Source organism: Gavia stellata, unplaced genomic scaffold (genome assembly GCF_030936135.1).
Source record: "Gavia stellata isolate bGavSte3 unplaced genomic scaffold, bGavSte3.hap2 HAP2_SCAFFOLD_164, whole genome shotgun sequence".
NCBI lineage: Eukaryota > Metazoa > Chordata > Aves > Gaviiformes > Gaviidae > Gavia > Gavia stellata.
Genome location: NW_026776631.1, coordinates 8,229 through 76,187, shown reverse-complemented (window position 1 = coordinate 76,187; position 67,959 = coordinate 8,229). Strand labels below are relative to the sequence as shown.

The following is a 67,959-nucleotide window of genomic DNA, read 5'->3' as shown; positions in this document are numbered from 1 at the left end:
AAATCGAGGTCTGGAGCAGCCCTGCCTCTCCCCCAGGAACAGGCAGGGGATGCGCAGGACAGGAACATCACCTCACCTGGGCTTCAGACAGCTGCACAGGGTTTGTCTCCTGCAGGAACCTCAGCACCTGCCCTTGGACGTGTCTGAGATCCTGACAAGCTGCCAGCACTGTCCCAAGGGCCTTGTACAGGAAAAGCTGCAAGAGAGGAGGCCACGTCCGAGATGTGGTCATGGACCGACCTGTCAGGAAAGGTCTGGCCCCAGACAGACCCGACCACCCCTGGTGGTAGCCAGCCACTGGAGTAGCCCAGGGAGGCGCATTTTGGGGGCAAGAGAAGGGGAAGCAATGAAAACCGCCTGCGTGGGCAGAGCCCCAGCCCTGGCGCGGGGCAGGAGACACACCTTCTCCCAGGAGCCGGGGGCAGAGCTGCCCAGCTGCTGGCTCAGCTCCTGGCTCAGGCCCATGGTCCAGGCCCTGTCCTCGATGGGCTCCAGCGACGCTCGCAGGAACTGTGGGGAACAGAGAGGAAGCGAGTGTTCCCCTGCCCTTGGCCAGGATGCTTTCTACGCTCGCATGTCCCGGGACACTGCTGAGGGGAGCTACTGGGAACGGCAGACTCTTCCCCTGCCCCACCCAGCCCTCTTTTCACCAGCCTCCCTCTTCTCCTAACACCTCAGGCGAGACCCTCCCGGCATGCCAGACATAGAGGAGGAGGCAGTGCTAAGGCGTGTGCCACAGCGATAGAGGGCATTAGCCATCAGCCGTGGCACGTGCGCAGACAGCAGCTCCTCTGAGCGGGCAGGCACCTACTGCGGGGGGAGGCACAGGGCACTCAGGAGGTGCCCCCAACTCCTGCTGCCTACACAGGCAGCCCCGAGCTTCCTCCCACAACTTTGTCTGTTCCCTCTTCTCCCCCTCTATTTGTGACACCCCCCAAGGATGCTGTACCTTGAGCACACGATGCTCCCACTCTGCAGAGTCCAGGGACCTCTTGGTTTTCCCTAGAAAGCAAGAGGAAGCAAAAGCCCTCGCTGCTATTTAAGCTCACACCAAAGACGAGCCCTGTGGTCTCCTCTGCGGTCAGACCTCCCAACATTCCCAGGCCATCAGGCTAGAAAGGGCCTACAAGCACCTACACCAAAGCCCTTGTGAGGCCAAAGACACAGGAGGGATCCCAGGGACATTTGTCAGGGCCACTGATTCAAGCTGGGCAAGGACGTGCTGTCCACAACAGATCCCCACTGCTTGACTGCAGCTCCCAGAACAACTCCGACCACTGCGTGCCAGCGTGCATTGGCAACACACATTTTCTCCTTAATGACCCACCACTTTCTGCCCATTTGCAGCTCTTCTCCCAGGCTATTGCCAAGGACAGCTGCTGCAAACCTGGCCTGGCCTGGCAACTTGGTTCTCCAAAGCCAGGGGCTGCACCCCCTCCAGGAGCACCAGTCCTGTCCCTTCCCCAAACACCGTCCCGGCCAGGACATGGGGGTGCCGCCAAGACCTGCCCTCCAAAAGGACATCAACAGCCCCATCCATCCCCTGGGCCAAATCGACACTGGGGGACGGCTGCCCCCAGCCTCAGCTTTGGCTCCCTGGAAGGGGAAAGGCTGCAGAGCAAGTGCTGGGGAACTGGGGACAATTCTCCTCCGTCACGCTGGGAAGCTGCATTTTCCTGACCCCCTTCCCTCCCCCCAGCCTCTCCCTCCCCACCCGCACTTTACCTTCCAAGTACTGCAGCAGGAGGGGGATCTCGGTAGTCCACACCACCCCCAAGGCTCGGTGTATCCTGCCATGCAGGGCCTGCAGCAGCTGCAAGGCAGCGACTGCACGTTCGCCGCTCTTGTGAGGAGCTGCTGCCACCACCTAGGCGAGGGCAGGAGAGAAGGGTCACTCCTGCCACCAGAGCTGCAGTTTTTCCCGGGAGGGAGGGAGGGAGGGATGGAGGGATGGAGGGAGCTCGATGCCGCTCCTGCACCCGGGGTGCTGCTAGCCCCAAGAAAGGAGTGGGATACCGGACAGGCCCAGGCAGTCTCAGGCACACTGCCTCCTCCTTGGGGGATCCCGGCACGGGCCTCAACAGCATCTCTGCCCTGGGCTCCCCCACCACCCCTGGCCAGAAAAGCTCTTTCCCCCGGGCCCCACTACTCACCAGCAGTCGAGCCAGCAGGGCCTGGGGAACCGGCAGCCGGGCTGTGGGGAGGAAGAAAGGCTAGGTGAGCCAACGAGCCCCTGCCATGCCGTGCCCATCGCGCCTCCGATGCCCCACACAGGGCTGAGGGCTGAGAGCAGCTGTGCTGCCACGGCGCTGACCCGGGAGAAATCCCCAGGGCTGCCCAGCACGGGACGAAGGCAGCTCCAACATGGCCAGGAACAAGCCCCGGCTCGCCAGGAGAGTGCTGCGAGCAGGAGAGACGGGCCTCTGCGCTGGGCAAGGGGCAATGCAGGGCAGAGCCCCTCGTGCCCAGCAGCAGAGCCTGGCTCCGCCCTTTGGTTCTCCCAGGCTTCTGCTGAGGGCTGGCAGGGTGCATGTAGACACAGACTGGCCAAGCCCCTGGCTGAACCCATTAGCTTCTACCTCGCTCCTGGGAGTCCACGGCGTCAGGCTCCTCCTCGTCTTCTTCACACCCTGTGCTCTCCCGTCTCTCAACTAGGGCTCGGAGACAGCGGGAGAGTGGGATCAGCATGCCGCTGTACTGGGCTGGCACTACGTACTGCAGCAGCCTCGGCCACAGGAGCTGCAGAGAAGAACCAGGCAATTCACCACATCAGCATTTCTATTCAGCTCGAAGACAAAAGTGACAGTCTGCGGTTCCCTGAGCCTTGTGTGCTTCAGCACATGTGAGGGGAGAGGTTCACAGCATGGGGAAGCACGAAGAAAAATGTCCTGAAGGCAAGAAGTGGCCACAGCAGCAGGGCACAGGGTGACTTACTTTGGTCATCCCTCTCAGAGAGACGTCCAGCGAGCCCAGGATGTCCACACACAGGGCTCGAAGAGCTCCTTCCTCCGGTGTTACCCAGGCAAAAAGGCCTCCTGCCACCTGTAAGACAGAGTTGGCAAAACCCCTGTTACTCTCAGCTCCCGACCGACAAGGCTCAGGCATGGCCTCACCAGTGCTCCTGCGCCAACCTCCCAGGAGCACTGACCTCCAGAAGGAGGACAAGAACGGCCAGACCCAGCTCGGGAACCACTTCCCAGACCCTGGGAAGGACTAGAAAGCCCTGGAGCAAAGCAACACGCACAGATCCCCCGGTTGGAGGGAGGCTCTAGCCAGAGGGAAGATCCTCAGCAAGTCAGCAAAAGGCTCAGCCATGCCCATCCTTCATCTCCTGGGCACCCAGATGGAAACACTCACCAAAGGGACTGCCAGACGGCCTGTCCCCTTGCCAGAAGGGATGCGGGTCCCCAGACTGCTATTGGATGGGCAGGGCATGCTTTGGAGGGCCAGAGTATGAGAACACCACAGAAAGATCCTCTAGCCAGGCCCATCTGGCTGCAGTGGCTGTGTTTTGCTGATTGTCTGTGAGCACTTAAGGATGGAGGATGTCCTGTCCCTAGAAGACCCCTCCCTTTGCAAGGCAGCTTTGCTGAAGGTGTCTGTGGGCACAGTTCAGCCTGTGGGGTGCGCAGGCAGACCCACAGTCCCAGGTGGCACGCCCGGGTGCAAACCCTCATCATTCACTGACGTCTCCACCAACATCAGCACACACACACACGAGGAACAGCCATTTGCAGGTCATTCCAATGGCAGCGCCGGCGCTGATGGCCCTGCAGCGTGGAGCTCTCCATGCTCAAGGATGCCTGCAGAAGCTCTCAGCACAGGCCAGGCACTGCTGGAAGCCCCAGGTGTCTCGCTCTGCCCTTACCAGTCTGCCTGAGGTCCGGCTGAACTCGCTGAAGATGTGCCCCACCACATCCCATGCCCAGCAGCTCTGGGAGCCGGAGCTGAGCAGCTCCCGGATGAACTCCAGAACTGCCCTCCGCACCTGCCAGGGGAGAGCGTGGTTACGGTCCTCCTGTTCAAAATCCAAAGGGAAGCCGCCTTTGCTTGGGGGCAGCCTTTGTGGCTCGCGGAGAGATGACAAGCGCACGGCAGAAGCTTTCGCTCCGGCCATCAGGGCTGGGCTTTAGCACCAGGCTGGACGGGCATTTGCTCCACAGAGCACAGCGACCTCCCTGCTCCACTCTGCCAGCTCTCCCCGGGGAGGAGCCATCACCCACTGCCTGGGCAATGCGCCGGCACTTCCCCAGGCACCCCAGCTCTGCCCTGAGGGAAAGGCTTCCTCTGCCTCCCCTGGTGGCACTGTCCCTTCCCAAACCAGCTCACCTGGGCACTGGGGTCGTTGCACACTGACTCCACGGCCTCCATCACCTGGGGCAGCTTCTCTCTCACTGCAGGTGCTGGAAGAGATATGGAGAGGTGTGCATTGAGGTAGAGCCCCAATGGCAGAAGCTTCCAAGTTTTTCGCACACCAACGGGACAGAAAAGCGGGGCCTGACTCTGACTTCACAGGAGGCAGCGGCATAGCCAGAGCGACTCCATTTCTAGAGGCACAGCTGTTTTATAGGGACTGAAAGCTATGGTAATATGGTAACACAGAGCACGTGAGAAATGACTTGGGTACAAGCAGCTCCTGTGCACCAGCCCACCCGCCCACCCACCAGCCTGCCCGTGTTACTGAGCTTGGAGCATCATCCCTGGTGTGCACCATTTCTAACTGCTGGAGGAGAGCTCGAGCCCTGTCGCAGGGTGTCAGCTCGGCTGGGGGACCCGCTCTTTGCAGCTCCTTTTGGGTGCAGGTGCACTGCTTTCAGCCCGTTCCTGCTCTCAGCCCAGCAGCCCCAACCCCTGCCTTCTGTCCCTGGCCCATGGCACTGACCGTCAGAGTGGGCCAGCGCTCCCAGCAGGCCCAGGGCTGCCACGCGACCGGCCTTGCTCCCACCGCTCTCCGGGGAGTGCAGAAACATGCCCGTCTCCTCAGGGCATATTCGTGCTGCAGGGAAGAAATCGCATTCTGCACTAGCAGGCAGCTGCCTCTGACTGCCGAGGACAGGGAGAGAGCCGCCACAGCACGACGGGGGATCGCCCAGTCTCCTCTCCTTACCCTGCAGCGCGATGCAGCGGGGAAGTTCTGCCTTAGGGGCCAGGCCAGGCTCTTTGGTCACGTCAGGGAGCTGTGGGAACAAGGTCTGTTTTAAAGAAATCTGCATCAGCATTGAGGGGGACTGAAAAGAAAGGGTGCTCTCTGCCCTCCTCTCCCAGAGTCCTGCTGCGACTTGGCTGAGAGGGAAATCACTGTGGGAACAGGGCTGCCCCTCAGGCCCATTCCGAACAGCCAGGATCAGGCCTCCTGCAGCCTTAAGGAACCTACGTGGCACCTGTCTCACAAATCCTGGCGTGTTCCTGGCCTGCAGGAAGGTCTGTGAGACAACGGGGGAGGAAGAGGAGGCTAAAGCTACTTAAAGGCACTTGGGAAGGGAGAAATCCAGCACATCTGGGAGAAGGGGAGTCCCTAACAGCAGCTCCCAGGGAAAACCACAAACCCTCCTGGATGGGGCTTCTTGTTTGCCCTCCCCTCAGAGCAGCATCGGCAGGGTCTCTTTCCTCTGAACAGAGCCCGCTGTTGACAACTCCGTTTCCCGGCACTTCCCACTCATCAGACCTCAGCCCTCACTGGACAGGACTGGACATAGCGCTGGGCATTAGGGCAAAGCTCTTCCCACACACAGAGCGCTACAGAGATGGCAATGCCTCCCTTCCTGAGAAGACGAGCCCCGGGGACTCTTGCCTCCCTTCTGGCCCCTCCCCGCATTTCTCTTTTCTTGCCCAAAGAGTGCGGGGAAGTCTCAGGCCTCCTCTGCTCTCCCCCTCCCTGTTCCTTCTCTAAGGCCTTCCCAGCTCCTCCTGGCACCCCACAGCTCCCCAGTGCCTCGTGGCACTCGCGCAGACCCACCCCAGCAGCCACGCCGGGCCCTGCGCAACACCTCACCTTGTTGACCCGGGAGGTGTCTCGGACCTCCTGAGATTGGTGCAGCAGCCAGAGGAGCTGCTCCCAGGCATGCTCGCGGTGCTGCTCCTCACGCAGCAGGACCTCCATCATGGCAGCCACCGCCCTGAGCACAGCCTGCTTGTCCTGAAGAGGGAAGGGAGAGGCTCTGCTTGGAGGGCTGAAGGTCTGCCTAGCACTCAGCATCGCCTGCACACCAGTCTGCCCTTCCCACTGGGAGGGGTTTCCCTTTCCCTTCTGCCCTGCAGCAGAAGGGCTCACTCCAGAGGAGAGAGAGCAGTTCCCCACGCTCGCACCCCAGCCCTCCCTGCAGAAAGGCCCCAGGACTCAGCTGCTTCCTGCCAGAGAGCCTCCAGCCCCAGGCACAGTGACAGCAGGCTCCCGGCCTGGGATGCTTTCTCATTCAGACCGCTCCCTCCCCTCACCCCTCTGCTCGCACCCCACCAGCCACAGACAGACCCACCAACGTGGACATCCCTGCTGTGGCCCCAGGCGTGGAAAGCAGCACTTCTTACCTCTTCTTCCTCGCAGCCCAGCCAATTTACCAGCGCGTAACGGAAGACTGGGTAAATGTCTTCACAGAGCTGCGCTTCCACATTGCGAGGGAAGGGGCATTGCTCCTGGCTGCCGAAGTATGTATTGACCCCTTTTGACCATTGCTCCAGAACTGCACCAGGAGAAAGGGAAGGGCAGCACGTGAGAGTCTGCAGCAGGGACGGAACCTTGCACCCTCACCCAAGCCTGCTCTAAGGATGGTCCCAGGCTCGGCAGGGCTCAGCCCAGGACCAGATCTGCATCTGAGGCCAAGCTGTGCCCTTGAGGTGTCTGGTTTCAAACAGCCCACTGTTTCTCTCCTCCTCCCCATCCTTTTCCTCCTCAATGGCCTGTTCCCCTCCAGTATTTCCCAGGGGAAACAGGGGAACAGAAGCCATGGGAAGGGACCCAGGAGTTCCCCTGTGCAGCACCGTCGCGTCCTACCCACAGAAACCTCCGGGGCTTCTCCCGCTCCTTCTGCACACTCACAGAGGTTTGGGATCGCCAAGGCCTGACCTCGCTGTGGGCTGACACCTGCCATGTTCCCTCTGAGATCACATGGAGGCATCAACGGCCACCCCAGCCCCTGACCCTGGGACCCCAGCTAAGGAGCCGACACTCACCACTGCAGACGGCGCGCAGGATCCGGCCACTCCCCACCCGGCTCAGCATGGCACGCAGGGCAAGCAGCGTCATTCCCACGAAGGGGATGCACCGCAGGGCTGCAGAGAAGGCAGGGACAGAGGGACCGAGAGGGTCAGTGAGAGACACGGGAGACTGGGGTCGATCCCTGGCAAGGCTGGGGCTGCTGGGCCATGTGGGACATGCCAGAGGGTGTGGGGAGGGCTGCCTTCCCCAAGGGGGACACAGGAAAGCCCTTTAGGGAAATGGGGAGGACAGTGCGGGGCAGAGACCCTGCGGGTTTGTCTCCAGTGGGTTCCCACCCTCCAGGAACCAGGACTGGGCTAGTAAGGCAGAGCTGCCGGCCAGCCCTGGCACAGAGCAAGGAGGCATGGTGACTTCATAGCCCCCCAGTTCAACACAGAGCCTTCAGGAAGGGGGAGGGTGCTTTCTCCCCGTTATCACAGACCCCTACCCAAACCAAGAGGCCCAGGGTGCCGTACCGTAGCTGCGGGCCATTTTGCCCAAGGTGAGGAGCACGATCTCATCAGGGACCTTCCCCATGGCCTTCAGGTGGCTCTGGAGCTCAGACATGACAAAGTGGAAGCGGGAGCGGGCCAGAGCCACCAGGACGTCGCTAGCAGCCATCTTCACATCATCTGTCACACCCTGAAAAAGTGCCACAAGTTAAACACTCCCGAGAAAAAGGCTGAGGCACTCGGACAGGCTGAACGCCCCTGCCTCACCTGCAAGACCCCACGGGGCAGTTTGCTCAGGCCGGGCGCCTGCTGCCTCTTGTACCCTGGGGTAGGCGAGCAGCTCCCCAGTGAGACGCGGGAGGCTTTTTCCTAGCACAGCCCTGTGCTGCTGCCTTCTCTCCCTCTCTGCAGAGATGCCAGGAACAAACTGTCACAGACTCAAGGACCCCCTGGGGCCTCTCCACGGGGCTGCTGGGTTCCCAGGGCTGTTCCTCAAGTGAGCTTGAACCCAGCTCTCGCTCAGTTAGAAACAGCCCCGCGTCCACCTCTCTGCACTACTCTCTGCATCTCCTCTTCAAATTCCCTATAAGGAGGAGTCCCCTTCGGACCTCCACTGGGTCTGAATAGTTGAGGAACATCTCTGTGCTGCTCTGGATTTCCCCAAAAACCAGGGCCAGAGGCAGGCTGCTTTGGCGGCCTTGAAAGAGAACAAGCTCACCTGGGCTGCTCGCATGTCACTGGACACCTCTGCTATCAGGCGGTTCACGACACCGCTCTGCAAACTGCCATCGTCTCCTTGCAAGAAGCTCTCCAGCTCCCGGTATGTCTCCACTCGGTCACCCTGGGGACAGACCACACATAGGAGTGATGGGACTTGCTTTGCCCTCATTGCCAGGGACCCACGAGAGAGACCTACTGCCCCCCAAATCATCTCTCTGCCATGGGCACGAGGTACGAGCTGCAGGCATCGGTCAGGACAGCCATGGGGAACGGCAAGATCTTCCACAGCACCTCTGACACTACCAGAGAGCCAGACAGGGAGGTTGATTCCACCAGGGTAAAAGGCCATGCGGGAGCCTAGGAAGTCGGTCCTGAGGATGGGGGATGGTGGAGGTCAGACGGACAGTGCCAGGCGAGGAAGAGGAAGATGTGGGAATGAGACCAGTCCCTGAGGAGGGGGAGCCATGAACTCCCTGCACCTTGGGGCACAGTGTCGCTCCCCTCGCACAGGCAGGAGCCCAGGCGCTGGGACAGTTCTGGAACCAAAGCTAAAGTGGGGCCTTGAGCGCTTGGGCAAAGGTGCTGGAGAGATGCTGGGATTTATGCCAGAGGCTTTGCTTTGTCCAGGAGAGCACTGCAAGCTCCCAGGGAAAGGAGGGAGGGAGCAGTGGCATTAGTCCAGCTGGAGCGGCAGGATCGGCGCTTGGGGACGAAGCGCCTGCAGGAGGGCAGAGGTGCCATCAGGCGAGATCCCCCTCTGCCACGGCACCTGGGGAAGTCAAGGGCTTGGAGGGGAGCCCTCGAGCCCCCTTGTCTCACCTCATGGTCTTGCAGCCGCTTTAGCAGAGAAGCCCCACTAGCCACAAAGGTAGTGACGGCTTCAGGGACAGCCTTCTTTGCCCTGCCTCCATCCTCAGGATGTGCAGGTCTGGACTGAGAACCAAAGCACGGGCAGAGAGCTGGAAGAAAAGAAAGAAATCATTTTGCTGGCTGCAGGGCTTTGCACCAGGGAGGGGAGAGGATCTTCCCAGCCTCTCCCAGCACTAACAGCCCGTGCTGGGCTGTACTGGCAAGAGGGCAGTCAGTGGGACGAGGGAAGGGAGTCTTCCCCTCACTGCGGCACTGGGAAGACCGCACTGGGAATACCACACTGGGGGACTGGATCCATTCTGGGCTCCCCAGTGACAGAATGGCAGCAATGCGCTAGAGCGAGTCCAGCACGGGGGCCCCGAGCTGGGCGGGACATGGACATGGGACCCTGCAAGGAGGTGCTGGGAGGGCTGGGGCTGGGCAGCCCCACCAAGAGTTGGCCGGGCCAGGTCGTCTTTGAGCAGTCCCCAGCTGCCCCACGGAGGGCAGGGAGAGGATGGAGCCAGAGCCCTCTCGGAGGTGCCTGGCAGCAGGATGAGAGGTGACGGGGACGCAGCCCCCAGCAGGCAGCAGCCCCCAGCCCCCCACCACCGCCTCACCTCTGAGTGCTCTCATCCTCCTCAGGGCAGCAGGATCCCCCAGATGGACGCACTGCTCTCTCTGGGTCCTCCTCCTGCGAACGCCATGAGAAACTGGGGCAGCACCAGCCCCTTGGGAAGATATAGAGCCTGGCCATTGTGACACCACTGCAGGGCGCGGCGCCTCACAGAGGGCTGCTGTGACACAGGGACACGTGCTGGGGACACGCTGCGGGGCGGGGACCAGACACGCAGCACCCTGCGGATCCCCACAGGCCCCGAAATGCAGGATTTCCCCATTCTCCATCACTTGAACTCACTCATGGTCCTCGAACAGTTCTAGCAAGGACCTTCTCCCGAGAGCCCTTCCCAGCCCCGTCCCCGATCCACGTCCCCCTCCAGGGACCCGAGGCCACCGGAGCAGTTTGTGCCACCGCTCACAGCCGCACAGCGTTACTCAGCCATCTGGAAAGCCTCGCTGGCACCCAGGGCCTGAGAGCATCAGGCCACAAGCCTCCAGTAAACACGCACGGCAAAGTTTTTCCCCATTTTCCCATTTTCAGCCCAGAACATCAGCACTGATGGGGGGCCCCAGCCCAGCCTGTCTGGGCCCTCGGGGCACAGCTGCTCCTGGCCCATCCCGCCCTGCGGGCCGTGCTGGGCCTTCTCAGGGGAAGGCGCGGGCCCTCGCCCTGAGGCCTCGCAGCACGAACAGGCGGAGGGTGCCCAGCCCAGCCCCGGTCGGGCGCCCTCCTGCTCCCTCCCTCAGTGCCAGTGTCACCGAAATCGGGAATGAAACCCCTTCACACTGGTCTATTAAAGAGCAGGCATTACTGCATTCGGCGCCGGGTGCGTGGGGGATCTCTCCAGCCAGCATGCACCCCGGGCTGAAATCATGACAGGGATTTAAAACAGGTGACAATGTTAGTTACGCCTACTGCTCCTACCCCTTAACTAACTATTGGTTAGTACCTTTCTTACTTCATCTTACAGATACAGTTCCAATTCCCTACGCATGCCCAGAGGGGAGGGGGCTTATTTGGGTTGGGGGCGTTTTCTAGCTAGGACGTGTGGGTTTCACATGACAATGAGGCAGGTCAGCCTTAAAACAGTTTTCGCACTCTTCTGTTTTCCTAGACTTTGACCTTGTGGTAATCCTCACCGTTAGTTAGTGGAGACAGTTTTTAACTGTAATTTTATGTCTAAATACCAGGTGCACGCATTACAAAGTATCTTCTTCACATTATTTCCATTCCTTTTACACTACTTTGACCCTGCGTTTCAGGATGTTCTGTAACACCAGCACCAGGCCGAGCCACTGACTGCGGGGGCCTGGGGTTGCGGCCGTCAGCTCCTGCTGAGGCGTAGGAGCCCCCAGGTGCGGGGGGGCCTGGCTCTCAGCCTGCGGAGAAGTGGCCTCACCCTCAGCCTGCGGAGAAGTGGCCTGTGGAGAGGGTCCAGGTCGGGCCGGTGCCCTCCCCTGCCCCAGCCTTACTTTCAGGGGCGCAGCGTGATGCTGTGTGGTTACGCACGGGTGGGCCGGGAGCGGCGAGGGGCTTCTGCAAGTAGGTTCCCAAGAGCTCGGTTACTGTGTTGCTCCTCTTCCATACTGCCCCTTCTGCCTTCCGTGCAGCGGATCAGCCTGGGGCTGAGTCAGGTGGGGCGAGACCTTGGCTGTCCCAAACAGGTATTCCCCCCTCGGGGCAAGGCGTCTTGGTGCCAGGCCTCTGCAAAGGGAGGACAGACTCTGGGTTGGAAAGGGCAGAGCCAGCCATCAGAGGGGTCCCTCTCTCTCCAGCCAGGTCCCCCACAAAAAGCCAATTCAGGTGCCCAGCAAGCCCCTCTCCGGCGTCAGGGAGGTACTTACCAGGGCAGCTGCCGCTGCAGCTCTTGCTGCTGCCTGTTGGTCTCAGTGACGTGCTTGAATATGTCCCAGCCTGCTTGATGCGGCTCCAGCCTTTCCAGGACCCGGACCGCTCCTGGAGAAAGGTGGCTGCAACAGCAGGGAAAAGTCATCCCTCAGCTTCTGCTGGAGACCCCTTCTGCCTCCACGCCTGTCCGGCCTCTGCACCCACCCACTCCTCCGTCCACCCGCACTTTCGCCCCGTGGTGAGTTTTAGGCCTTGGCTGTGGGGGGAACCCTGGTCATGCCCATGTTAGGAGGAATTAGGTACACTTGCTTACTCTTTTATTACAGGAGCAATGAATCACACAGACACAGAATCACAGAATCACCAAGGCTGGAAAAGACCTGTAAGATCATCAAGTCCAACCATCAACAAAAAAAACCCCAAACGAACCAAACAAAAAAACCCAACACACATCACACACCGCCATGCCCATTAAGCCATGTCCCGCAATGCCACCTCCACACGTTCCTTGAACACCTCCAGTGAGGGTGACTCCACCACTTCCCTGGGCAGTTTATTCCAGTGTGTCACCACTCTCTCAGTAAAGACATTTTTCCTAATGTAGATGAACAGCAGAAAAGCTTTGGAGAAAAGCACTTCTTCAAATCTGTTATAAAGCTGTTATCTTCGAAAGCTACATACTTATTGGGAAGAGTTGAAGAGATGATTTAAAGGGAATATGTGAAGGAGAAAAAATAGTCTGTAAAGACTTACACCTCCTGTGCTTTCCATTATAAACCTCCCCTGGCGCAGCTTGAGGCCATTTCCTCTCATTCTATCGCTAGTTACATGGGAGAAGAGACCAAGACCCACCTCACCATAACCCCCTTTCAGGTAGTTGTAGAGAGCCATGAGGTCTCCCCTCAGCCTCCTCTTCTCCAGGCGAAACAACCCCAGTTCCCTCAGCCGCTCCTCACAAGACTTGTGCTCCAGACCCCTCACCAGCTTCGTCGCCCTTCTCTGGACACGCTCCAGCACCTCAATGTCCTTCTTGGAGTGAGGGGCCCAAAACTGAACACAGCATTTGAGGGGCGGCCTCACCAGCGCTGTGTACAGGGGCACGATCCCCTCCCTAATCCTGCTGGCCACACTATTTCTGATACAGGCCAGGATGCCACTGGTCTTCGTGGCCACCTGGGCACACTGCCGGCTCATATTCAGCCGGCTGTCGACCAACACCCCCAGGTCCTTTTCTGCTGGGCAGCTTTCCAGCCACTCTTCCCCAAGCCTGGAGCGTTGCATGGGGTTGTTACGACCTGAGTGCAGGACCCGGCACTTGGCCTTGTGGAACCTCATACAATTGGCCAGGAGAAAATGCAAGGAAAGGATGAGGAGAAACAAAAGGAAATGGATGAGGAGAAAATGCAAGAAAAGTTGAAGGAGAAAGAGAAGGAGGAACACAAGAAGGAAGATGAGGATAAGGAGGAGGAAAAAATAGGATGAGGATGAAAAGGAACAGAACGTGGCAGAGGAGGAGAAAAATGAGAAATGAGCAAGCGGAGGAAGACGAGGTGGTGGAGGAGGAACAGGAGGAGAAGAAATAGGAAAAGGAACAGCAGTAAGAAGAGGAGGAGAAGGCGAAGGAAGAAAAAGTAGGAGGGGGGATAGGAGGATGAGGGGGAAGAGAAAGAGGAAGAGAGGAGGAGGAATAAGAGGAAGAAAAAGAAGAAAAAGAACAGAAGGAACAGGAGGATGAGGGTAAGGAAGAGGAGTGTTAACAGCATAACTGCATAACAGGAAGAGGAGGAAGAAAAACAGAAGGTAATAGAAGCAGGGAGAAGGATGGAGGAGGAGGAAGGAGGAGGAGGAGGAAGAACAGGAGTAAGAGGAATGGGAGGAGGAGGACGATGATGATGACGAAGAACCAGCGGAGGAGGAGGAAAAGGAAGAGGAGGAGGAGGAAGAAACACCTCCACATTCACACTAGAGTGTCAGCACATCAAAATTCTTGGATGGAGCACCTGCTACATCCCTTTGTCCATGGGGATTCACTAAATCCAAGCCTACTGGTGAAGCCATTACTCACAGGAGTTGTTCCATGTCGTGGCCATCACTCCTCTCGGGAACAGACAGGAAAGCTTTGAATGACAATGGCTGTCAGGACGCGATCCAGAAACAGAAGACGAGTGCAAGAAGATTCCCATCACCTAATGGCATAGAAATAATTCTAGCTCAATGCAATGATTATTGAAAATGAAACACACAGAACAGCATTCGCCATCAAAATTCTTTCAGTGAGCTGCAGGCTGATGACCTTACCATCCCTGTCACAGGACCCCAAAAGAAATAATAACTGGCAAAGAGTAACTCTACCCATAGCCCATACCTATCTAGCCTTCAAAGGTAGAGTAGAATAGCTCAGCCTACAGCTCTGAAGGTATAGACCAGCCCATACTTATATCTTGTGTCTGCCTGTGCGATGATCTGTCCAGAAAGTCAAATCATAATTACCTTTGAAAGAGGGTGGAACTGAAGGGGGGGGAAGGGGGGGAGAGAGAAAGAAATTGCTGAAAAAAAGGGAAGTGTAGGCACCCAATTAAAAAAGAAAGGAGCCGAGTTATCCCAAAGACCATCTCAGCCCAACTCACTTTCGCTGGCAAAAAGCTGTGCAGCTTGGAGGAAGAAAACCTGACTTGGTGCTGGGATGCACACAGATGTCTGAGTTCGGATCTGGAACAGCAGAAAAACCTTGACACAGCTCCTTTTCATTGTCCTCATACATGCGTGCATGCTTTGACTTCCTCGTTTCCCTGAAGTCCTCTCAGACTAACAGGGAAGTGGCTTCTGTCCAGTCCGTGTGCCATGAAGAGAAGCAGTTTTGACCACTAAGGGGGCAGCAAGTAACTGCATCTGCAGAAGCAAAGGGGCAGCCGCACCTTGGCTTCGGAGATGCCCAAACCTGCCCTGAGCCCCAGGAGCCCCCAGCGCTCCGGCATTTGCTTGGCCCTGAAGTTCTGTGGGGCCTGCCAGCACGGGGGAGCTTCGGGAACAGAAGCGAAGGACAGCGGCCAGTCCCCGCGGGGAGAGCGACGGGGGCTCTGTCCTTCCCTCTGGCCACAGGAGGATGTCCTGGGCCGCGCCAGGACGGGGTGTCTCTCCTCCTCATTGCCCAGAGGAAGGCGAGGCCTGAGGAAGGCCCTGGGCTCAGCGCAGAGCCCTGCCTCCTGCCAGGTGCCGGCCTGGCCGATGCGAGAGGCTCCCATCACGCAGCTCCTCCTGCCCAGGGCTGTGGCTGGCAGCACAGGCACACCTGCTTTTCTGGAGAGACTGACCACGCCAGAGCAGATCCAAGGGAGCGCCCCTCCTGCCCCGCTCCCTCTCCCCTCCCCGAGCAGGCCCAGAGCCCTGAGAGCACTCAGGGACAGGGAGGGCAGAGCTGTGCACGCGCCTCGTGCTGCGGAGCGAACAGCCCCCGGTGCAAGGGCCCTGCTCGAAGGGCCCTGCTCGAAGGGCCCTGCTCGAAGGCCCTCTCCCCCAGGCCCGGCGTCCCGGCCGGCTGAGCACTGCGCTGCAGCACAGCGGGGCAGCAGGCACGGGGCAGCTCGGCGAGGAGCCCGGGCTGCCTGTGCCCACCCAACAACAGCCACGCCATTGGCCGTGGCTGAGCCAATCAGCGGAGCTGGCGGCAGCCTGTCAGCCCCAGGCAGCCTGAGGCGGGGCCGGAGGGGGCAGAGGCTGAGCAGGCTGAGGAGGAGGAGGGGAGGGCGGGGCCCTCGCCAGCCCTGGGCCCGAGTGCTCAGCCCCACAGCCAGGGTCAGAGCGGTTCCTGCTGCTGCCCCGGGGGTCCCCAGCTGGAGCCCGGACAGCTGGAGGTGAGTGTTGCCTGTCGGCAGGCCAGGGGAGGGCAGAGTTGCCTCCTCGCCGAGGGGCGGCTCCAAGCTGTGGAGCAGGCGTGCTCTGGTGGGGACAGACCGGGTGCCTTTGCTGTCCCCAGGCCTTGAAGCGGGTCTCATGCTCATGGACAACCCCATCGCTGTTGACAGCCTTTCATAAAGGGGGCTTTCCAGACGTGGAAGCTGTTTCTCGCTCCTGGTGAGACCATGCACCGGGGCTTTGCTGTCAGAGAACTCGGTGGGGAGCGGCCCTGGTTGGAGGCAGCTCCCTTTGGCAGATGTTGGTGCCTCTCTCTCAGCCCCAGGTTCTGATATGTGCCTTTCCCCCCACCGATGCTGTGCTGCCGGCTTTTGGGAAATGGGGGTACAGGGGGTGGATGGTTTTACTGGAGCCAGGAGAGGCCGTATTAACTGTATGTGCGAAGTGACGGAAACAACTTGAGGGTTTTAAGGAGTCTGTCAGTTGTGATTAAGGCAGCGAGTGAGATACTCCCTGTAGGAGCTTTCTGAGAGGGCCAGAATGGGGCAAGACTGCATGTAAGGCCAGAAAAGGCTGTGGCAGCAGCTGAGCTGATCAAACTCAAATAGGAGATGATTTGGGCAATATCTGGTGGAGTCATCCTCTTGTACGTGTTGCGCAGACTGCGTAAGGCCTGCCTGCGGGCAGGGAAGGGAGTGTGAAAGGAGTGTTGGAGTGCCAAGGAAGGGGGATGGGAATGACTCATTTCTCAGTTTTCATTGGGCTGTCTGTGTAGCCCATGTAACTCATCTTGCATTCAGAAAGAAGTGCCATGCTTCTGGTGAAAAGAAAAAAAGAAAAAGGTAATTTGTGACAGAGCTAGAACTTGGAGTGAGATTCCCATGCTTAGTCTTACCATTCTAGAGTGTTAAAAACATTTCCTTGAAACACTTTCCCAAAATCACAAGGCGTGACTTTCTGAAAGAGCTGTTTTCCTAGGAGCTGCATCTCAGCTAAGGCAGATTAGAGATTGTTGCTTGCTGTTAGTCATTGGGGCTGATGACAGGTCACCCAGCAGTTCTGGCAAGGACAGAACAAGATAGATACATCTGGTTCCCTGTGCTGACTGTAATTTCTGGAACGTGTCTTGCCTAAGTTGGTCTTCACATTTTGCAGGTTGTAGGTTTGGCAGGATCTATTGTGTCATTAGCAGGATGGTAATAACAAAATCTGGTGCGATGGGGTTGAGAATCAGAAGGGTAAAAGTGAGAAAGAAACTTGTGAGTTGAGATAAAAAGTTTAATAAATAAAAAGAAATTTAAAAAAAAAAAAACCTAAGGAAAAAAACCCCCAAACAACAGAGAGAGGAAAATAAAACCCAAGAAAAACAAGTGATGCAAATGAAAAGAATTGCTCCCCACCAACTGACCGATGCTCAGCCAGACCCAGAGCAGTGGCCCCCCTGCCACCCTCCCCCCCAGTTTTATTGCTGAGCACGACATCCTATGGTATGGAAAATCCCTTTGGTCAGTTGGGGTCAGCTGTCCCAACCGTGTGTACCCCCCCAGCTTCTTGTGCACCCCCAGCCTACTCGCTGGCGGGGCACTGTGAAATCTGAATTTACTACCTTATGAACAAGTGCATAACTGCCACTGTGAACTGGCACCTATGCGTGTAGCTTTACTGTTCTCCGCATGTTTACTACTTCCTTGCCCTCTTGAAAGCCAGAGTAAAGAGAAGATAAGTACAGTGACGTGGATTTCTTAATCTCTAATACTTGATACTTTCTACAATAGTGGGAAAAAATAGATGAAGGCACGCCAAACCGTAGAAACGGAAGACCTGAACTCTCAGCTGACAAATAGAGAAAGCTTTTCTGAACACACAGCTGCTAATTCAGCATGGCAAATCTGCAAGAAGCAGGATAGTTAGACTTCAGTTTGTGGTTGGAAGTAATAATGTATATGCAAAGAATCAGAATTCTGTTACGTACAGATTATTTATTGTGGGGTTCTTAAAGAGTAAATTGGGCGGGGAGAAAACATAGAAGACTTTAAAATCTCTAATGTGGAAAGCATATGCAATTTTGGTGTGCCATCCAATCGATCATCTCGTTGTGTCCTATCTGAAACATGTTTTAACTTCGAAGCATGTTCAATTTTATCGTACTGTTTTAACTTTTTCAGACTTCCAGCAGCACCTTTGATATTCCTCTCACTTTGTCTGGAGCAGTATTCTACGGGAAAGACTAAATTACGAAGAAAAGACACATTATTTTGTCATTGTTCAAGCAAATGTAAGTATAGCTCTCTTAACGACCATTTGTGCCACTGATTTGGGGGGGGTTTAGTTTGGAGATTGAGATTTTTCAAAGGAAAGGAAAAGTCTCGCTGAACTACCAGGTCTGATAATACTCTTCTCCTGAAGATCTTATTTAAGATTTATCTCGGTTGCTGAAAGCTTAGACATATTATTACTGGTTAAAAAAGCTTGCTCAGTGTGTGTAACAAGACAACCTTTTTGGCACAAAGAGCAAGTTGCAAATTCATAGTACAGCCCATGCATAAAAGTGCCTTCTGGTGTCACTAAGTGTTCATTTTCTAACAAATCTAGCGATGCTAATTTGATCTCAAACGAGTTTAATGGCTATAATTTGGTTGTATCCTTCAGGTTTGAAATGCATTTTTCTATGAAGGTATGATTTTTCTTTCAAGTTGTCTTGCAAGCGTATGTGGAGGTTTTGATAGAGTGGCTGGCAGTGGATAATGCATACGGAGAAGAGTGATGTTTAAACTGTATCTTATGTATCTGTCATCAGGGAAGTTTTTTGGTGCCCTTGAAGGCTGTGAAAGCTTTTTTCCCTTTTTGTCCTTCCGACAATAGCTGAAACGAAAACTTCTCCTCTGTTGTTTACCTCTGTTGTGACACTACTTTGTTTGTGGGAAAATGAGAATGCTCTGAAGCAACTTTAGATAGCTTGCTCCTGAATTCACGCATTTATATTACTGTCATCCTTCTGATACAGAATTGTAAATACATTTTACAATCCACTTCCCTACATATTTTGTGGCATGTTCAGCATTCCCCCAATAGAAGACAGGCTCCGAGGATGTCTCGGTGCTTCTCGCACTCAGATATATTTAAAGATGCTCCTGGCCCACACAGTTACAGCTGTTGGAACAAGTCGTTTTACCCGGGTAACGTAACTTGCTGATCTCTTGAAAAGGAATACGTGAAGGCTCAGAACTGATTTGCCTTGTTGTTTTACCAATAATTTATTCTGCATTTATTCTGCTCTTTTCCTTTGATGTCAGAGCTGTGAGTTTCATGAGACACAGCACTCCTAGAAAAGTAACTGGGGTAGTTGAGCAGGTCGTGGTTTTCAAGAGACGGGCATGGCATGCAGCAGTGCGAACACCTCGCGTGAGGAGGGAAGCCTGTCACGCTGGGGGAGTAACTGGTGAAGGCACAGCTTGGGATCCATGGTGGCAGTACAGCAAAGCAATCTCATCTTAATTTGTTCGTTCCTTTGAATATATGTCCTTAGACAGTAAATTGTCACCTTTGTGGTACTGGGTTTGGGACTAGAGCTGTGCTGATAGCCTCTGTATCGTGTTTTTTTATCATAGGGCAGCTTGTATGATGGAAATGTCTTGCAAGGCCATGTGTTTTCTTATGAAATCAATAACTCTGTATCTGTGCTTTGACCCAGTATTACTCAAGAGCACATATTGGGGGAATGTAGAAAAGATTGGTTGATGATGAAGGCTGCTCCTTGTAGCTGTTACTGTTTTTCATCATTGACCATGAAGAAAACTGAATTCAGAAATTCACGTATTTAGTAACTGTAAAGGTAAAGGGGTTCCAAGAACTGAGTGGACTCCAAAATAGGAAAAAAAGTATAAGTACCCAGTCTGATTCAGAGCAATGACCTATTCGTCTTACGCAGATGACGATATTAAACAGCATAAATACTTAAAAAAAATTGCTTTTTTCTGTCAGTGTTATCCTCGGATAGGAGGGCAAGACTTAGCTAATGGCCCATACTCCCTCCGCAAGATTTTCTTTTTGTAAAGAAAAGCTATCACAACAGTTGCTTCATGAAAATGGAAATATTTTTGACTATTTAAAAAAAAAGTATTGGAGAGTCATGCTGGTTTTTTGCTATGATAACAAAAGAAGAAAGAAAGGAACGGTGAACTGTTGCTAGCGTGTACATTGTTCAGCGTGTAAAAATAATCCGGGTGGTTCCCACAATTCAGGAAAGTATAGTTTTATTCTGTACCATCTGGAAAGAGAAAAAAGAGACAATAAAGAAGTTGCAGTAGTCAATGGTGTCTTGTGTACCCAAAGAGTTAAAAAAACCCAAAACAAACAAACAAACAAACAAAGTGAAACCATGATAGATTGAAAAGAACCTGTCACGCAGCATGGAGACTTTTTTGGGATGCAGCATTGTAGCTGCTTTATTGTGGACAGAAGTGTTCTTCAACCTTTAAACCATGAGCAGTATAACTCATTCTCTAGACAAATCAGCTTTCCACATGGAGTACAGTTTGGAGATCTTAGATCAATCTCATTGCTGTCCTCTGGCTGGTTATTTTTTTTGAGGGGGGGGAGGCGGGGAAGGAGGTGCTAAATCTTTCCTAAAATGTGGCATGCAGAGGTGGATTGAGCATTACAGTCCATGGCCTTCCCACTGCCAATTAGAAAAGTAGCTGTTACTGCTTATGCTTTCTGTTTCTGTAAGTGAAAGTCCTTTTACTTACAGATAGGATCCGGTAGAGCTACACAAGGCAGCATAAGAGTACATTTCAGATTTTAAGTAAGGCACAAGGGACTCTCTATGTCATACAAATACGCTCCATTTTTATATATATTTAACAAGACATGTATCTTCATCTCACACATTTCCTGAGAATTAATTTCTCAAAACTGTATTATTTCTGAGTAATAGATGTCTCACACCATTTCTTAATTCAAGAGGTAAATTTTTACCTCTTAATTGTATTTCTGAGCCTTTATGAAATTAAAGGCTGTAGCTCGGAGGCGGAAGTTTCTGTAATTAGCTATTTCCTAGAACCTGGATAATTATGGTGCTTATATGTTTTGCCCTTCGCTTTAACTTCAGACTTTTTTGTAGATTCTGAGTTCAGAAAGTCTCACCAGATGTAACTCGTTTGCTCCACAGGACTGAGGACAGAATCTTAATGAGCGAAGGACAAGTACAACCAGCCTGACAGTAGATGTGCTCGATGGGGACGATGTGGGACCAATGTTTCTTCCCTGTGTCTTGGTGAATAATACTTGTGACTGTAGACCTCTCACCTACCAAGCGAGCTTGCCAGAACTGACTGATCCTGTAAGTCCTCTTGATTTTTTGCGAGTTTTATATGTTTATTTTTTATGTTATTTTTATTATATATATATTTTTAATAGATATAAAAATGTATATAAAATCCATTATTATATTGTATATATTGTAAAATGCATATATATAGTTATAAAATACATTTTATTTTTATACGTTTATTTTGCAAGCGACTGTCGTCTTTTTCTGTGGACACAGTTGAGAACTGTAACTAGAAAGGTCACGTACGCTTTATGCCACATTTTATGTGCTAAACGAAAGAAAACCGTGGTAAGAGGTATGTAGGACTAGATGGTGCAGTTCTAGCTTTGATGCAGTGGCAAACTGCTTGTTTCCTACAAGGGCTGAGTCTCTCTGAAATTTGGTAAATTGTGGAATTGCTTTTCCTGATGTGTCCGTGTTTTGCTCTCGAAATACCCTGAAGAAGCACCTTTGAGAAGGGACTTGACACATTATTCCATTCAGGCTTGTTACAGACCTTAGGAGAAAGATTTTTGGAAGAGGAAGCATTAGTCACTAGTCCCTGAAAAGATTGTGTGTTGCTACGGTCTGGTTTCAATCAAGAGGCACTAAAGAGCAATGTTTTTTCTCATGTAAATGCTTGCACTAAGTAGATCGGTTAATGCGTCAGTTAGGGTAGGGATAAAGGTCAGCGTGAGGCTCATTTCACACTGGAACATGCAGAGTGAATCACAAAAAGGGGCAGCTGAGAGCTTTATAATTTCTTGATGAAAGATGGTGCCAACTCCCCTTCCTTACAGGAGAACTGCTGCTTGGTATAATGGAGATGTGTGTCTCTGTGGTGGGTGAAGCAGAAGAATTAATTTCCTGACTGATATTGATATATGACCTTTGATTCATGTATTTCAGAATAAGAAAAGGGAGAACCAATTGAATCACTAGGTATTACCCCTCCGGATTGACATTGACATTAAGAGAACATTGAGTATTGACATTAAGATCATGACTTCCCTTGTTCATTGCAGGACACGCTCTCTGTTCTGCTTCCTCCGACCAGGAGACAGGGGAGGTTTAGGCTCTAAGTGTGGAGGTTCTTGCTATCCTCTGCCTTACTCATCCTCTCTGCCTTACTCATCCTCTCTGCCTTACTCATCCTCTCTGCCTTACTCATCCTCTCTGCCTTACTCATCCTTGCCGTCCTGTGCCTCGTAGTCTTTTGCCAACCTGCACGTTACGGTTTCCTGCTTTGTCTGGCCTCAGGGTCCCGCTGCAAATATGCTTGAGCAGGGTCACCAAGCACTGCTGCCACTGTGCTTGGTTGATTCAGATGATACTCTTAGCGAGTTTCAGAATCTCCCACAGTTGTTTTATTCATTTTAGGACCAGCTGAAATTGTGTCTAATATACAGCAGTTGATCAATTGCTTCTGCACAGGTTAACAGTACAGGCTCTGGTTTAATAACCAGTGCAATCTCAAGGAGGTAAGACAGGGCTTATTGTAATCAAGGTGTGTGATTAGTGTGCCTTCTGGATAAGGGAGGGCTGGAACAAGCTTCGGGGAGGTGGTATAAGTCTGTCTGGACCCTTTGGGAAACTTCTGGGAGAAGACTGGGTCTTGCAGGGCACGTGCACCTCCAACAGAGGTGATTTCTCTCTACTGGAGAATCACTTCCTAACAGCTGCAGCCTGATTTGTAAGGTGTAGCAAGACTGGAGCCTTGATATTCAGCTTGTAACAGCAGCAAATCAGCTGTGAAAGGGAAGGGGAGAGATGTTCCATATTTAACCTTGTTGTACTGACTTACACTTCTTTTTTTTGCACTTCTACATGTTGGCATTTGATAACCCTTTGTAACTGTGTTGTTTGTTTTTGACTTTGTGAATAAATGCTTTTCTTTAAATTTTGCATTAATTTGGCTTGGGCTTAGTGTCATTTTAAGGAAACTGGGCAACCACAAGTTACTGTCCAGCTGAGTATGCAGCCTCATCAGGGTTACTAGGGCACCCAAACTATGCAGGGTGACAAGAGTATGACCCCATTGTATCTGCACAGATCTGATGGAGTGCCCAGTACAGAGGCAGTGAGGCAGAAATTATTAATAACCGCTGTTTGGTCGTTACCTTGGTTTTTGTCTGGTTATCTTAAGGTATAATGCAGATCATAGAATTTTCCTGATACAGCTCTCACAGATGAAAGGAATCCAGCTCTGTATCCATTCCTGCCCTTCGTCAGGCACATACGCTGTGCTGGGAGACAAAGCAGTGTCTGCCAAGGAGCGTGTCTAGGCTAGGAAAAATCTGACTAGTGATTTAGGTGCTGAGTTGCCAAATGTATTCGTTTAACTTCATAAGCTACAATCTGTTCAGGTGTCGGCTTTTTGTGTTTGCTTTTTGGCTTTTTTGTGTCAAACTGCACTTTGAGAAATCTGATCTATGAAATGAGAAACCGGTTCTGTTGATAAACTACCGGCTCTTTGCTGTTTATCTATTTGGAGTGCTGTAGCAATTTTGATAAACTGAAGTGGAAGAAGGATGTTTGAACTCAAAGTTTTACCTTGGTACCTCAAATCTTTACCTGACTTGTAAATGATAATGCCTTTAGAAGATATGGATGGTACCTAAAAAGATTCAGCTAGTAAATAAATGTAGTACATTTGTGCTGCAAAAAGCAGTGTGATAAAGTGCAGAGAAGCCTGAGCATCTGGACTAGCCAGGGGCTGGCAGTGGACTCCTGTGATGCTCTGATCTGACAAAGCAGCCTGGGCAGAGGACCTCGTTCAGAGATAGGTTGGAGCCTTCTGCGTGATGTGAAACGGCTGCATTGCACCACATAGACGAGACCCATCTGAGTCCGTGATGCTGTAAGACTTTAACTATGATGTCAGGTTATATACAAGCTGATAGTAGCCAATACGCTCCTCAGAATGATTTATCTGAAGTGACTCGCACCAGTTGTTTTGGTTTTTTTAAAGATCAAAATTTACTGCACTGTAGGTGTTGAACCTCCAGTGTGTGTAGCAAAAGGAACAGAATGCTGATTGCTGAGGGTTTTTTGATGGTAGCCACTACATAGGCCAAAGGACTATTTTTAGTCCAATACCATCTTTTTTTTTTTTAATTTGCTTTTTAATTTTTCAATGAACATGAGAAGGAATATTAATGACTCTAGAACAAAGTTGAAGTATGAATTATTCAGAAGCAGTAGCTTGAAGAAGAAGTCCTGCTTTACAGGGCAAGACGTCTATTCAGCTGACCCCTAAAGTAAAGCATTTCATGTAACTGGTAAGAATAATATTTTTGTTCAGTCTTGCGCAATTACTTACCTTTAGCTGGCATCTATCCATGAATTTACTGAGGTCAGAATCATATTTCCTTTCCAAGCTTCTTTCCCTTCGACGCTCTAAAGCAGTTGGATAGATTGGCAATGAAGAATCCGTACAGTGTGAGCTTTGTTTATGGTCTTTGGTGTGCAGAGATGGAAAAGGCCGGCAAAATTAATGGATCTCTTTGTTACCAGAGAAGCAATTTATTTTCCTGAAGAACAATATCAAGGTTTACACTATGCCCTCTGAGAGTTGGTCTGACTCATGGCAGTATTAATAATAATATTATTAAATCTGCTCCAGGCTGGGCACAGTGCTGTATAATTACAGTTTATACACTTGTAAAAACCTGTTTTGCAGTTCTGCCATTTGCACAGACAGTGTAAATTCCCCCGAAGCTGCAGGTCTTCCCAGCAGAGCCAAAGGTCATCTCATGGTCCTCTCTGGGTGTGCATATAGGGTGAAATGTTGTGAGAGTCCCTTCTCGGTCAGCTGGGTGCTGCCTGTAACCGACCGAGCTTTGCCACAAGGTGCGACGATCTTCATTGGTGGTTGCCTGGTTTTGTGAGTGTCACTTTTGCAGTGCCACCAATGAGCTACTGTAATTGATTGCTATCATGGCCTTATTAGGTCTAGGATCACAGCTAAGGTCATATAAACATCAGTGCCTCTGGTATCAAATGCTTGTGAGGTGCTTCTGCAACTTTGTAGAGGAGGCAGAAACTCGTAGTTCAGAGTAAACAAACTTTGGATGTTTTTGCAGCACGTGAGCTATTCTGAATGCTTAATCCTGCAGTAGGTGAGTGGTAAGTGTGGGCTAAACTGCCTCACCGCTGCTGAAGCGCGGACACAGAGCTAAGTTAACAGCCTGTGATCTGCACCTTAGATTAGGTATTGCTTCCCTGGGCAGAAATTTGCTTGTGAAGTGCTACCTGTTGAGTCCGATTCAGTGCCCATGACAGTGGTGGAGTAAACTGCTTTACAAGTTCCCAGACCAGGAGGGAAAAGAAATAAATCTACTGAGTTTTGAGTCCTCTAATAATCATTGCAAAAATTATTATCTTGCAAAAAAGTCACCAAAGCCCACGATAAGACAGCGTTCAAAGTCATTGTTCAAAGTTCTATCTCATAATACATGTGCAAATCCTTTCACTTCATTTCCGTTAGGGGAATGCAAAGCACAGCTTCAGTATTGTCTTCCAATGAGCTAGCATAAACCTTTCAAAAATTCAAGTGTCACAAACCAAATATATTGCCTTATAACAACAGGAAAAACCATGTCCCATGTCTTTGCTAGATGAAAGGATGCATGTATGAACTCCTGTGTCTGCTAATTGCTCCGTATGCTTCTGTGTGCATTCCCTAGTTGTCGCCATCTTACTTTCTCTCTGGGAATGAATTTACTGTTGTTAGATAAATTCCGGTTTCCAAGAAAACCTGTGGTGTTTGTTGTTTGGGTTCTTCTTTTGCTGTTGTTACATAGTTTTATATTTACCTTAGTGTTTCTGTGTCTGATCAAATCTGGTAAGTAATTTTTTTTTTCCCCATTGTCTCAGGAAGCCTTCAATAAATTAGCATTTATTATCAGGATGTGCAAGTCATCAAATGGAGTTAAAAAAAGACATCCTCGTGAATGTCTCATAACATTGGAAAGAAAATTTCTCCTCCCTCTTTCCCCTTCGGTCTGTTCCTGGCATGCTCACTTTGTGAAGGTTTTGTCCATTTCTATACTGATTTTTTTCCATCATCATGCAAAGAAGAAAAGCCAATTAGCAGTAAAATGTAGATTAGGTTTATTTAATCAGTTGCTGGACTAGTTTTGCAACGAACAGATTCATTATCAGGTTCCATGGGGTAATTATCAGTCCACATGAACACTAATATACTCCATGACACCTCAGAGGCTTTCTTTGTACCAATTCAAGATTCAACACTTTAAACACGTAGCTGCATTGTGAGACATCGCTTATTAATGCACCACTGAAGTATCTTTTTACATGAAAAGCATTTATTTTTGTACTAATTATCCTCAGTATCCTTAGGAGTTGTGTCAGCAGGGATCTGACAAAGTCTGTGGGCTCAGCTGCCCTGTTGAGCAGAGACTCAAGGAGCTGGGTAGACAAAAGGCTGAAAAAGAAAAATAAAAAACTTCTGCTAAGAACAGTGTGGTCGAGGGGGGTAAAAAAAGACATTGAGGAGCAGGAAGCACCCTCAGAAGCCCTCAAGCTGTTGTTAGCAAGAAGGACCTCTTTAGTTAGATGAGTTTGGATTCAGGGGAAGAAAACTGAACTTTTAAGAGGTGGAATTGTAATCCTGCTGGTTAAAAGCCTTGCTCGATCAGTCAGGGAGCGAGTCCTCCCTGAAGAGCACTGCGTGCGTCCTGCAACACATAGTTTTGAAACTGTGGAAACTGCTGACTTTTGATGGTAAGGCGAAGTGAACGGTTTGGCTCTACTGTCACGGAAATCAAGAGTTACAGTATTTTTTTATTGCAGAGTTTAGACCATTGTAAATTCTATATTTAAAACTGAGTAGAGTCTTTTCTGATCACTTCAACAACCTTTTTTATTTTATTTTATTTTTTTTACAAGGAGAAAGGTTTTGACTACTTCATGCAAGGGACAAAAAAGTTCATTGACTTTCACATACACAAAGCAATATAAACCATCATAATCTGAAGAATTGTGGCTATACAGTAAACTCATCAAATCCTCAGTATATCTTGACGGAAGGTACATCTTACTTGGAATCCAGAATCACTTGAAGAGTTTCCAGTTAGCAGTGAAAAATTGTGTTTTGCATCAGACTGATAGTTATGTCAAAAATGGCAGGTGCTTTTTAAAACTCAGCTTTCATCTTTGCATTTCTTGCTGAAGCTCTAGGGGCAATCACAAGAGTTTTTCTCCAAGCCATTTCCCATTCCCTTGCAGTGTTCTAGCTCAGCATCGTACGGTGACGTACTGTAGCGGCTGCAGTAAAATAACTTTCATACCACCTTCCGTGGTGTATTGCTGTCCAGCAGTTATTTGCATTTATTGTTTGGGGAATTGGGAACTGCCCCTTTATGGTACCTTCTGGGCCCCAGCACCTATTGCAGTAGGGAGACCACGGCGTATGGAGGGAAACGGGTTATTCTCTGGGTGGGAGAAATGGATGTGCCGTAAGGGGGAACTAAGGTTACAGCAGTACAGGAAAGGCTAGTTTTATTGCGGTGGAGAAGAAAAAAGGAGTTTGGTGGAGGACTGAAGTCAGTGGCGGGGCCGCTGTTGGGAACGCAGCCCGCTTCTGTACGCAGCCAGGTTTAATCACCTCTGTACAAATGAGTTTTATGCTTATTATTGATAGCTGATTAACATTGCAGAGGATGTGCTGGTTTTTCAGTACCTCCAGGCCTGAGGATGACAACCACTTACCAATTCTTTCTGAAGTAGTTTCATTGCAGTTCCTTCCTATCCGACTGTACAAATCCCAATTCCTTCCAAACAGAAAACCTGGAAATTTTCTTAAAGACACACATTAGTATAAAACCTGCTGCAAAACAAATAAACAAATCTCAGATTAATGAAACTTAGCTAACTGTACTGAAAAATGTCTGAAAGTTTTGGAAACAACATCTCCCGATCTTAGTTGTAGCAACAGCTATTAGTCAAAGAATAAAGCTCATCAAATGTTCTGGGTATTTTTTAGATTTTTTGTTGTTGTTGTTTTTCTTTTTCCTTTTTAATTTCTATTTTTTGCTGCGGGAAATACCTACCCATAGAAGACTTTTTATACAGGTATCTACTATGCAAACTAAAAGCAAACAACCTTCCCTGAGTTTTGAGAGTAACTTGCTAGTTCAGCCTGAGCTTCCATACAGATGCTAAGTAAGATTTTTGTGGCACCGAAATCCCCAGTCTTTATAATTTGGCAAATGAAGACGTTAGTCTGAGTTGAAATAAATGTGTGTGGTTAAAATCAAGTGCAATAAAGACCTTACAATGTATAAGGAAGGGGCCTTTTTTTTACCTGTCTGAAGGATAAAATTTCACAGAAAGGCAGGAATGCTTCCCCCTGATAAAGGTGATTTCTTTCTTGGCTTTTCTTGTAAGCATGACTGCTTAAATGTGCGTGGGGGTGAATTTACCCCTGCAGACAGTCAAACTGCATGCAGCTAAAAAACCAAGTTAGATTGCCAGTTTTTATTGCCAAATCAATTTTTTTTCCACTCTCCAGGCCACCCAAGACGGTCTTGAATCGCTCCACTCCATCCATTTCTGCTCTTCCAGTAAAAGGCTCCAGCACCTGCTCACAGCTGCAATGAGAGAGGATCAGCAGCTACCCCACAAGCCAGGACAGGAGTGTGCAAGTGCAGACCCGTTGTAAAACAAAGAGTGGGACTCAGAAGAAAGACTCCACTGAGAGGCCACTAACAGTCAAAAGCTCAAGAGCAGCAAAAGGCAGGACTTCTACCACCGTGTACACGGGTTGAGGCAGGACACAGGGAGTACACAGACCCTTCACAGCATCTATCATCATGCAAGGGAGTTTTGATACCAACAGCTCTTGCCAGGAGCAGCATCCTCTCTTTTGTACCCAGCGGTGTTTTGCACCCAAACTAAGGAGCAAAGAAAGTTGCAATCAATGTCTGAGACCAGGCCAGCTCTGAAGAAGAGGGTGATGGGAATGCCTCATGACTGAGGGTGCTCTGAGGAATAACCATGAGAAAACACTTGCTCCAAAACCTTGTCCAAACATCTATGTGACCCTTCTTTCTGATGGGACAGAGGAGTGACAAGAAAGGGAAAGATGCATCTGAAACCACACGCTGCCAGCAAGAGAAAGGCTTTCGGTGAAACTTAAGGCCCCAAGAGCCACCAAAGGAACGTGAGGACTTGGGAGGCCACAGAGACTCCGTTTACCCAAGGAGAGCGGGGAATGGCACAGACAGGGACAAGGAAGTGCCCCAGCTCATTCAGAGGGAAGGGAAGAAAGGTGTCCACTGCACAGGAGTGTAAAATAATAAAAATAAAAAAACCCCACAGATGCAGAGAAAGACAAAGAGGAAAAAACACGGAAGCGCATCAAGCCCTCAGAGATAAGTTAAGAGGCACGATCAGAGAGAAGCAAATTAAGCCGTGCAACAGGGCAGAGCAGCTGAAGTCTCACAGGCATGGACAAACAGAAGGAAAGTATTTTGTAAGTCCCAGAAAAAGTGTATGATGGCGGTGGTACCAGGAAATGTACAGTAGGGGAAAAAGCAAAACAAGCAATGTGACGATAACAAGGATTTACTAGAGAGCAGGAAACTTCCACCACCATTTTCCCTCCCCATTCCAGCAACTGTCCCGAGATATCTGGGCACACGTCACGCGGCCGGAGCTGTGGCTGTGTGAAGTTGTCTCCGGACACTGGACAAGGCTTTCACCTGGTCGTGCATAAAAGCCTTGAGGCATCAGATGGTCTCCTGCCTGCCCTGTGTACCATATAAACTGTGAGGAAGCAAATCAGTAAGCTGCCAAACTTTTGGAAGAAGACACTTCCCCTGTCTCCTCCAGAGCTCTCCGACTAGGCTATGATGAGAACTTCAGCACCAACAGTCACAGTGAGATTCCACCTCAATTGGCTCTTACCTCCAGAAGACAGCAGAAAAGGTTGTTGATGCAGGAAACCACCAGACTCAATTCCAATGCAGCCAAGATTCACACTGCGATCAGTTGCCCCCCCCCCACCTCACAGGAATCCCTCAGCTCAGTCTCAAGCACACACAGCCCCATCTCCATCTCAGAAGAGATCTTTAAGCCCCCAAACAAACCACTGCCTCATCCCCACATGAGCGACCTGCCCTGATCCTCGTTCCTTTTCCCTCCATCCCTGGCTGTACCACACTGAACCGGTATTTCTTTCCCTACTCACATAACCACACCATATCCAAACACAGTAATAATCGTGCATAGGAAAACCGTCTGCAGTGCCCAGGGACTGCTCTTCCCCAGTTGCAGCACAGTGCACCACAGTGTCATGGTGTCATCACTGATGTAGTGCTGCACACTATACAACAATCAGCAGAAAGCACAGGAGGTATAAGTCTTGACAGACTATTTTTTCTCCCTCACATATTCCCTTTAAATCATCTCTTCAACTCTTCCCAATAAGTATGTAGCTTTTGAAGATAACAGCTTTATAACAGATTTGAAGAAGTGCTTTTCTCCAAAGCTTTTCTGCTGTTCATCTACATTAGGAAAAATGTCTTTACTGTGAGAATGGTGACACACTGGAATAAACTGCCCAGGGAAGTGGTGGAGTCACCCTCACTGGAGGTGTTCAAGGAACGTGTGGAGGTGGCATTGCGGGACATGGCTTAATGGGCATGGCGGTGTGTGATGTGTGTTGGGTTTTTTTGTTTGTTTGTTTTTCTTTTTGTTGATGGTTGGACTTGATGATCTTACAGGTCTTTTCCAGCCTTGGTGATTCTGTGATTCTGTGTGTGTGTGTGATTTGTTGCTCCTGTAATAAAAGAGTAAGCAAGTGTACCTAATTCCTCCTAACATGGGCATGACCAGGGTTCCCCCCACAGCCAAGGCCTAAAACTCACCACGGGGCGAAAGTGCGGGTGGATGGAGGAGTGGGTGGGTGCAGAGGCCGGACGGGCGTGGAGGCAGAAGGGGTCTCCAGCAGAAGCTGAGGGATGACTTTTCCCTGCTGTTGCAGCCACCTTTCTCCAGGAGCGGTCCGGGTCCTGGAAAGGCTGGAGCTGCATCAAGCAGGCTGGGACATATTCAAGCACGTCACTGAGACCAACAGGCAGCAGCAAGAGCTGCAGCGGCAGCTGCCCTGGTAAGTACCTCCCTGACGCCGGAGAGGGGCTTGCTGGGCACCTGAATTGGCTTTTTGTGGGGGACCTGGCTGGAGAGAGAGGGACCCCTCTGATGGCTGGCTCTGCCCTTTCCAACCCAGAGTCTGTCCTCCCTTTGCAGAGGCCTGGCACCAAGACGCCTTGCCCCGAGGGGGGAATACCTGTTTGGGACAGCCAAGGTCTCGCCCCACCTGACTCAGCCCCAGGCTGATCCGCTGCACGGAAGGCAGAAGGGGCAGTATGGAAGAGGAGCAACACAGTAACCGAGCTCTTGGGAACCTACTTGCAGAAGCCCCTCGCCGCTCCCGGCCCACCCGTGCGTAACCACACAGCATCACGCTGCGCCCCTGAAAGTAAGGCTGGGGCAGGGGAGGGCACCGGCCCGACCTGGACCCTCTCCACAGGCCACTTCTCCGCAGGCTGAGGGTGAGGCCACTTCTCCGCAGGCTGAGAGCCAGGCCCCCCCGCACCTGGGGGCTCCTACGCCTCAGCAGGAGCTGACGGCCGCAACCCCAGGCCCCCGCAGTCAGTGGCTCGGCCTGGTGCTGGTGTTACAGAACATCCTGAAACGCAGGGTCAAAGTAGTGTAAAAGGAATGGAAATAATGTGAAGAAGATACTTTGTAATGCGTGCACCTGGTATTTAGACATAAAATTACAGTTAAAAACTGTCTCCACTAACTAACAGTAAGGATTACCACAAGGTCAAAGTCTAGGAAAATAGAATGGAGTGCCAAAACTGTTTTAAGGCTGACCTGCCTCATTGTCATGTGAAACCCACACGTCCTAGCTAGAAAACGCCCCCAACCCAAATAAGCCCCCTCCCCTCTGGGCATGCGTAGGGAATTGGAACTGTATCTGTAAGATGAAGTAAGAAAGGTACTAACCAATAGTTAGTTAAGGGGTAGGAGCAGTAGGCGTAACTAACTTTGTCACCTGTTTTAAATCCCTGTCATGATTTCAGCCCGGGGTGCATGCTGGCTGGAGAGATCCCCCACGCACCCGGTGCCGAATGCAGTAATGCCTGCTCTTTAATAGACCAGTGTGAAGGGGTTTCATTCCCGATTTCGGTGACACTGGCACTGAGGGAGGGAGCAGGAGGGCGCCCGACCGGGGCTGGGCTGGGCACCTTCCGCCTGTTCGTGCTGCGAGGCCTCAGGGCGAGGGCCCGCGCCTTCCCCTGAGAAGGCCCAGCACGGCCCGCAGGGCGGGATGGGCCAGGAGCAGCTGTGCCCCGAGGGCCCAGACAGGCTGGGCTGGGGCCCCCCATCAGTGCTGATGTTCTGGGCTGAAAATGGGAAAATGGGGAGAAACTTTGCCGTGTGTGTTTACTGGAGGCTTGTGGCCTGATGCTCTCAGGCCCTGGGTGCCAGCGAGGCTTTCCAGATGGCTGAGTAACGCCGTGCGGCTGTGAGCGGTGGCACAAACTGCTCCGGTGGCCTCGGGTCCCTGGAGGGGGACGTGGATCGGGGACGGGGCTGGGAAGGGCTCTCGGGAGAAGGTCCTTGCTAGAACTGTTTGAGGACCATGAGTGAGTTCAAGTGATGGAGAATGGGGAAATCCTGCATTTCGGGGCCTGTGGGGATCCGCAGGGTGCTGCGTGTCTGGTCCCCGCCCCGCGGCGTGTCCCCAGCACGTGTCCCTGTGTCACAGCAGCCCTCTGTGAGGCGCCGCGCCCCGCACGGGTGTCACAATGGCCAGGCTCTATATCTTCCCAAGGGGCTGGTGCTGCCCCAGTTTCTCATGGCGTTCGCAGGAGGAGGACCCAGAGAGAGCAGTGCATCCATCTGGGGGATCCTGCTGCCCTGAGGAGGATGAGAGCACTCAGAGGTGAGGCGGTGGTGGGGGGCTGGGGGCTGCTGCCTGCTGGGGCCTGCGTCGCCGTCACCTCTCATCCTGCTGCCAGGCACCTCCGAGAGGGCTCTGGCTCCATCCTCTCCCTGCCCTCCGTGGGGCATCTGGGGACTGCTCAAAGACGACCTGGCCCGGCCAACTCTTGTCGGGGCTGCCCAGCCCCAGCCCTCCCAGCGCCTCCTTGCAGGGTCCCATGTCCATGTCCCGCCCAGCTCGGGGCCCCCGTGCTGGACTCGCTCTAGCGCATTGCTGCCATTCTGTCACTGGGAGCCCAGAATGGATCCAGTCCCCCAGTGTGGTATTCCCAGTGCGGTCTTCCCAGTGCCGCAGTGAGGGGAAGACTCCCTTCCCTTGTCCCAGTGACTGCCCTCTTGCCAGTACAGCCCAGCACGGGCTGTTAGTGCTGGGAGGGGCTGGGAAGATCCTCCCCCCTCCCTGGTGCAAAGCCCTGCAGCCAGCAAAACGATTTCTTTCTTTTCTTCCAGCTCTCTGCCCGTGCTTTGGTTCTGAGTCCAGACCTGCACATCCTGAGGATGGAGGCAGGGCAAAGAAGGCTGTCCCTAAAGCCGTTACTACCTTTGTGGCTAGTGGGGCTTCTCTGCTAAAGCGGCTGCAAGACCATGAGGTGAGACAAGGGGGCTCGAGGGCTCCCCTCCAAGCCCTTGACTTCCCCAGGTGCCGTGGCAGAGGGGGATCTCGCGTGATGGCACCTCTGCCCTCCTGCAGGCGCTTCGTCCCCAAGCGCCGATCCTGCTGCTCCAGCTGGACTAATGCCACTGCTCCCTCTCTCCTTTCCCTGGGAGCTTGCAGTGCTCTCCTGGACAAGGCAAAGCCTCTGGCATAAATCCCAGCATCTCTCCAGCACCTTTGCCCAAGTGCTCAAGGCCCCACCTTAGCTTTGGTTCCAGAACTGTCCCAGCGCCTGGGCTCCTGCCTGTGCGAGGGGAGCGACACTGTGCCCCAAGGTGCAGGGAGTTCATGGCTCCCCCTCCTCAGGGACTGGTCTCATTCCCACATCTTCCCCTTCCTCGCCTGGCACTGTCCGTCTGACCTCCACCATCCCCCATCCTCAGGAACGACTTCCTAGGCTCCCGCATGGCCTTTTACCCTGGTGGAATCAACCTCCCTGTCTGGCTCTCTGGTAGTGTTAGAGGTGCCGTGGAAGATCTTGCCGTTCCCCATGGCTGTCCTGACCGATGCCTGCAGCTCGTACCTCGTGCCCATGGCAGAGAGATGATTTGGGGGGCAGTAGGTCTCTCTCGTGGGTCCCTGGCAACGAGGGCAAAGCAAGTCCCATCACTCCTATGTGTGGTCTGTCCCCAGGGTGACCGAGTGGAGACATACCGGGAGCTGGAGAGCTTCTTGCAAGGAGACGATGGCAGTTTGCAGAGCGGTGTCGTGAACCGCCTGATAGCAGAGGTGTCCAGTGACATGCGAGCAGCCCAGGTGAGCTTGTTCTCTTTCAAGGCCGCCAAAGCAGCCTGCCTCTGGCCCTGGTTTTTGGGGAAATCCAGAGCAGCACAGAGATGTTCCTCAACTATTCAGACCCAGTGGAGGTCCGAAGGGGACTCCTCCTTATAGGGAATTTGAAGAGGAGATGCAGAGAGTAGTGCAGAGAGGTGGACGCGGGGCTGTTTCTAACTGAGTGAGAGCTGGGTTCAAGCTCACTTGAGGAACAGCCCTGGGAGCCCAGCAGCCCCGTGGAGAGGCCCCAGGGGGTCCTTGAGTCTGTGACAGTTTGTTCCTGGCATCTCTGCAGAGAGGGAGAGAAGGCAGCAGCACAGGGCTGTGCTAGGGAAAAGCCTCCCTCGTCTCACCGGGGAGCTGCTCGCCTACCCCAGGGTACAAGAGGCAGCAGGCGCCCGGCCTGAGCAAACTGCCCCGTGGGGTCTTGCAGGTGAGGCAGGGGTGTTCAGCCTGTCCGAGTGCCTCAGCCTTTTTCTCGGGAGTGTTTAACTTGTGGCACTTTTTCAGGGTGTGACAGATGATGTGAAGATGGCTGCTAGCGACGTCCTGGTGGCTCTGGCCCGCTCCCGCTTCCACTTTGTGATGTCTGAGCTCCAGAGCCACCTGAAGGCCATGGGGAAGGTCCCTGATGAGATCGTGCTCCTCACCTTGGGCAAAATGGCCCGCAGCTACGGTACGGCACCCTGGGCCTCTTGGTTTGGGTAGGGGTCTGTGATAACGGGGAGAAAGCACCCTCCCCCTTCCTGAAGGCTCTGTGTTGAACTGGGGGGCTATGAAGTCGCCATGCCTCCTTGCTCTGTGCCAGGGCTGGCCGGCAGCTCTGCCTTACTAGCCCAGTCCTGGTTCCTGGAGGGTGGGAACCCACTGGAGACAAACCCGCAGGGTCTCTGCCCCGCACTGTCCTCCCCATTTCCCTAAAGGGCTTTCCTGTGTCCCCCTTGGGGAAGGCAGCCCTCCCCACACCCTCTGGCATGTCCCACATGGCCCAGCAGCCCCAGCCTTGCCAGGGATCGACCCCGGTCTCCCGTGTCTCTCACTGACCCTCTCGGTCCCTCTGTCCCTGCCTTCTCTGCAGCCCTGCGGTGCATCCCCTTCGTGGGAATGACGCTGCTTGCCCTGCGTGCCATGCTGAGCCGGGTGGGGAGTGGCCGGATCCTGCGCGCCGTCTGCAGTGGTGAGTGTCCCCTCCTTAGCTGGGGTCCCAGGGTCAGGGGCTGGGGTGGCCGTTGATGCCTCCATGTGATCTCAGAGGGAACATGGCAGGTGTCAGCCCACAGTGAGGTCAGGCCTTGGCGATCCCAAACCTCTGTGAGTGTGCAGAAGGAGCGGGAGAAGCCCCGGAGGTTTCTGTGGGTAGGACGTGACGGTGCTGCACAGGGGAACTCCTGGGTCCCTTCCCATGGCTTCTGTTCCCCTGTTTCCCCTGGGAAATACTGGAGGGGAACAGGCCATTGAGGAGGAAAAGGATGGGGAGGAGGAGAGAAACAGTGGGGTGTTTGAAACCAGACACCTCAAGGGCACAGCTTGGCCTCAGATGCAGATCTGGTCCTGGGCTGAGCCCTGCCGAGCCTGGGACCATCCTTAGAGCAGGCTTGGGTGAGGGTGCAAGGTACCGTCCCTGCTGCAGACTCTCACGTGCTGCCCTTCCCTTTCTCCTGGTGCAGTTCTGGAGCAATGGTCAAAAGGGGTCAATACATACTTCGGCAGCCAGGAGCAATGCCCCTTCCCTCGCAATGTGGAAGCGCAGCTCTGTGAAGACATTTACCCAGTCTTCCGTTACGCGCTGGTAAATTGGCTGGGCTGCGAGGAAGAAGAGGTAAGAAGTGCTGCTTTCCACGCCTGGGGCCACAGCAGGGATGTCCACGTTGGTGGGTCTGTCTGTGGCTGGTGGGGTGCGAGCAGAGGGGTGAGGGGAGGGAGCAGTCTGAATGAGAAAGCATCCCAGGCCGGGAGCCTGCTGTCACTGTGCCTGGGGCTGGAGGCTCTCTGGCAGGAAGCAGCTGAGTCCTGGGGCCTTTCTGCAGGGAGGGCTGGGGTGCGAGCGTGGGGAACTGCTCTCTCTCCTCTGGAGTGAGCCCTTCTGCTGCAGGGCAGAAGGGAAAGGGAAACCCCTCCCAGTGGGAAGGGCAGACTGGTGTGCAGGCGATGCTGAGTGCTAGGCAGACCTTCAGCCCTCCAAGCAGAGCCTCTCCCTTCCCTCTTCAGGACAAGCAGGCTGTGCTCAGGGCGGTGGCTGCCATGATGGAGGTCCTGCTGCGTGAGGAGCAGCACCGCGAGCATGCCTGGGAGCAGCTCCTCTGGCTGCTGCACCAATCTCAGGAGGTCCGAGACACCTCCCGGGTCAACAAGGTGAGGTGTTGCGCAGGGCCCGGCGTGGCTGCTGGGGTGGGTCTGCGCGAGTGCCACGAGGCACTGGGGAGCTGTGGGGTGCCAGGAGGAGCTGGGAAGGCCTTAGAGAAGGAACAGGGAGGGGGAGAGCAGAGGAGGCCTGAGACTTCCCCGCACTCTTTGGGCAAGAAAAGAGAAATGCGGGGAGGGGCCAGAAGGGAGGCAAGAGTCCCCGGGGCTTGTCTTCTCAGGAAGGGAGGCATTGCCATCTCTGTAGGGCTCTGTGTGTGGGAAGAGCTTTGCCCTAATGCCCAGGGCTGTGTCCAGTCCCGTCCAGTGAGGGCTGAGGTCTGATGAGTGGGAAGTGCCGGGAAACGGAGTTGTCAACAGCGGGCTCTGTTCAGAGGAAAGAGACCCTGCCGATGCTGCTCTGAGGGGAGGGCAAACAAGAAGCCCCATCCAGGAGGGTTTGTGGTTTTCCCTGGGAGCTGCTGTTAGGGACTCCCCTTCTCCCAGATGTGCTGGATTTCTCCCTTCCCAAGTGCCTTTAAGTAGCTTTAGCCTCCTCTTCCTCCCCCGTTGTCTCACAGACCTTCCTGCAGGCCAGGAACACGCCAGGATTTGTGAGACAGGTGCCACGTAGGTTCCTTAAGGCTGCAGGAGGCCTGATCCTGGCTGTTCGGAATGGGCCTGAGGGGCAGCCCTGTTCCCACAGTGATTTCCCTCTCAGCCAAGTCGCAGCAGGACTCTGGGAGAGGAGGGCAGAGAGCACCCTTTCTTTTCAGTCCCCCTCAATGCTGATGCAGATTTCTTTAAAACAGACCTTGTTCCCACAGCTCCCTGACGTGACCAAAGAGCCTGGCCTGGCCCCTAAGGCAGAACTTCCCCGCTGCATCGCGCTGCAGGGTAAGGAGAGGAGACTGGGCGATCCCCCGTCGTGCTGTGGCGGCTCTCTCCCTGTCCTCGGCAGTCAGAGGCAGCTGCCTGCTAGTGCAGAATGCGATTTCTTCCCTGCAGCACGAATATGCCCTGAGGAGACGGGCATGTTTCTGCACTCCCCGGAGAGCGGTGGGAGCAAGGCCGGTCGCGTGGCAGCCCTGGGCCTGCTGGGAGCGCTGGCCCACTCTGACGGTCAGTGCCATGGGCAGGGACAGAAGGCAGGGGTTGGGGCTGCTGGGCTGAGAGCAGGAACGGGCTGAAAGCGGTGCACCTGCACCCAAAAGGAGCTGCAAAGAGCGGGTCCCCCAGCCGAGCTGACGCCCTGCGACAGGGCTCGAGCTCTCCTCCAGCAGTTAGAAATGGTGCACACCAGGGATGATGCTCCAAGCTCAGTAACACGGGCAGGCTGGTGGGTGGGCGGGTGGGCTGGTGCACAGGAGCTGCTTGTACCCAAGTCATTTCTCACGTGCTCTGTGTTACCATATTACCATAGCTTTCAGTCCCTATAAAACAGCTGTGCCTCTAGAAATGGAGTCCCTCTGGCTACACTGCTGCCTCCTGTGAAGTCAGAGTCAGGCCCCGCTTTTCTGTCCCGTTGGTGTGCGAAAAACTTGGAAGCTTCTGCCATTGGGGCTCTACCTCAATGCACACCTCTCCATATCTCTTCCAGCACCTGCAGTGAGAGAGAAGCTGCCCCAGGTGATGGAGGCCATGGGGTCAGTGTGCAACGACCCCAGTGCCCAGGTGAGCTGGTTTGGGAAGGGACAGTGCCACCAGGGGAGGCAGAGGAAGCCTTTCCCTCAGGGCAGAGCTGGGGTGCCTGGGGAGGTGCCGGCGCATTGCCCAGGCAGTGGGTGATGGCTCCTCCCCGGGGAGAGCTGGCAGAGTGGAGCAGGGAGGTCGCTGTGCTCTGTGGGGCAAATGCCCGTCCAGCCTGGTGCTAAAGCCCAGCCCTGATGGCCGGAGCGAAAGCTTCTGCCATGCGCTTGTCATCTCTCCGCGAGCCACAAAGGCTGCCCCCAAGCAAAGGTGGTTTCCCTTTGGGTTTTGAACAGGAGGACCGTAACCACGCTCTCCCCTGGCAGGTGCGGAGGGCAGTTCTGGAGTTCATCCGGGAGCTGCTCAGCTCCGGCTCCCAGAGCTGCTGGGCATGGGATGTGGTGGGGCACATCTTCAGCGAGTTCAGCCGGACCTCAGGCAGACTGGTAAGGGCAGAGTGGGACACCTGGGGCTTCCAGCAGTGCCTGGCCTGTGCTGAGAGCTTCTGCAGGCATCCTTGAGCATGGAGAGCTCCACGCTGCAGGGCCATCAGCGCCGGCGCTGCCATTGGAATGACCTGCAAATGGCTGTTCCTCGTGTGTGTGTGTGCTGATGTTGGTGGAGACGTCAGTGAATGATGAGGGTTTGCACCCGGGCGTGCCACCTGGGACTGTGGGGCTGCCTGCGCACCCCACAGGCTGAGCTGTGCCCACAGATACCTTCAGCAAAGCTGCCTTGCAAAGGGAGGGGTCTTCTAGGGACAGGACATCCTCCATCCTTAAGTGCTCACAGAAAATCAGCAAAACGCAGCCACTGCAGCCAGATGGGCCTGGCTAGAGGATCTTTCTGTGGTGTTCTCATACTCTGGCCCTCCAAAGCATGCCCTGCCCATCCAATAGCAGTCTGGGGACCCGCATCCCTTCTGGCAAGGGGACAGGCCGTCTGGCAGTCCCTTTGGTGAGTGTTTCCAGCTGGGTGCCCAGGAGATGAAGGATGGGCATGGCTGAGCCTTTTGCTGACTTGCTGAGGATCTTCCCTCTGGCTAGAGCCTCCCTCCAACCAGGGGATCTGTGGGTGTTGCTTTGCTCCAGGGCTCGGGGAGGCTCTGCTTTGGGAGCAGGGCAAAGGAAAGAGCCAGCTTCTCCTCCACATCTGTCGGGCTGGGCGTGCTGCTGCCAGGGCTGGCATCGAGCACAGCCCTGCTGAAGGGCACGTTCCTCACCATGGCACGACAGCAGCATTTGGGCCCTGGGGGACCGTGCAGACAAGCAGTGTCTCTTTCTGCTCCCAGGCTTCCTAGTCCTTCCCAGGGTCTGGGAAGTGGTTCCCGAGCTGGGTCTGGCCATTCTTGTCCTCCTTCTGGAGGTCAGTGCTCCTGGGAGGTTGGCGCAGGAGCACTGGTGAGGCCATGCCTGAGCCTTGTCGGTCGGGAGCTGAGAGTAACAGGGGTTTTGCCAACTCTGTCTTACAGGTGGCAGGAGGCCTTTTTGCCTGGGTAACACCGGAGGAAGGAGCTCTTCGAGCCCTGTGTGTGGACATCCTGGGCTCGCTGGACGTCTCTCTGAGAGGGATGACCAAAGTAAGTCACCCTGTGCCCTGCTGCTGTGGCCACTTCTTGCCTTCAGGACATTTTTCTTCATGCTTCCCCATGCTGTGAACCTCTTCCCTGACATGTGCTGAAGCACACAAGGCTCAGGGAAACGCAGACTGTCACTTTTGTCTTCGAGCTGAATAGAAATGCTGATGTGGTGAATTGCCTGGTTCTTCTCTGCAGCTCCTGTGGCCGAGGTTGCTGCAGTACGTAGTGCCAGCCCAGTACAGCGGCATGCTGATCCCGCTCTCCCGCTGTCTCCGAGCCCTAGTTGAGAGACGGGAGAGCGCAGGGTGTGAAGAAGACGAGGAGGAGCCTGACGCCGTGGACTCCCAGGAGCGAGGTAGAAGCTAATGGGTTCAGCCAGGGGCTTGGCCAGTCTGTGTCTACATGCACCCTGCCAGCCCTCAGCAGAAGCCTGGGAGAACCAAAGGGCGGAGCCAGGCTCTGCTGCTGGGCACGAGGGGCTCTGCCCTGCATTGCCCCTTGCCCAGCGCAGAGGCCTGCCTCTCCTGCTCGCAGCACTCTCCTGGCGAGCCGGGGCTTGTTCCTGGCCATGCTGGAGCTGCCTTCGTCCCGTGCTGGGCAGCCCTGGGGATTTCTCCCGGGTCAGCGCCGTGGCAGCACAGCTGCTCTCAGCCCTCAGCCCTGTGCGGGGCATCGGAGGCGCGATGGGCAGGGCACGGAGGGGGCTTGTTGGCTCACCTAGCCTTTCTTCCTCCCCACAGCCCGGCTGCCGGCTCCCCAGGCCCTGCTGGCTCGACTGCTGGTGAGTAGTGGGGCCCAGGGGAAAGAGCTTTTCTGGCCAGGGGTGGTGGGGGAGCCCAGGGCAGAGATGCTGTTGAGGCCCGTGCCGGGATCCCCCAAGGAGGAGGCAGTGTGCCTGAGACTGCCTGGGCCTGTCCGGTATCCCACTCCTTTCTTGGGGCTAGCAGCACCCCGGGTGCAGGAGCGGCATCGAGCTCCCTCCCTCCCTCCCGGGAAAAACTGCAGCTCTGGTGGCAGGAGTGACCCTTCTCTCCTGCCCTCGCCTAGGTGGTGGCAGCAGCTCCTCACAAGAGCGGCGAACGTGCAGTCGCTGCCTTGCAGCTGCTGCAGGCCCTGCATGGCAGGATACACCGAGCCTTGGGGGTGGTGTGGACTACCGAGATCCCCCTCCTGCTGCAGTACTTGGAAGGTAAAGTGCGGGTGGGGAGGGAGAGGCTGGGGGGAGGGAAGGGGGTCAGGAAAATGCAGCTTCCCAGCGTGACGGAGGAGAATTGTCCCCAGTTCCCCAGCACTTGCTCTGCAGCCTTTCCCCTTCCAGGGAGCCAAAGCTGAGGCTGGGGGCAGCCGTCCCCCAGTGTCGATTTGGCCCAGGGGATGGATGGGGCTGTTGATGTCCTTTTGGAGGGCAGGTCTTGGCGGCACCCCCATGTCCTGACCGGGATGGTGTTTGGGGGAGGGACAGGACTGGTGCTCCTGGAGGGGGTGCAGCCCCTGGCTTTGGAGAACCAAGTTGCCAGGCCAGGCCAGGTTTGCAGCAGCTGTCCTTGGCAATAGCCTGGGAGAAGAGCTGCAAATCAGTGGCCCTGACAAATGTTCCTGGGATCCCTCCTGTGTCTTTGGCCTCACAAGGGCTTTGGTGTAGGTGCTTGTAGGCCCTTTCTAGCCTGATGGCCTGGGAATGTTGGGAGGTCTGACCGCAGAGGAGACCACAGGGCTCGTCTTTGGTGTGAGCTTAAATAGCAGCGACGGCTTTTGCTTCCTCTTGCTTTCTAGGGAAAACCAAGAGGTCCCTGGACTCTGCAGAGTGGGAGCATCGTGTGCTCAAGGTACAGCATCCTTGGGGGGTGTCACAAATAGAGGGGGAGAAGAGGGAACAGACAAAGTTGTGGGAGGAAGCTCGGGGCTGCCTGTGTAGGCAGCAGGAGTTGGGGGCACCTCCTGAGTGCCCTGTGCCTCCCCCCGCAGTAGGTGCCTGCCCGCTCAGAGGAGCTGCTGTCTGCGCACGTGCCACGGCTGATGGCTAATGCCCTCTATCGCTGTGGCACACGCCTTAGCACTGCCTCCTCCTCTATGTCTGGCATGCCGGGAGGGTCTCGCCTGAGGTGTTAGGGGAAGAGGGAGGCTGGTGAAAAGAGGGCTGGGTGGGGCAGGGGAAGAGTCTGCCGTTCCCAGTAGCTCCCCCCAGCAGTGTCCCGGGACATGCGAGCATAGAAAGCATCCTGGCCAAGGGCAGGGGAACACTCGCTTCCTCTCTGTTCCCCACAGTTCCTGCGAGCGTCACTGGAGCCCATCGAGGACAGGGCCTGGACCATGGGCCTGAGCCAGGAGCTGAGCCAGCAGCTGGGCAGCTCTGCCCCTGGCTCCTGGGAGAAGGTGTGTCTCCTGCCCCGCGCCAGGGCTGGGGCTCTGCCCACGCAGGCGGTTTTCATTGCTTCCCCTTCTTTTGCCCCCAAAATGCGCCTCCCTGGGCTACTCCAGTGGCTGGCTACCACCAGGGGTGGTCGGGTCTGTCTGGGGCCAGACCTTTCCTGACAGGTCGGGCCGTGACCACATCTCGGACGTGGCCTCTTCTCTTGCAGCTTTTCCTGTACAAGGCCCTTGGGACAGTGCTGGCAGCTTGTCAGGATCTCAGACACGTCCAAGGGCAGGTGCTGAGGTTCCTGCAGGAGACAAACCCTGTGCAGCTGTCTGAAGCCCAGGTGAGGTGATGTTCATGTCCTGCGCATCCCCTGCCTGTTCCTGGGGGAGAGGCAGGGCTGCTCCAGACCTCGATTTCCTCCATGCTGCCATTTCCCCCTTGCCGCAATGTCCTGCCTGGCCGTTGTTGCTGGCCATGGCCGAGTGCCTGGGCTGGAGCCAACTCCCTGTTTCTCTGTGGTTGCAGGGAATGATTTCTGTTGTGTCCCACACGGCTGAGAGCCACTTCCATCTGGTCTTGGACACGGTGAACATGTTCTCCACCGCTTTCACCAGAGGCTGGTTTTATCAGACTTCCATGGGCTGGAAGGTAAAGGAGCCAGGGTTTCCCTGTTTGGCTTTCCTTTTTTGGCCTTCTTTCACTTCTACACCTGCAGCAGCCAAGTTGTGGCAGCTGCCTTGAGATAAGCATTCGTGTAAGAGCTAGCCAAGACCTCTGTTTCAGAGGGGACGTCCTGACATTGGGGCCCCTGAGGTGTCTTTGGAGAGGAGGGGGTTTGACACCGGGTGGATCAGAGCCACCCAGCTGGGGCAGCTGCAGCGGTTGCTTGCTTGCAGCCACCTTGCCCCTGACTTAACTTCAGCAGGAGCTGGCGACAAGGGGGTGGGCACGGTGTGACACTCTGACCCTTCCCCAAAGCTGAGGGCCAAGAGCAGGAGCCTGGTGAAGTCTCGCTGGCTCTGCTCCCCCCCTGGGGGCTGTGGGGAAGCCTTTCAGGGCAGGGCAGGGCCCTACAGAGAGAGCGGTGCAGCCTGGCCTGGGGAGGTGAGCAGAGTGGGCTCATCTGCACCCCTGACGAGCACGGGCTGCGTGTCTGCGCAGGACCGTGACAGGCTATGTCAGATACCTTTCCACAGAAAGGTTCCAGGCAGCTCCTCGACCTCTCAAATCAGTGGTAAAAGAGCCAGCAGTGTGTGCGATGCTGGCTGCACCTCATCCCCATCCCCATGCGAGATCCCAAGCTGTGGGATGGGAACAACTTCTGGCCTTGGAACTCGCAGCTCGAGGAGTGGCTTGGGGAGCTGCTGGGAGGTGCCCAGGGAAACAAGGAGCTGGTGAGGGTGCAGGGCAGGGCCTGCCGCAGGAGCCTGCCAGAGTCCCGGGGCTGACCTCTCAGGGCATCTCTGTTGACACAGGTCCAGCAGTGGCAGAAGATGGAGAGCGCCCAGGCCATTCGTGCTGCTCTGATGCGCACCTACAGCGGCATTGCACTGCGTGCCCCCAAGGAGCAGCTGCTCACCCGCGTGGATAAAGAAATCGTGGGCAACATCCTGCGGCTCTCCAGAGCTAAACAGAGGGTAGGAGCATGGGGCACACAGGGCAGGGATGCCTGGGTGTCCCAGCTCCAGCCCTTGGGGCTGGGGTGCACTGAGGTGGACGGTCCCTTTCTAAAGATCTCCCAAGGAAGGGTTTGTCCTCAACATCCAGATCCAGCCCCCCATGGGTTTCCCCTGCCCATGCTCTTCTTCCACCTCTCAGCCCTTCAAAGAGTTGAAGGGGTGCTAAACAGAGGGTAGGAGCATGGGGCACCCAGGGCAGGGATGCCTGGGTGTCCCAGCTCCAGCCCTTGGGGCTGGGGTGCACTGAGGTGGACGGTCCCTTTCTAAAGATCTCCCAAGGAAGGGTTTGTCCTCAACGTCCAGATCCAGCCCCCCATGGGTTTCCCCTGCCCATGCTCTTCTTCCACCTCTCAGCCCTTCAAAGAGTTGAAGGGGTGCTTTGCTCTCTTTGGCCTCAGGACTTGCAGCTCAAGCTCGCCCTGGTGCAGAGCATCACCGAGGTCAGCTGTGCCATCCAGGCTGTGGGCAACTGCGGCAGCTTTGAGCTGTCCTTAAAGCAGGAGGCAACGTGGACCTTGCTGGTGAGTGCCTGTAGCCGGGGCGGTCGCACGGGGGAGTTTTGGGCTGTGCCATCGGACTCCTTACCCCAGAGGCACGATGGTCTCTGGGCTTCACGTGAGCTCCTGGAGCTGTGTCCGGAGCTGGTGGGGCTCTTGAGTGCTGGTGCTGGGTGGCTGTGGTTGGGGAGCAGGGGCCCTCCTGCGGTGCCTTTGGGGATGCGTGGGGGTGACGGGGCAGTGTCTGCCCAGGCCTGGCAGCAGAACGTGTCCCCAGGGGAGGCGGGAGGGCCGTCCTGTGCCCCTGCCAACTCTGTGCTTCTCTCTCTGGGACTTGCAGGACTGGATCAAGGGGGAGCCCTGGGACTCCCTGGTGTATGGAGTGTTCCAGGCCCTGGAGGAGTTGAGGTGAGATCTGTTCCCCGGGCTGTGGGGACTCCCAGTGTGCCCCATCCCAGCTGGCTGGGGCAGCCCCAGTGGCCTTGAGCATGGGGCCGGGAGCTGCTGGGGCTGTGGAGTGGGAGGGTGTCCCCCATGTCGGGTGTCTCCCACAGGAAGGGAGCCCCCGGGGTTCCTTAACCTGGGGGCAGGGGTTTGCCTGCTGCCTGGGAGGAGGCAGGAATTGCTGGCGCTGAAGGCAGTGCTTGCTGGCGTGGGCGGGGGTGTGTTGGATTTGGGGCCCTCGATTAGGAGGAACCCAGATGTGGTTTGAGCCACTCTGGAGACAGTAAATCTCCTTTGTGTTTTCTCTTCCTTTTTCCTCTGGCCAGCAAGCTGAGGCCACCTCTGAGGCGGGAGGAAAATCACAAGCTGCTGGCAGTGTGCTGCCAGACTGTCTTGTCCTGTCCTTCCAAGGAGCAGATGAAAAAGGGCAGGAAGACAGTGAGGGCAGCTGTGAACATGCAGGTACCCGCTGGCCAGTGCCTGCCCACCCCTGGGTCAGGATCCCACCTCAGTGCGCCCCGGCAGCCCCCATGATGCAGAACCTCAGCTCTGCTTTCCTGCTTTCAGCTCCTGCACAGGAGATGTGTGGAAGATCTGGGCCATCTCCTAGAAACCTTTCTGGAGGCAGAGGTGACCTCTGCCTGCTTTGATGACGTGGTCCATGTGAGTAGCCGTGCGGCAAGAGGGAAAGTGTTGCAGGGGCAGAGACTGGAGGCCTTAGAGGGTGTTAGGAGTTGGATACCTTTGCTACGGGAAAGTGGGGCTTTGGCTCCTCACTCTGAGGCTGTGCGTCTGGCCGGGGCCAGGGGCTGAGCTGGGGGACGGGAGCGCCCGGCCACTGCAGCGTCAGGCCAGGCAGAGCAGTGGGCCCTGTTGGAGGGAAAGCCCAGAGCCAGCCCTGAGCTGGCTGAGAGCAGCCTGGAGGAAGGCTGGAGTGGGGAGATGCTGGCAGGGTAGCAACAGCAGGCTCAGGGCAGAGGCGGCTGGAGGGAGCGAGGCAGTGGAGGCAGCAGTGCCAGTGCTCGGTGGGGCACTGGGAAGGGGCCAGAGAAGGAGGGAGTTGGAGAGGGATCTCCGGGAGAGAAAGATGCCTGTTGTGAGAGAGATGCACCCTGCCTCAGGTCCTGAAGGGCTGGCTCACCTCAGCCAAAGAATGGGAGCGGGAGAGAGCCCTGCAGGTTTGCACCCACGTGCTGGGAGCTTGCAAGGAGCGATTCGAGCTCATGGTGAGTAGAGCCCCCCCGCGTGCCCTGGCGCCCTTTTCCCACCATTCATGGCCCCAGAAGGGAGCCCTGCCCAACTGGGTGCTGGGTTTTGGGGCTCCAGGGATTACGGGGCAGCCCTTCTGCCTGCCCCTCTGCCCGGTCGCTGCTCAGGGAGCAGGATGGGCGATAGAGGCGAGCGGGTGCTGGGGCTGCCTGCGACCCTTTTCCTGCTGCTCTGCCCTGCAGAGAGGACGTCCTTGCAAGCGGTTCGGCTCCCTGGTGGGATTGCTGGCGACTCTGACCAGCGACTGCCTGGCCACGTCCCGCCAGAGGGCATGGGTCTGCCTTGGCTACCTTCTCCAAATGCAAGGTAAGGAGAGTGGGCGCTTCCCAGCCTTGCTCAGCCTGATCCTCCCTCCCTTCCTGGCCTGGCACCACTGGGATCCTGCAGGGCCAGGCCCTGTCCCCAGGAGGGAAGCGGGAGGCAACGTGCTTGGCTGGTTTTGTGCCCCCACCCTGTTAGCCCTCTGCCTCCCTGGACATGTCAGGAAGGATCCCTGGGAGAGGGTCGCTGAGTCCCACCTCCGCAGCGCATGTGTGCGGTTGGTCAGGGCCATCCCCCACTGCTGTCTGAGAGCAGGACATTGCCACCAATGCTGGGGACTGTCCCCCTCCATGTCTGCCCCCCTCCACGTTCCAGGAGAGACAGAGGGTGGTCAGACAACTCGCTCGGATGAGGCCCCTGACATTCCAGAGGGTGCCTTCCCCCTTGCTCCCTGCCTTGAGCCTGGAGAGACAGGCAGCTCCCCAGGCAAACTATCCAAACTCATCGCCGCCAGGGAAGAACTCTCCTGCTGAGCACAAGAGAGGAAACCAATTTGCTGCCCAGAGCAAACTGGGCAGGGAAGAGGGATCTGAACTGCAGGCCCGGGGAGTGCCGCAAAGGGTTGTGTTTGAACCGTTTCCTCTTCAGGCAGCAGGGTCTGCCTGTGCTGAGGCAGTCACGGGGAGGTTTCCTGCCTCCCAGAGACGATGGTGGCCTGTGTGGGAACAGGGGACACAGCTGCTGGGATCAGAGGCCAGTAGCTGCTGAAACCCTGAAGCCCCAACAAATGGTTCAAGGAGGAAGAGGGCTCTTTCCAGCCCGGGATTTGTCAGCCATTTATCGGGCTCGGGAAATCCTGCTGCACCGAGTTCAGGAGGGCCCTGGGTTTCCCTGTGGCTTTCACTGCCACCCCCTGGGTTCTCCTTTAGCAGTATCTAGGGCCAGAGGTTGCCTTTCTGTGGGCGTGACTCCCCTTTTCTTCTGGTGTTTGTTCCAGCCAGGACCATGGAGGTGGTGCCTCAGGCAGATGAGATCAGGTGCCTTGGTGAGGAGCTGAACAGCCCAGACACCGTGCAGACCTGCGCCAAAATAGCAAAGGTAACTGGCCCCAAAAGAGCGGGGTGGGGGCCCAGCTCCTGGGCTCCTGCACATCTCCCTGCTCCCCTCCAGCGTCCCTCGCTGTCTCCAGAGCAAGCTGTCCAGGATGGCTGTTGTTAGCAAGTAGCAGGAGGCTCTGAGACAAGACTGTCCTTCAGGCATGCTGGAGCAGATACCGTATATGTGTGCGTGTGTGATTGCTCTTGTCAGAATACAAATTTGGTACATAATAAGCAAACAACATGGGGGGCGACACTTCCCAATCGGGTAGCTGCATCAGATGTAAACAGCACTGTATGCATAGCAGGAGGAAAAAGTGATTGCCCCCTGCACGACTGCCGAACTAACAGTTCTGTCAAGTTTCCTTTCCATTCTGAATTGCTGGAGCAGAGCTGTGACGTGGTCTCTCTTGTTCCTGACTTCTCTCCAGGCTGTTTGCAAGTGCATCCCTCCAGCGCAGGCTACGGACTTTCTGACTGCGGTCCTGCCCAGCTTGCTGCACGTCACACCCACGTGTGTGAAGCCACTATGGAAGTGGGTGTTCATCTTCCTGGTGGAATGCAGGAAAGAAATAGTCCAGGAGGTAAAGGCGACCTTTTTCCCATTTGACTTTGTCTTTGCTCCTGTTGGCTGTTTAACGACACCCTGTGCAGTTGGCACAGGCTCAAGAAATGCCACCTGTGTGTCGAGCCAAGGGGCTGCTGAAGGAGTCAGGTGCCCTTGCAGAGGCCCTGCAAGGCGACTTCAGGGTCTCAAAGAGCGTGTTTGGTTTTGCTCTTGCATCGCTACACACATGTGGGGAGAGTTCTTCAAGCGTTGGGTGTGAAACGTGCCCGTGTCCTCTGTGTGCACAAGGGCACGCAGCTGCTCGTACGGTTGGGCCCAGGCACATGCAGTGACTGAGTCTGTGCGTGTGAGCACGTGCATGTGTGCGTACGTGTGCGCAGTTGCCAAGAGCACACCCAGCTCCAGACGTGAGCCAGGGCCAGGCAGGGTGGAAGGGGTGAGGTTTCAAGCTAGGTCTGGACCCTGTGTCACGGGAGCAGGCACTGGTCCTGTGCTGAATGACTGTGTCTGGGCCCCGCAGGAGGGGGTAAAGGATGCACCGAGCCCTTCTTTCTCCTCCATTTCCATTCAGGTGCCAAAAATCCTGAAGACCCTTTGCACCTACATGCGGCAGAGCACCCACAGGCCCTTCCTGCTCTGGGCCGTGTTTCTCCTCGCCCACTTTCACCAGGAGCCCGTCATCAGCAGTCTCCTCCGGAAAGGTCTGCCCATGGACAGGTACGTGCACCAGCCACTTCCCCACTGTAGTCAAACAGAGACCCCACAGCTTGCATGCACTGGGGTGGCCCAGTTAAGAAGCAGGTCTTTTTTCTGCCGGAGCTGTCTTGAGTGTTGCAAGACTGTGTGCTTGTGTCTCTGCCGTGACTGGGGCGTTGTAAGCCCCATTGCAGAGGAGGAGAAGGTTTGAGGGCACTGCAGGACTGCGAAGATACGGGCTCAGGGGTGAACATCTGTTCCCTTGCAGTGACACGGTGGAGCTGTGGAGGAGCCTGGGGAGAAGCACCATTGGGATTCAGGTCCTGAGGTGCTTAGTGGAGAAACTAAACAGAGCACGAAACAACTGCCTGGGGACCAACTCCTCCGCTTGTGAGTGGCACAACCATGAGACTGCTCTGGAGACTTTGATGGTACGTTCAATGGCAGACACGTTTCTGTAGCTTTGCATCTGCTTTGTAACTCCTGCTTGGAAAAGGGGGAGTCAGGTGCCCTTTGCAGATGCCCCTGGAGACTCCCAGGGCGCTGTGCTGGGCCGGCCTCAAGCAGTGTGGGGAGCTGGGACAGTGTTGTGCTCCTGAGCCACAAGGCTGTCGCAGAAGTGACAATTGCGGACAGTAACCCCCCTGCCCCAGGCAGGCAGGGGAACCAGGCTGGTGGGAAAAGGCCTTGCCTGAAGAGGGGCTTCTTGGTCACGGTTCTCTGCAGATCACCCGTGCCATCTCCGAAGTGGTGCTTGCCCTGAGGAGCACGGAGGAGCTCAGGCAGCTGCTTCCCCACCTCCTTCCCAGCCTCCTGAGGTGGGCCAGCGAAACCCTGGGCGAGGAGCGGCTGCTTTCCCCCCTGGGAGAAGGCGGAAGACAACTGTTCCTCAAGGGCCAGGTGCTTGAGGAGAAGCCGTGCAGGTAAGGAGCCGAAGGGGCAGATGGAGGGGCTGGCTTCGGTTCCCCTCGCCAAGGCACGTGCCTTTGTGGGGTTGAGGGAGGGCTTTGCCTGCCCCGCTTCCTAGATGAGCAAACTGCTCGTCGTGGTTGGGTTTACTTCTGCTCCTTCATGGGGAAACTCCAGCTCCCAGGCAGGAAGGTCTGAGGCAGCTCGTGCTGTGGACGGCTGTCATCTTGCCTTCTGCATACCCTTGCATGCACGATAGCTTTGCACTCCCTCAGCGGACCCCCACCGGGGGGGAGCGTGACTCTTGCGGGCAATGGCATCATTCTTCACAAAATGCTGGTGGGAAGAGGTATTAGGTGTTGCCTTGGTTCTCTAGCATGGAGTCAGTCCAGGGGCGTGGAGTTTCTTCTGCTTCAGTGGGTTTGGGGCATGATGAAAATGCCAGTGTCGTTAGCTGCAGTCTACGAAGCATCATTCCCGGGGTATTTAGCTCTGCTACAGAGAAATCTTCCCCTAAACTGCAGTGATTTGATCTTTCTTTGGTTTTGTGGTGCTGCTGCTGTTTTGATTTTTTTCTTGTTTTGTTTGACTGTGTTTTGACTGGGTTTGTGTTTTGTTTCTTTTGCCAGGGTTTTCCTTATGGCTTTAGAGTTGGTGCTAGGCAAATGCATGGCAGAGAAGTGGATGCGGCTGCTCATGAATCGGGCAGCGTGGGCTCTCCTTGAAGACCCCCTGACCCATTCTGATGGGGTGCGTCTCCTGACCAGGTAAGAGCCCCAGGGATGCACGTGGCTGCCTCCTGCGGGGCTGTGCCCAGGGAAATGCCTGCAGGACCCTTCCAGCATGCCTGGGAAGCCGTCCTGAGCTGAAGAATAGTATCTGCATTGGTGTACATGAATTTTGGCAACCTGGCCTTCCTGGGTAACTGTGTGTCCCTCGCTTGTGCTCCCTTGCGCAGCGTCCTGGTCCATGCTGGGCTTCTATCACCCTGTCTGAAGCAGACCCTCTTCCCATGGCTGGATTCCTGCTCAGTTAAGCTGCGGGTGACAGCTACAGCCTTCTTTGCTGAGGTAAGGCAGGGGGTGGGGAAGGAAGGGTTCAGAGGGTTTTAGTGAGATCCGGCTCCTTGGGACGTCTGTTTTTGTGGGAAGATCCCTGGAGCGGAGCAGACAGGGGAGCGCCTGGCCAGGACCAGGTCCCCACAGCACTGCCTGTGTCCTTCCAGCTCTCTTGGGACTGCAGCACAACAAGGACCCACGAGTGAAGCAGGCGCTAGAGGAGTCTCTCCACGATACCTGTCCCCAGCCAGCACCAAGGAGTTAATTAAATAAAGCTCAGCACAAGATGCCTAAAGGGCAGTGTATCTTTTTTCCCCCGATGGCACCCTTGTGCTTGGCGGGACCACATGTGGGTGACACCGAGGCTGGGGGCTGCCAGCTGCATGGCCCCTCCCGGATCTTCGTGGGCTGGGCACAGCGCAGTCATGCCGGGACAGACCCCAGAGCAGGGGTCTCCCCATGGGGTCCTGGGGCCTTGCCTCCCACTGCCCATGGGGATCCCCTTGCCACCCCTCCCACCACGGCACGACCACCTCTGGCACCAGCAAGGGCTGGCGCAGGGAACAGCCCAGGAGAGCCCTGACCATACCACCACAGCAGGCTTTGCCCTCCCCGGTGTCCTGCCATGCTGGGCCCCCCCCCAGCACTTGCCCAGGGACAGAGTGGGGGGGTATCAGGGGAAAAGGGGGGCACTGGGGGGAGTAGGGGGCACTGGAGGATGGGTGGGGAGAACCAAGGGAGGCACAGCAGTTTAGAGGGGTGTGGTCAGGGGGCAGAAGGGTGGCACTGGGGGACAAGTAGGGAATGTCGGGGGATCTTAAAGGGTCAGCTATGGCTCAGGGGCTGAGCAGAGGGACAGAGTGTAGCAGAGGGCTCTGGCTGGCCCATCGGACCCCTGCCCACCAACACAGGCCCCACTGGTGCTGGTCCCCAGCCCCGGCGGGCCTGGGCACATCTGTGTGGGGCAGGGGCAGCTCCACACAGGGAGCCCACCAGCAGAGATGCAGTTTCATCCCTCAGGCTGCTGGGCACCCTGGCCCCGCTGTGAGCCCATGTAAGCCTCTGGTCCCCTGTCCCGGGGGTCCCACCATCCCTGTGTTCCTAACTGAAGACCCTGCAAAGATTGCTCAAACATGTGCTCCTGCCTTGCACAGTCACGTTCCTTGACAGAGGTGGGGCTGGAGCTGGAAGAGGGAGTCAAGCCCCTGACTGGGTGGAACACCAGGCCTGGGGAGGGTCCTGCTGTGGAGGGGGCACCAGCAAGGGCCGAGGTGCTGGGGGTTTCCCTGGGCACCAGCTGTGCTGAGGGCTCTGGTAGTCCTGGGAGGTGAGTGTGCCAGGCACGGGGCAAGCGACTGAGCTGGACCTTCTCCAGCAGCAGGCATTTGTATGAGGGGGGCTCAGAGGGACCCATGTCCTGCCCCACTGCTGCAGGTCAGTCTGAGGCACGTGTGAGCCCTGGCTCCCTGCACATCGGGCTTTGCGCTGCCCTCAAACGGTCTGAGCCTCCTCCCAACCCCACAGAGCTTCTCAGCCCTGCCGGTAACTCCTATTTCCCCCTGACTTGCCGCTCGCACGGACCAGACGCCTTGGTTCAGCTGCATCTCCTGAAAGAAAGCAAAGGACCAAGAAGCCAGAGACATGGGGAGAGAGGTCCCTGCAGAGTGGAGTCCCTGGAGATCATCCCTGGGTGTAACCAGAGAGGAGCAGACTAAGCCATGGAAGAGGCTTCTCACTTTATTAAAGTAACCTTCCTCCACACTGCAAGAGGACACGCGAGGAGAGCAGAGTCCAGATGCATGGACCTGCACACGTTTGCTCTTGAACGGGGCTGGCTCGTGGGGGTGCAGCCTCCAAGACACTAAAACAGAGTGGCTGAAACCGACGGCACAGCACGTCTCACCCAAAGCCAGGACAGAAAGCCTGCACCCAGCTGCCCAAACCCCCCAGATGTGAACTGAGGCTCCTGCCCCAGACCAGAACATGGCCAGACAGACCGGGCAGGAGGTAGAGCTGCATTTACAGCACGGCCGCTCAGCTGCAAAGACCCGCTCCACCTGAGATCGTAACAGAGGCAGGCTGGCTGCTGCTCACACTTTGAGCAGGGGAGGTATTGATTGCCAACGACAACAACTCCACATCTGTCAAAGGCCACGACCCTGCCGTCAGCTGGGGAAAGATGGCCCAGACGGCCGGACAGGCTCCTCGGCTGGGTCCCTTACTGACCTCGCTGCACCTCCAGAACAAGAACCTTGTGCCGCATTGTTGCTGCGACCGGAATTGCCATCTCTAAGGTAGGAACTCAGCTGCAGGGCTTAGAAATGAAGAAGTAAACAAAGCTTGCCTCCATTTCCACCATGCACCACTCCTGTTCTGAAGCAGGGTGTCTGCCATCTCAAATTACATCTCCCTGCAAACAGGCCCATCTCCCAGCAATAGGGCCAAGACAGGGTTATTTGCTGTCACAAATGTGATACTGTCACTTACGCTTATCTTGCAAATGCACGCTCAATTACTCTTGGACAGAGATTGTAACGCTCAACGAGCAGATGCAGAATGATAGAATAAACCGATCTGTGCTATGAGGGTGTATATGCACAGCGCGGGAGCAGATTACCAACCGGTAAGATCTTCCTGACAGAGATTTTATATTCTGCAAAGCTTAAGCTTTTTGTGGGAAAGTTTTGTATTTGCGAGAAAATCATTAGACTTTCACCAATCAGAAATACTTGACACAGTAGCTCCAACTCAAATTACTTCCTTTCCTGAAACACCTTGAAAAATTTCATATCAAGTCTCATGAAAAAGTGGAGTTTTTTTCCCAAATCACCTCCATCGCCTTATGAAAAATAGACTTTTGGCTCAGACCCACCGCTGTGGGCCAGGCCAGCCGCAGGACTTGCATCACACAAACCTGCACAGCCTTTCCCTCGGACACTGCCGCAGGGACCCTCACGCAGGTGGTAACAGGGAGGAAAGTACAGCCTGGGGTCAGGAGGGGAAAGCCTGAGAGGGAAGCAAGTGTGCCACAAACCAAAATATGTCTTTAACGTTGTAGTGACTCACCAACGTTGAAAAACATCAAAACTGAGGCATAACACAGAGCGCTCTGATTTCAGGAGAACCAGATTATTTGTAAATTAATTTCCACCGTGAAAATTTTCAACCTTAACATGTGGGGTTTGGGAAACCTTCCCCAGGAAAACTCCAGGACAGGAATCATAATTTTCCACCCCTTCTACTCCATCCAGAACAGCCCTGAATGAGGAAGCTGGACATCACTTCAGCAATTTCTGCAACCACTTGCAAGAACACTGGGTATTCTTCAAACCACAGTTACGGCAACACGGTCTTCGGGATGGGTCTTAAACTTCAGGAAACAAGGTGGGAAGTCTGAACCAAAAAGGTAAATAAGGAAAAGCCTTGGGGATGAAGTCACTAGGCTGCCTCAGCATTGCCTGGAGCAGCTCCACACGGGGACCAGCCCCACATTGGTTTTACATGGGCAGGATAGGACAAATTCATTTTAATACATACTAACTAATTAGTATGAAAGCAGATTCTCCCACACGCTGGGAGCCCAACTGTGCCTCCCCAATGCCGCACCTTAGGAAGACGGACGAGCACTTCCCTGTTTCTCATCCTCTCAAGAACAACCTTCTGCAAGATGCTAAAGCCCACGACATCCCGTCACCAGAAGACAGGAATAACAAGTTCCCTGTCCATGGACTGAGACGTTGCCTGTTCGCACTGCCCGCCGTTCACGTTGCTGTCCCTGTGCACTCGCACCTCTAACACACGTTCTTAAGAGAGAGGCTGTAGCCCTGGCTTCCAAGGGAATTATGAAGTCAGGGGCGAGGAGTGACAGCTCCAGTGTCACTGGCAAGTCACCCCTTCTGACACTAGAGGAGCGGCACATTACAGCTCCGGGAGCAGTGGGGAGGATCTCCTGCTGAATGGATTAATGCAGCACGAGGTGTTGCAAATCCCCTGAGCCCTTCCTCACTCCCTCCACTCCTTTGTCTCTCCCCTCCTCTCTTCATTCACAATCACCTCCACATTAGTAACAAGCGAGTTGGAAGGCCAGTACGAAAATTTCGGAGCAGACCAAAATCCAAATGCGCTTTTGCCCATGATATTCTACCACTCCTCCGACTTACCTAGTCCTGTCCCAGCTTCTGCTCTTTTACTTGCTTTTCTCCAAACCAGAGGCATATCACGTCCTGGAGAGGGGGGAAACACCCCAAACAACAACAACAAAAAAGGTTTATTAAAGAAAGATCAAAAATTAGGTGGGAGGTACAGTGCATAACAGACCTTTCAGGAGGAGGACTTCCAGGGAGAGTTTTCTGCCCACAAAGCACCAGCGCCCCTGGGAAGAAAACTGATCAAAACTGCAGCCACTGAAGACCCTCTATCCCCTCCTCTGTTCTTACTCTATTTGATAATCGGTTGATTACTGGTCGGATTCCTTCCCTACTTTCAGTTCTGAGGGGATATTGCTTAATTCTTACAGGCCGCGCCCCTGATTTGAGCCTGACCATTACTGGGGAGGCATTTTTCGCTTTTCCTGGTATTTCTGAGGCCCATACCCCTGGATATACCTGGTTCTGGATTTCCTCAGGTACTTCTGAGCTAACAGGAGTATCTCTGAGGGCCAGACTCAGAAGTTCAATTAGCTGGTCATCCCCACTCGAAGTTCTACTTTTCCTTTCTCAAATTTTGTCTCCACTTTTAGTTGTTCCAATAAGTCTCACCCCAACAGAGGTTTTGGTGAGTTAGGCACAGATAAGAATTTGTGTATTCCCAATTGTTTTCTCAATCTAAATTAAGGAGGTTTATAAAAAATACCCCTTTTCACTTTGGCCAGTAGCTCCTTTTACCGTTATAAAATCACCTTCCGTAGGTGTTAAAGCTTGGTTGATAGGTTTCATCTTGAGAAAATAAAATCAAGGACAGGGTCTGCCCTTTCTCTGTCATTCTGAGCAGCGGGGCTGCTGCCTCCGAGAAGCACCGCTGAGGCGGGAGGGGCCCCCTTGGGCGCTGGTTGGGGCACACACCACGCAGCACCGCGCTCGGGCCTCGTCACAGCGGTTTTTTTGGGCTCCAGCTCCATCCCCAGCCGGGGGAGGCCGCGGGGACGTTTCCCTGCTTCCCCCCATCCGGAAAACGCGGTAACGGCTCCTCCTCAAAAACAACATCAATTGCAACAACGTATAATTCAAGGTTCCATTGAAGGGCCATTTCTCCTCATCATCCAATTTATACAAAGACCACCACTGATGACAATATTTTATTAAAGTCTTTCTGCTCACGCTTCCTCCTGGCAGCTCTCCTATCTCCTCCCAGTGAGCTAAAATACAGCCTAGAGGGCTCCTTCTCAATATTCCGCCCCTTTGTTTACCTCCCATAATGAACACCCTGCCCGCAGGGGCTTATTCCTCAGCCTAAGAACACAACCTGATTGAACTGACAGCAATACTACCCTATCCAAGGCAAAAGACACAAGGGCGTACTCGCCCCACCGCGAAAGGCCGTGGGGACGTTTCCCTGCTTCCCCCCCATCCGGGAAACGCGGTACCGCCTCCCCCTCAAAACCAACATCAATTGCACCAAGGTATTCTAATTCAAGGTTCCATTGAAGGACCATTTCTCCTCATCATCCGATTTATACAAAGGCCACCACTGATGACCCAGTAATGACCAAAAATGGCTCTTCACATCAGTTTTCTGTATGTTCAGGTTAGTTCTTTCAGTCAGACACAGAAATCAGAAGTGATTTCTTCTTCTTTTGCAGAAGTAATCAGTCTTTTAAGTAGTTATTGCTAAACAGTGCAGAAGCTACCAAAAGAAGTTGAAGCAGGTACTTTCCTCCTCACAAGCAGCATATCACTGAAGTGCTTCCCCTATTAAATTCTCTTCTCTACTCTAAAGGGTCCCTATTTTCCCTGCCCCCAAGGTAAACTCCAGAGCTATTCATGGGGTTTCAAAGAAAGGCAAATGTAGTTTACCTGCCTTTAAAAAAAAAAAAAAAAAAAAAGGGACTCAGAGCTCTGAATGGAGAATGTTTACTAAACACTGTACAGACAAATTAACCAAAGAGCAAACATTAATGGGAAAAGCTGGGAGCAGAATGAGAAGCACCACACAACTAAAGCTATCCCAAGCACTTAGGCCTCCATCAAGGACCACAAGCCCTGAGGCTGATGATGGCTCTTGGATGAGTTTCCCTCCCCCAGGTGGAAACAGCTCTCAGAAACACTGTGCTCAGACCAAGGAAGGAAAAAGCAATACACACCCCACCCCCACATCTAAAGGCATGCCACTCCATTCAAAGGTAAATTTTGATTTATTTAGATGAACTGCCTGGCCAGTTTTAGCACCTCCCTCTAGAGTATACCGACTTCATCCACCCCTACCCACAAAAACTTTTGACTGAGTGCTGAGTAATGTGGAGAGTGAGGTGGACTTAGACACGCTGCTACCAGGGGACTGGATTTTTAACCTATTTACAAGTATCCGTTGCTTTGAAGCTGCCCGAGGGTCAGCATGCCCTCGCTACTGGATGTTCTTGCTCTGCGCAGGCACTAAGGAAGACATTTCTGGCGACAGGTTATTTTAAAGCACAGCAGAACATACCATTTATGACCTCCTGAGAATTATCTCCCAGACAGATCAGCAACAAGGGCAAAACTTGTATATGTAACATGCATTTGGGTTACGTCACTGTTAAACATGTTACAAATCTGTAATAGAAAAACTCACCTACACAATGTACGAGGGTGAGCAGACACTTCTTTATTGCAGCGCTGGACGTACAGGGGATCGCTCCACCTCGTGTGCGTGCTTAGTTTCTCTGCTACAAAAGTTATATGCAATCAAAGTATACATATTCATCACATTTCCAAGAAACAATTAACATACTCATACAATTTCCGAGAACTCATTAATACATGTAAATGCTCGTGACGCATGCGCCTCCAGGTACACAGGTGGTTGTCTAAGGTCCTCTGGTGGTCGGCCATAGTCTTCCTCATCCTGTCCTTTAGTCGAACCCCATCTTTGCGCAGGCTCAGGTTGGTTGCAAAATTCCATTCTTGGAATCTTCCTAAGTTTTCCTCGGTTTACCGACAAGGCCTACAATTTGTCATTCTCTTGACAAGCAAATCCTACCTATTCACAATGCTACATTGTTCAGCAGTTAGTTTATGATTAAATCACAGATAAATCATACCTAGTTACCTTCATACAGAATATATGTAATTTAATTTTTATTAATCGCTCTCTGGATTATACTGTTCTATCAATAGCCATACTTAAAATAATCAATGGTTGTTTCTATTAATATTTATTGATTGGCATTCTTGATATTCGAATCAAGGTGGGAAAGGTAAGGAACTTTCCAAGCAGCATCACTGGCCAGGTCACATTGTTACGGGACCCAGACAAAACTGCTCTATTCGATTCTTCATTGTTCCCTCTCATTACGATTAGTAACATCTTGCTACAAGTAGGTCCTTAATACGGAACAGCGACTCCCTGGTGAGGTTCCTATGGTTATTGTTTCAAACTTAACAATCCTAACTTATACCTGTGTATTTTATTCTTTTATTTATTAATCAAACTTAACCTTTCTATATGATCAAATCTTGATTATTTAAAAATCAGAGTATTTCCAACAAACATACACCACGACCAGCCATTTCACTAGACTGAAGGCCGGCAGCAGCGTACCAGGACAGTCCTTTCTGGTCACTTCACTCCTGGGTAGAAATCCTACAGACTTCCTTTAGTTCAGCCCATAAAACACCACCTAATTTAATGCCAGAAATCCAATGAGCTACAGTAAGGGTTTGGGTTTGGGGTTTTGTTTTTTTTTTTAACACAGCATGGCAGATAAAAAGCAAGCAAACAAACAAAAACCCCCGGTAAACCCCTGACGCACTAATGAGGAACAAAAGGTTGAGCCCAAGCTCAGTCCCAGGGCAAGCAGGCTGGCAGAGGGGAGAGGACGCTGCTGGGGGACCGGGCTGTGGGGCAGGAGGCAGCCAGGGACCAGAGCTCTGCCGGCACTGCGGTGCTGCTCCAGCCCGGCACGGCGGCTCACCCAGCGGGACCCGGCAGCTCTTCCCTCCGCAGACCCGTTCTGCTCTGAACCCGAGCTGCAGCTGCGTGTCCACAGCACCCTGCCTTCAGCAGCACCAGAGGGGAGGAAACACCGACCCGGAGCAGACACCAGGCCTGTCCCACCTGCTTCACATGGCATCCCTGCAGCTACAGGCACCTCCTGGAAGGCCGGAGCATGCAACCACAGTTTTTAAACGTCTTTCCACAAAGACCAGGCGATGACAGAACAGATTCAGAGGGCGAAAAGGGGGGAAAAGGAGGAGGAAATCGGTCTGCCTGGCTACATGAGATCGGTACGAGAAACAGAGATGCAGGACAAAGCAGAACTGAGCAGGACCTTGAAGGCGAGGTGAAGAAAAGATAAGCAAGTTGAACTACAGAAGTGTTCTGAAGAAGAACTATTTTGTTTAAATCTCAATTAATTCTTGGTTAGTAATTCCTTATCAATTACTCTGATTATTAATTTTATTTTCACACAGGCATTTTTTCAACATTTAAGAAGATGCAGCTGTGAGAAGTGCACAGCACAGAGCAGCCTGTGACAGTCCCCGTTGTCTCCTTAGGACGAGGAGCAGCCCCAGGAGCTGCCCTTGGGCAGAAGGACGGCGCAGGAGAAGCACGGAGGAGCCGCTGCAAGGAAGGAACCGGGGACTCGCCGAGGATGCCCAGGGATGTGTGTCACTGGGGCAGGAGGGCTGGGTCAGGGGTTGGGTACCGGGAAGGGGCAGCAGCAAGGCTGCCTTAAAAGCCTGGGTGCACAGGGGACCCCAGAGAAGCACCCAGGAGCGGTCACCCAGCAGCGAGGTGACAACCGGCAGGCTGGCAGCACATCAGGCGGTACAAGCTTGCAGAGAAAAATGATGGCAATTAGTGACATCGCATTTATAGCCATCAACAGCCACAACGTTACTGCAGTTATTTCCAGTCTCAGAGCAAGTGCTGCTGCCATATTTCCCAATCAGAAGCACTCCCACCTTCCCAGCACATAGAAACTTTCAGCACGTTCCAATTACTTCTTGTACATTAATGCCTTCAGATTTCTGCTCCGCCCGCAGATGTAAGGAGATTATTTTCTGAATGTTCAAACTCGAAAAACCAGACTTGGTCTTTTGAAAAACGTGCAACTGAAAAGCTCACCACAGAAACGGAACTCTCTCCATCCTGGAAGCCAGAGGAGCAGCAAGGCTCTGCAAAGGCACTGGGCCCCAGGACACCCCCGTGCCCACCCCCAGCCTCTCCCAGCACCCGCGAGCTGTGGAAACCCGTCCCGCAGGCAGAAGGCAAGAACCCGCCCGGGGCCAGCTCTCGCCTCCCGGCTTCCTGCCGGCTTCTGATGGATGCACCTTGGCTCCGGGAGCTCCCACCCTCTGCAACACCACTCTGAGGCTGCTTCATCACCCTAAAACCACCCAATTCACGTCACCACAAAGAGCAGCAAGCATTGAGCGTGTCCTTTTTTCCACACTTGAACTAAAGGGCGGAAATTAACTTTCCCTCCGTTCATCCGACCGACAAACCCTATGGACACAACGTACCCTCACGGACACCAAAAACCTGCCAAATCCGAGGGAAAAGGCCAACTCAGTCGCACAGCAGCACGCCTGAACAGCCCGGGCTCTGGCAACGGACCTTCAACGACGTAAAAACCAGAACCGGGTGAAATTTGGGGGCTTCGGGACAAAGCTCTCCCCGCCCCGGGCGCTCCCGCCCCGGCCCCGCCGCGCTCCCCCACCGCCGGTTGCGGCCGCTGCCGCCTCCCGGGGCCGGGGCCGCCCCACCCGGCGCCGCCGCTCAGCCCCGCCGCGGCCCCGCCCGCCCTCATGAATATTCATGAGCCGCCGCTCAGGCCGGCTCCGCCCCCGCCGCGGGGAGCCCCGGCAGCGCGGCCCGGCGGGGAGCGGGGCCGGGGGAGAACGGGGCGGCGGGGGGACGGGGACGGGGACGGAGCCGGGCCGCGGGGCGGAGGGGCGGAGGGGCGGGGAGCTGCGGGGCGGGGGCTCCCGCAGGGACACGCTGCAGCGGGGCTGCTGCCCGCCGCCACGGAGCGAAGTGCGCCGGGAGGAGGGGCCGTGTGCGGCAGCGGGACCGGCACCGAGACACGGCCTCTGCCGCGGCTCTGCCGCTGCCACCCGTCACTGGAGGAGCGCTGGGTAACGACTGCATCATCGACGGCGTGACTATCCAGAGTCCTCTCCTCCTCAGGATGCCTCCTGCCCCCTCTCCTCCTCCTCTTCCACTTCTCCTCCTCCTCACAAGCCCTTGTGCTCAGGAGTCCTCCTCTTCTTCCTCCTCCTCTTCAGGAGTCCTCATCTTCCTCAGGAGTCCTGCTCCTCCTCCTCCTTTATAGCAGTCCTCCCCCTCAGGAGTCCTCCTATGTCCTCCTCAGAAGTTCTCTTCCCATTCAGGAGTTCTTCACCTCTTCATCAGGACTTCCCCTCCTCCACCTCCTCAGGACTTCTCCTCAGGACTCAGGACTTCAACAGAGTTCTGCTCTTCAGGAGTCCTTCTCTTCCACCTACAGGAGTCCTCCTCAGGAGTCCTCCTCTTCCTCAGGAGTCCATCTCTTCCTCCTCCTCAGGCTTCCTCCTTCAACTCCTCAGGATTCCTCCTTCTCTTCTTCCTCCTCCCCCTCCTCAGGAGTCCTCCTCCTCCCCCTTCTCAGGAGTCCTCCTCTTCAGGACTTCTCCTCCTACACAGGATGCCTCCTTCCTCAGAGTTCTCCAGGAGTACTCCTCCTCAGAACTCCTCCTTATCTTCCTCCCCCTCAGGAGTCCTCTTCCTCCTTCACCTCCTCCTCTGGACTTTACCTCTTCCCCCTAAGGAATTCTCCTCCTCGTCCTCCTCAGGTGTCCATTCCCTCTTTCTCCTCAAGAGTTCTCCTCCTCCTCTGAAGACCTTATCCTGCTCAGGAGTCCTCCCGCTTGTCCTCATGAGTGCTCCTTCTGCTCTATATGATTCGTCCTCCTCAGGACCCTTTTCTCCTCCTCCTCCTCAGGACTTCTCCTTGTATAGGTTCTCCTCCTCAGGAGTCCTTCTCTTCCTCCTCCTCCTCCTCAATGGTCCTCCTCTTCCTCCTTCTTCTCCTAAGGAGTCTTCTTATTCCTCCTCCTCCTCCTCCGCCTCAGGAATCCTCGTCCTTCTCCTACTCAGGTCTCCTTATGGTACAGAATTCTCCTCCTCAGGAGTCCTCGTCCTCCTCAGGAGTCCTCCTCCTCAGGAGTCCTCGTCCTCTTCCTCCTTCTCCTAAGGAGTCGTCTTCTTCCTCATCATCATCAGGAATCCCCCTTCTCCTACTCAGGACTCTTTCTTGTACAGAATTCTCCTCAGGAGTCCTTGTCCTCCTCAGGAGAACTCCTCTTCAGGAGTCCTCCTCCTCTTCCTCCTCCTCAGGAGTCCTCCTTCACCTACTCAGAAGTCCTCCTCTTCAGGAGTCCTCCTCCTTCTCTTCCTCCTCTTCAGGAGTCCTCCTATGTCCTCCTCAGAAGTTCTCTTCCAATTCAGGAGTTTTCCACCTCTTCATCAGGACTTCCCCTCCTTCTCCTCCTCAGGACTCCTCCTCCTCCTCAGGACTACTCCTTCAAAAGAGTTCTTCTCCTCAGGAGTCCTCCTTTTCCTCCTAGAGGAGCCCTCCTATTCAGGAGTCCTCCTCCTCCTCCTCAGGAGACCTCCTATTCAGGAGTCCTCCTCCTCCTCCTCCTCAGGAGACCTCCTATTCAGGAGTCCTCCTGCTCATGAGGCCATCTCTTTCTGCTCCTCAGGATTCATCCTTCAACTCCTAGGCGTTCTCTTCCTCCTCGGGAGTCCTTCTCCTTCTCTTCCTGCTCAGGAGTCCACTCCTTTGTCCTCAAGAGTTGTTCTCCTCCTCCTCCTCAGAAGACCTTATCCGCCTCAGGAGTCCTCCCGCTCGTCCTCATGCGTGCTCCTTCTACTCCATACAAGTCATCCTCCTCAGGACCCTTCCTCCTCCTCCTACTCAGGACTTCTTGTCTAGATTCTCCTCCTCAGGAGTCCTCCTCTTCCTCCTTCTTCTAAGGTGTCGTCTTCCTCTTCCTCAGGAATCCTCCTTCTACTGCTCAGGATTCCTTCTTCTACAGAATTCTCCTCTTCAGAAGTCTTCGTCCTCCTCAGGAGTACTCTTCAGGAGTCCTCCTTCACCTCCTCAGAAGTCCTACTGTTCAGGAGTCCTCCTCCTTCTCTTCCTCCTCCTCAGAAGTCCACAGAAGTTCTCTTCCTGTTCAGGAGTTTTCCACCTCTTCATCAGGAGTTCCCCTCCTTCTCCTCCTCAGGACTCCTCCTTCAACAGAGTTCTCCTCTTCAGGAGTCCTCCTCTTCCTCCTAGAGGAGTCCTTCTATTCAGGAGTCCTCCTCCTCTACCTCTTCCTCCTCAGGAGTCCATCTCTTCCTTCTCCTCAGGATTCCCCCTTCACTTCCTCAGGAGTCCTTCTCCTTCTCTTCCTCCTCAGGAGTCTTCCTCTTTCTTCTCCTCCTCCCCCTTCTCAGGACTCCTCCTCTTCAGGACTCCTCCTCCTACACAGGATGCCTCCTTCCTCAGAGTTCTCCTCCTCAGGAGTCCTGCTCTTCCTCAGGAGTACTCCTCCTCAGGAGTCCTCTGCCGCCTCCGCCGCTGCCGCCTCCTCCTCTGAAGTCGTCCTTCACCTCTGCCTCAGGTGTTTACATCTTCCTGCTAAGGAATTCCCCTCCTCCTCCTCCTCCTCCTCAGGAGGCCTTATCCTCCTCGGCAGTCCTCCCCCTTGTCCTCATGAGTGCTTCTTCTACTCAATAGAAGTCGTCCTCCTCAGGAGCCTTCCTCCTGCTCCTACTCAGGACTCCTCCTTTTCTAGATTATCCTTCTCGGGAGTCCTCCTCCTCCTCATCCTCAGGAGTTATCCTCTTCCTCGTCGTTCTCTTCTTATTCATCCTCCTCAGGAATCCCCCTCCTTCTCCTACTCAGGACTCCTTGTACAGAATTCTCCTCTTCAGGAGTCCTCGTCCTCCTCAGGAGTACTCCTCTTCAGGAGTCTTCCTTCTCTTTCTCTTCCTCAGGAGTCCTCCTCCTTTTTTTCCTACTCAGAGTCCTCCTCTTCCTGCTAAGGAAACCTCCTCCTTAAGAAGAGGACTCCTTCTCCTCTTCAGGAGTCTTCCTCCTCTTCCTCCTAAGCAGTCCTCCTCTTCCTCCTAAGCAGTCCTCCTCTTCAGGAATACTACTACTACTACTCGTGACGCCTCCTTCTACAGTGTTCTCCTCTTCAGGAGTCCTGTTCCTCCTGAGGAGCGCTCCTCAGGAGTCCTCCTTCTCTTCCTCAGGAGTCCACCTCCTCTTCCTCCTCAGCTGGCCTTATGCTCCTCAGGAGTCCTCATCCTCATGAGTGCTCCTTCTACTCTAGAGGTGTCGTCCTCCTCAGGAGTCCTCCTCCTCAGGACTCTTCTTTGTCTAGATTCTCCTCCTCAGGAGTCCTCCTCCTCTTCCTCTCCATCTCCTTAGGAGTTTTCCTCCTCCTCCTCCTCTAGACTTCTTTTCCCCTTCCTCATGAGTCCTCCTCCTCCACTGGTGTCCTCCTCCATCTCATCTATAGGAGTCCTTCTCCTCAGGTGTCATTCTCATCCTCCTCCTCCTCCTCAGCAATTCTCCTCTTCCTCCTTCTCCTCTAGAGTCCTCTTCCTCATGAGTCCTTCTCCTCCTATGGAGTCGTTGTCATCCTCCTCTTCCTCCACAGTCCTCTTCCTCTTGAGTCCTCCTCCTCCTCCTCCTATGGAGTCTTCCCCATCCTCCTCCTCCTGTATTGGAGTCCTTGTCTTCAGGTTTCCCTTTCTTCCTCCTCCTCAGAAATCCTCCTCCTCATCCTCAGGAGTTATCCTCTTACTCATCGTTCTCTTCCTCCTCCTCTGCTTCCGCCTCAGGAGTCCTTCTCCTCCTTTTCTCTGGAGCCCTCCATGCCCTCAGGTGTCCTCGTCCTCCTCCTCCTCTTCTTCCTCCTCAGGAGTTCTCTTACTCCTCCTCCACAGGAGTTTGTCTCCTCTTCTTCCCCCTCATCCTTCTCCTCAGAACTCATCGTAATCTTCCTCCTCCTCCTCCTCCTCCTCCTCCTCCTCCTCCTCCTCCTCCTCCTCCTCCTCAGGAGTGCTCCAGGCATCTCCCAGAGTCTTTTGACCTCTTCTTTAGGGACATGAGATCCCAGGTAGCAGCCCCAGACTCCTCCAAGGAAGCTACCCGAGATGTCTTTTCTCTCCTTTAAAGGAAACTCTCTCCTCTGGGATGCACCCGAGACTCCTCCCGAATATCTCCCAGAGAGTTTTGACTTCTGATTTAGGGACGTGGAATCCCGGGTAGCAGCCCCAGACTCCTCCAAGGAAGCTACCTCAGATGTTTTTTCTCCTTTAGAGGAAGATCTCTCCTCCGGGATATGCCCGAGACTCCTCCCAGGCATGTCCCGGGGTCTTTTGACCTCTTCTTTAGGGACCTGAGATCCCAGCTAGCAGTCCCAGACTCCTCCAAGGAGGCTACCTGAGATGTTTTTTCTCCTTTAGAGGAACATGTCTCCTCTGGGATGCACTCAAGACTACTCCAAGGCATGTCCCTGAGGCTTTTGACCGCTTCTTATGCACCTTAGACTCCACATAGTAGCCCCAGACTGCTCCAAGGAAAATTCACAAAATATTTTTTCTCTTTTAAAGGAAGATCTCTCCTCAGGGATCTGCCCGAGACTCCTCCCAGGCATCTCCCGGAGTCTTTTGACCTCTGCTTCAGGGACATGAGATCCCGGGTAGCAGCCCCAGACTCCTCCAAGAAACTATCAGAGATGGTTTTTCACCTTTAAAGGAAACTCTCTCCTCCAGGATCTGCCTGATTTTCCTCCCAGGCATGTCCCAGAGTCTTTTGACCTCTTCTTTAGAGACCCGAGACTCTGGGTAGCAGACCCAGACTCCTCCAAGGAAGCTACCCGAGATTTTTTTCCTCTTTTGGAGGAAGCTCTCCACCAGGATGAACCCGAGACTCCTCCCAGGCATCTCCCAGAGTGTTTGGACCTCTGCTTCAGGGACCTGTGATTCCAGGTTGCATCCCCAGACTCCTCCAAGGAAGCTTCCTGAGACGATTTTTCTCTTTTGAAGGAAGATCTCTCCTCTGGGATCCACCCTAGACTCCTCTCAGGAAGATCCCAGAGTGTTTGGAGATATGCTTTAGGGACATTAGTACCCGGGTAGCAGTCCCAGACTCCTCCAAGGCAGCTTCCCGAGTATATTTTTCTCCTTTGGAGGAAACTCTTTCCTCTGGGATCCACCCGAGACTCCTCCCAGGCATCTCCTGGAGTGTTTTGACGTCTGATTTAGTGATGTGAGATCCTGCGTAGCAGTCCCGGACTCCTCCAAGGAAGATACCCAAGAAGTTTTTCCCTCTTTTGGAGGAAACTCTCTCCTCTGCGATCCACCCGAGACTGCTACCAGGCATGTCCTGGAGTCTTTTGACCCCTGATGTAGTGACGTGAGATCCCAGGTAGCAGCCCCAGACTCCTCCAACAAAGCTTCACGAGATGTTTTTTCTTCTTTAGAGGAAGTTCTCTCCTCCGGGTCCACCCCAGACTCCTCCGAAGCAATTTCCAGAGTCTTCTGACCACTGCTTCAAGGACCTGAGATCCCGGGTAGCAGCTCCAGGCTCCTCGAAGGAAGCACCCAGAGTATATTTTTGTCCTTTGGGTGAAACTCTCTCCTCCAGGATCTGCCCAAGACTCCTCCCAGGCATCTCCAGGAGTTTTTTCACGTGTGCTTTAGGGATCTGAGACCCAGGGTAGCAGCCCCATACTCCTCCAAGGAATCTACCCAAGATGGTTTTTCCTCTTTTGGAGAGCAGAGTGGATGGGCAGAATCACCTCCCTTGACCTGCTAGCCATGCTGCTTTTGATCTAGCCCAGGATACAGCTGGCTTTTGGGCTGTGAGCACACATTGCCAGCTCATGTCGAGCTTTCCGTCCACCGGTACCCCCAAGTCCTTCCCTGCAGGGCTGCTCTCAATCCATTCATCCCCCAGCCTGTATTGATACCGGGCATTGCCCCGACACAGGTGCAGGACCTTGCACTTGGCCTTGTTGAACCTCATGAGATTCGCATAGGCCCACTTCTCAAGCTTGTCCAGGTCCCTCTGTATGGCATCCTGTCCCTCAGGCGTGTCATCTGCACCACTCAGCTTGGTGTCATCTAAACTTGCTGAGGGTGCACTTGATCCCACTGTCTATGTCATTGATGAAGATATTAAACTGTACTGGTCCCAGTACGGACCCCTGAGGGACACCGCTTGTCACTGATCTCCATCCGGACATTGAGCTGTTGACCACTGCCCTCTGGATGCGACCATCCAACCAATTCCTTATCCACCGGACAGTCCATCCATCAAATCCATCTCCAATTCAGAGAGAAGGATGTTGTGGGGGACTGTGTCAAAGGCCTTACAGAAGTCCAGGTAGATGACATCTGGAGCTCTTCCCTTGTCCGCTGCTGTAGTCACTCCGTCATAGAAGGCCACTAAGTTGGTCAGGCAAGACTTGCCCTTGGTGAAGCCATGCTGGCTATCTCGAATCGCCTCCCTGCCCTCCATGTGCCTTAGCATAGCTTCTAGGAGGATCTGTTCCATGATCTCCCCAGGCACACAGGTGAGGCTGACAGGTCAGTCGTTCCCAGCATCCTCCTTCCTGTCCATTTTAAAAATGGGTGCAATGTTTCCCTTTTTCCAGTCACCAGGGACTTCACCTGGCTGCCATGACTTTTCAAACAGCATGGAGAGTGGCTTGGCAACTACATCAGCCCATTCCCTCAGGACTCCGGGATGCATCTTGCCAGGTCCCATAGACTTATGTACGTCCAGGTTCCTCATGGGGTCACGAACCTGATCTTCTCTTACAGTGGGAGCGACATTGCTCCTTCAGTCCCTGACTTGCGGTCCATCGATAACCACCAGTGGCAGTCGTGATGGCTGCGTCTGGTCGTGATGGCTGCGTCCGGCTCAAAGTGGATTCGGGAGACAGATAACAACACAATAGCCAAGGGTTGATGTGGGCAATGCGCCCACCTAACCACAGTG

At 54.3% G+C, this 67,959-nt stretch overlaps 2 protein-coding genes and 1 long non-coding RNA gene across 3 annotated transcripts in view; 2 read left to right on the top strand and 1 right to left on the bottom strand.

The window, feature by feature from the left end:
- The window catches only part of LOC132321170 (maestro heat-like repeat-containing protein family member 2B), an 18,105-nt gene extending 8,145 nt beyond the window's left edge, over positions 1-9,960 (bottom strand). The window contains exons 1-18 of the mRNA XM_059834752.1: positions 9,834-9,960; positions 9,184-9,323; positions 8,363-8,485; positions 7,669-7,834; positions 7,168-7,266; positions 6,526-6,677; positions 5,993-6,136; positions 5,108-5,177; positions 4,883-4,996; positions 4,330-4,403; positions 3,869-3,988; positions 2,935-3,042; positions 2,580-2,739; positions 2,154-2,194; positions 1,726-1,867; positions 950-1,002; positions 403-510; positions 77-196 (exon numbers count right to left, since the gene is read on the bottom strand). Of these exons, the coding sequence (XP_059690735.1) occupies positions 77-196; positions 403-510; positions 950-1,002; positions 1,726-1,867; positions 2,154-2,194; positions 2,580-2,739; positions 2,935-3,042; positions 3,869-3,988; positions 4,330-4,403; positions 4,883-4,996; positions 5,108-5,177; positions 5,993-6,136; positions 6,526-6,677; positions 7,168-7,266; positions 7,669-7,834; positions 8,363-8,485; positions 9,184-9,323; positions 9,834-9,849 (1,950 nt within the window). The 5' untranslated portion in view covers positions 9,850-9,960. The remainder of the gene's footprint in view (positions 1-76; positions 197-402; positions 511-949; positions 1,003-1,725; positions 1,868-2,153; positions 2,195-2,579; positions 2,740-2,934; positions 3,043-3,868; positions 3,989-4,329; positions 4,404-4,882; positions 4,997-5,107; positions 5,178-5,992; positions 6,137-6,525; positions 6,678-7,167; positions 7,267-7,668; positions 7,835-8,362; positions 8,486-9,183; positions 9,324-9,833) is intronic.
- Positions 9,961-15,448: 5,488 nt separating this feature from the next.
- LOC132321171 (uncharacterized) lies at positions 15,449-29,229 on the top strand. Its single transcript, XR_009484694.1, has 4 exons — positions 15,449-15,534; positions 17,701-17,810; positions 20,706-20,876; positions 28,384-29,229. It is a non-coding gene; the product is annotated as an uncharacterized LOC132321171 (long non-coding RNA).
- Positions 29,230-32,529: 3,300 nt separating this feature from the next.
- On the top strand, positions 32,530-50,987 carry LOC132321169 (maestro heat-like repeat-containing protein family member 2B). The gene is made up of 34 exons (XM_059834751.1): positions 32,530-32,533; positions 33,342-33,481; positions 34,180-34,302; positions 34,831-34,996; positions 35,399-35,497; positions 35,988-36,139; positions 36,529-36,672; positions 37,488-37,557; positions 37,669-37,782; positions 38,261-38,334; positions 38,676-38,795; positions 39,821-39,928; positions 40,124-40,283; positions 40,669-40,709; positions 40,976-41,117; positions 41,702-41,754; positions 42,194-42,301; positions 42,508-42,627; positions 42,813-42,935; positions 43,763-43,924; positions 44,365-44,487; positions 44,804-44,871; positions 45,234-45,369; positions 45,475-45,570; positions 46,029-46,133; positions 46,359-46,482; positions 47,435-47,535; positions 47,966-48,118; positions 48,674-48,819; positions 49,067-49,229; positions 49,525-49,721; positions 50,337-50,474; positions 50,666-50,777; positions 50,933-50,987. The coding sequence occupies exons 1-34, from the start codon at positions 32,530-32,532 to the stop codon at positions 50,969-50,971; spliced, it is 3,924 nt and encodes a 1,307-aa protein (XP_059690734.1). The 3' UTR covers positions 50,972-50,987.
- Positions 50,988-67,959: the final 16,972 nt, after the last annotated feature.

What these genes read in the sequence shown, in the direction of transcription:
- LOC132321169 (XM_059834751.1), top strand. An exon ending in AGGCAACGTGGACCTTGCTG is followed by an intron (nt 44,488 to 44,803) that starts GTGAGTGCCTGT and finishes TGGGACTTGCAG; the next exon opens with GACTGGATCAAGGGGGAGCC. An exon ending in GGGCAGCTGTGAACATGCAG is followed by an intron (nt 45,370 to 45,474) that starts GTACCCGCTGGC and finishes TCCTGCTTTCAG; the next exon opens with CTCCTGCACAGGAGATGTGT.